At 44.4% G+C, this 71,602-nt stretch overlaps 1 protein-coding gene across 9 annotated transcripts; it reads left to right on the plus strand.

The window, feature by feature from the left end:
• Positions 1-8,439: 8,439 nt before the first annotated feature.
• On the plus strand, positions 8,440-49,898 carry PDGFA (platelet derived growth factor subunit A). Of its 9 annotated transcripts, XR_010606967.1 has the most exons (8): positions 8,440-9,355; positions 10,487-10,583; positions 17,890-17,994; positions 20,105-20,292; positions 28,033-28,159; positions 36,022-36,195; positions 42,308-42,510; positions 43,077-45,089. XR_010606967.1 is itself a non-coding variant. In XM_065644464.1 (7 exons), exons 1-6 carry the CDS (start codon positions 9,293-9,295, stop codon positions 36,153-36,155), a joined length of 714 nt encoding a protein of 237 aa, XP_065500536.1. In that variant the 5' UTR covers positions 8,440-9,292; the 3' UTR covers positions 36,156-36,195; positions 48,948-49,898. The 9 variants fall into 9 exon arrangements, 7 of the variants coding, with proteins under 7 accessions (XP_065500536.1, XP_065500533.1, XP_065500531.1 ...); XR_010606968.1 differs by lacking the exons at positions 36,022-36,195; positions 42,308-42,510; positions 43,077-45,089 and adding exons at positions 30,828-30,941; positions 31,048-31,829; XM_065644464.1 differs by lacking the exons at positions 42,308-42,510; positions 43,077-45,089 and adding an exon at positions 48,948-49,898.
• Positions 49,899-71,602: the final 21,704 nt, after the last annotated feature.

Genomic DNA, 71,602 nt, shown 5'->3' on the forward strand with positions numbered 1-71,602 from the left:
CCACCGTGCCGGGGCACTGGGTGTGCTGGAGCAGCTGGGGCTGCCCGGCTGCAGCTCTCATCTTCCCTGCCATCCACAGAAACTGAAACGAAGCAAGAAAGCCATGGCGAAAGATGGAGAAAACGAAGACACGGAAGCGATCTGGAAAGCACAGACTGGGGAAAGGATGAGCAGGAACAAGGGAAAAATGCAGCGAGAGGAGGAAAGAAAGGAAAAGTCATAGGGAGAGATACCAACAGAAGCAGCGTGAGCAGTTTAACGTTTGTACGCATCATGGCTGGGCTGTTGCCCATGGTATTTAACTTCACAAATGAACCCAGCCATTATGCACCGAACGATCGTTAATGCAGCAGATGCAGCCAGACATACGTAGGAGTGTGTTCATATAAGGCCTGATGTAAAAAACACCTGCTAGTTTGGCAGGGTGTCTCAGGAAAGATACATGTGGCTCATGTGATTGTGCAGTATTTACAAAGGTATCTGTTGCTTTCTCATCACTCCATGTGTAATTCCCATTTGCCTTAATGGGAGCTTCACACAATGATGGTATAACAGATACACTGGGCTGAAGTTAAATGGAGCTGGTCCCATTTACACTGGCAGAGAAGCTGACATCTTAAATGTTCTTTTTTTTCTTTTTTTTTTTTTTCCATCTGAAATATCTAGGACATGGAGAGGAATTCTCTCTCTACAATACCTCCGCTCCAAGGCTGCCTTGTTTACAATGGCTTAAGCTTTTATAAGCCTGAAGGAATTGCACTGGTGCCATGAAGTTATACAGGGAAGAAGCGCTTTTGGAAGATTATAACAACATGGCCTGCCTTGTCCTAATCCCCAGTGCCACACCACTGAAACAGAAGTGTGTTGTTGCTGCTGTCTTAGAGGGACTGACACAAGATGCTCTTGCAAACTGAAGACTGGGCTGGTACCTGGTGATTCAACAGCACTATGGGGCCAGGCTGCTTCCAGGAGCATCGCAGGGATGGGAGGTTCTGACTCACATGCAGAGAGCAAACAGCTGAGGTGGTTTGAGATGTTGCCCCACAGCTGTGTGTCCGGGCTCTCTGCAGGAGGCCACCGAATGGGACGGATGTTTGAGCCTCAGCTGTCCCAGCTCAGGGCCCAGGGGATGCACTGAGAGGGTAGATGGAGAATTGGGGCGGCTGCAGCGGGGGCACCGACACCTCCGCCGCGAGCTGGGGAGGCACCTGTGGCACAGGGGCAAAGCATGAAGGAGGGAACACAATGGACTGTCCCAGCAAAATTAATTAGGTCTCATCTGCTAGGACCCTCAGCAAACAGGCTTCTTCTCTGCTTCCCTGTTGTTCCATGGGATTTGGAGGTTGTAGCATGGAGAGTGTTGGTCTCTTCTCCCAAGTAGCAAGTGATAGGACGAGAGGAAATGGCCTCAAGTTGCGCCAGGGGAGGTTTAGATTGGATATTAGGAAAAAATTCTTCCCAGAAAGGGCTGGCAGGCATTGAACAGGCTGCCCAGGGCAGTGGTGGAGTCACCATCCCTGGAAGAGTTTAAAAGATGTATAGATGAGGCTCTTAGGGACATGGTTTAGTGCTAGAGTTAGGTTATGGCTGGACTCGATGACTCTGAGTGTCTCTTCCAACTGAAACTATTCTATTCTATGATTTCTTCCTGGGGTTTGCCCACTTTTGCCCCCCTCCTTGCTCAGCCATCCTTACTGGAGATCTGGGATCTCCCGCTTCCCACCTCTCTGCAAGGTGCGTGCACAGGAGAAAGGCTCCAGCACAGGCAGCAGGCGATGGGCAGCCAGAGCAGCAGCCAGCCCTAGCAGCCAGCTGAGACACAAAGCAGGGATGCAGAGAAAGCTGTTCTTTTATGCCCTGTCTCTTGACTTTCTTTTTGGCATTTTAAACGTTTTCTGCTCACCTTTCTCTTTTCAGATTTTCTTCTAGCCCAAAATAACTGCAGCGACACAACCCACTGCCTTGTGTTTCGTTCTCAGTCTCGCAGTTGCCACTTTATTTTGCCTTTTCCCAGTTTCATGAAAGAACGCAGTCGCATGAATAACAGGATTATTTATCATCCTCTCCCTCCCCTTCCAGGATGACTTGCTGTTTATGGAAAGCACTGGAGTGCAGGAGAGATTGTGCTACAGTTAAACAGACAATGCTTAAAGGGCCATTGCCTGTGCTACGGTTTAACGTTGTATTTCTCACTGATTTCCAAGAAATAAGGAGTTCTGTATCCAGACTGATGGGTACAGCATCAGAAATCACTGCTGAAAGGTAAACAAGTGCTAGACTCAATAGGATGGAGATGGTGGCTCTGTACTTCACTTTTTGCAAGAACCAAGAAATTAACTCCTGCTGTAAATGCAGGTACATGTCCTCTTTCTAGCCCAGCAGCAGATCATGGGCAAGAACGTGCTCCTGGTGAACACACGATAGTGGCTGGCAGGTGACAGACCAAGCTAAGACGTCTACATGTGACACAGCCAAATGATGCAACCACTGCGTGCTTCTGGGAGGTCTGTTGGACCTGGAACGTAGCAGGACAGTGCTAAAACTAGTCCCGAGACAGCGGGTGGCTGAGAGAAAAGGGCTTTGGAAACAGTTCCTGACAGTTCCTCATCTGCAACTTGGCCACAATCATATGGCAGGTTCACTATGTAGCTGCACGACGTCCTCTCTGCATTTCTGATTGCTGATGTGCCTTGTGTTTATGGAGGATCTTTATCAGCTTTTAGTAAGAAATTGCATAAGCACAAAGTAATGAGAACAAACAGCTGGAAAGCACTGAATTCCCTGGGAATTTCTACCGAGGAACAGATTCCACAGTGCGGGTCGCCTGCTCTGGTCTGGCCACCGGCGTTAGTGGGTCTGTGCGCATCCCTGAAAGGATGGGGGCATCCAGAGAGGATTAGCTTGGGGGGGCTTGGTTAGTGTGGGCTCCACGAAGCCCTCTGGAGAGATGCTGCACTGGACTAGGGACTTCATCGTGGTCCTTTGAACTATGTGCAACCACTGAGCCCATGTGAGCACCAGGCTCATGTATTTCTAGATGTAAGAAAATGAAAAAAGAATGTACAGAACTCTACACTGGGAAAAAAAGAAAAAAAAGAGGAAAAAAACCCTGAAACCAATCCTTCTATTTGCTCTTGTCCTTTCCCAGTATTAACTGGGTTTCTGTGACAAAAAGGGTCAAAAATTCAATTAGAAAACTTCACAGCCATTACAAACATCTGCAGTTCAAAATAAATTAGCAATTCCACTACAGCAGCCTCCGTATCTCCTGTGTCCTCTGGGTACTGCTGGATCCTGCAGTCTCTGGTGTGTGCAGAGCTGAAAATGTGTGTATCGTTCTCATGAGTTTTTATTGTAAGGGAGGGAATCTCACAGAACAAATGTGTAATGCTGTAAAAGCAACAAGGTTGCATGGATACATGAACACAAACGGGGCGGCTTGCACTTTGAGGATATGAATTCTTTGGAAGAACAACTATCTCACTGTGTTTGGATGGAGCTTAATAAAATGGACCGCTCCAAGCTAGGCCTCTACAGCCTTCCAAGCTACAAACAATGAAGAATAATATCAGAATTTTATGGTACTTCGCGTGGCTGAGTTACATCCTGGATGGTCTCCGCAGGATCACTGCAATGTGCTTTGATTTGAGTCAGAGGAGAAGAGCTTTACACCCACAAGAGCACACCACGCGTGGGACCCCGGGGGCCGAGCCCTGAGCGTGTTGCTTCCATTTACAATGTATATCAGTATACCTTAAGCCGGGCTGGTACTTTCACGGTTATTCGTCTGGATGAACTAAGTATTACTGACAAAACACAGCCCGTTTTTAATAGCTTTTACCCACCGGGCAGAGGCCATCCCGTGCTCGCAGTAGCTCCCTTGTCCCACAGGGGTGGAGAGCAGGGAGCAACTCCCTACACCCACGAAAATAGCGGCCTGTGCTGGTATGCAACTGCCCTCGGTTAATGCCTAAACATGGTATCTTGCTACCCAGGCTGGCAGGGCTGCCAGTTCGTTCTCCAGTCCTGAAGGTGAACTGTGTGTCACTCAGCGGTGGCTCCTGCAGCAGGGAAGGTCAAACAGGCCCCAGCTTTCGGCTGCGCTGCTGAACCTCCTGGGTAAGAGGCAGCCGGGCAGGGGGGAGAGGAGAGCACGTTAACAAGGGTGTTACTAACCGTCCGTCTTTGCTCTTTAACCCAACCATCTCTCCAGGTAGAGTTGGGTCTAACCCCCACTGAAGACAGAGGGGCAGTTTTGGGGGGTGGATCAGCTCTAGCGGGACCCCGCGCCATTCACAGGAGGGCAAAGCATCTCCAGAAATGTCGTGGCTCTACGTGTCAGCCCACGCCAAGTGGCGTGGGCCATGGCCACCTGCTGTGTTCGGGGGCAAGGACATCATAAAACTTTTCCGAGCCCCTTCTGTCACTCCACTTAGCTGAAACCTCATAGCAGATTTGCATCTTATGACTATTTAAGAAAATTATCAACCGTGAAAGCATCTGGAAAGCCGCACCAACAAAAGTTTCAAAGAAAACAAAGCTTAGCCAGAAGGACGGAGCCAGTGCAAGGATCCAAAAGGAAGAGCTGGAAAAGGAGGAAACAATGTTTGTAGGTGTACCAGCTGGAATAATAACTGCCTTGTTTGTTCTTGCAGCTTTCCTTGTTGCTCTTTATGGGCCAAGTTTCAGGGGAGGGAACAGTTTGCCTGCCATCGGTGCTTTCTGCACTTGTAATCTGTTGCCTGCACTTCACCTGCACCCGCGACAGCTTTGTGCCTGCTGCTGGAGGCAGGCAGCGGTCAGACAGAAGAGGGGGAACATGACCTTTCCCCACCATGAACATGTGTCCTTCTGAAGCTATTGGGCAAAGAAATGTTCAAAACCAGAGAGAAACCACCCGAAGTGGGTGAGCTTCTTGTCTAGCTTCGTGGATTTAATGTTTTGAACTTTTATCCTTTGTATTATACTGCGTGGCATCAATACCGAATGGTGTGGGTCCAAATCACTGAGAGGTCCCTTTCTGGAGACAGGACACTCTTGGCTCTTGGTCCGTTTTCAGCTGCGGTGGCAGGATGTATCCCACAGAACACACCAAAGCACTTTGGCCAGCCCCAAACAGCCACTACAGTAAAAGCAGGCCACCCGTCCAAAACCAAACCCCTTTACCCAAACTCATTCTGTTTTGTTAATTTTAATATGATTATCAATGAGGCAAAATCCACGCTAAAAATCAAGTCTGAAAAAGACTCAGACAAGTTTCCCAGGACTCCTTCAGCTGGAATGGGACTGCAGTGAAACAACTCCTCTTGCAACTTTAAGGCTTGTCAGGAGGGCCAAGCAAGCGTTGACGTTTCAACTCGACCATTGAGATAGTTGCCAGGGTTGCAGGTACCATGTTGAAGCCAACCCAGTGCCCTACGTGGCTTCAGCCGTGTCCTGAGCATCACAGCACACGCCTCGCTGCCCATCCCTGGACCACAGCCGGGGTGCTCTCCTGCATCACAGCCCCTGCATGTTCCTCTGAAACACGAGTTGGTCCTGCTACATGGCTCGACCTGTGTTTATAACCGAGCCAGCAGTGATTTAAATGAGCTTTGTACCGGTGCCGGCAGCCTGATTTGGGGCACCCTGGCTTCACGCATCACCGCCTCCAGAAAGCACTGGTGCCACTGAAGTAGTTTTGTTTTGTGTCACGGAGGTTCTGCATCCCTTCCCCCATGCCAATTGCTGTGCAAACCCTGGAAATCCTCCCTCTCAACGCTCTGTCATAGTATAATTCTATTATAATTCCTGACATTTGAGGGGCTTCTAAGAGTACGTACTTCCAGTTAGGCATGCAATATCTTGCTTGCTGCTCTCATATAAATAAAAAAGTGCAAACCCTAATTTTCTGGTGTTCTGTTCTTTGTACTGATTTTCTGTTAAACCTATAAACCCCATCCTGTCACTCTTTCCACATGTGTGGCTTGCGGGTATTACATAAAAGATAATGTTTCATGTTTGATGCACACGTTTAATAGACTTGTAGACTGGTGGAAGGTGCCACGCTGAAGTAAAGATGCACTTGTATGGTGTTTTCCATGCAAATGTATCTTTGCATGCTTGTAAGGACTTTAAACGGCACAAATGCATCTTTAGATCAAAAAACAGACAAAGAGAAAATGTGTTTTGTAAGCAGACAGACAACCCAAGTATAAAGTTGTTTGCAGAATCTGTGTGAATTTTATTTACGTTCTCTGGTCTTTGGTCTCTTCTGGGATCTTACATATTTTGCATTATTATCAAATATTTGCAATGATCCACATAAGCAGTCTAATGTTAAAAGCTACTCCAAGTGTAACTGAACCCAGAGGAAAGATGCTTATCTGAGCTCCACAATGACAGATTTAAAAAAGATGCTGATGCAGTATGTTTCTCACAAAATGAGAGAAATGTAAGAAAAATCAAAACTGCATAGATTTTTTTTTTAATCAAGAGATAAAGTAGGTGTTATCTCTAAGTTGGCTTTTGTAGTGGAATACCACTTGAAAGAGCTACAAATACCCAGCACTTCTGACCCCAGACACGCTGACCAACGAAGGAAGGAAGGAGAGGAGTAAACGCTCTGCAAGCCGGTAATGTCAGAATCTATTTCACTGTTTGGTAATTATTTTTTTTTATTACTATGACAACACAGACCATAAGAATTGTTTCTTTAAGCCCAGCAAATGATAAGTGCAGATGAGACTTTTTTTTTAACTAAAGTCATCACTTTTTACTTCTGTGATGTCAACCTCCATGTAAGAAAGTGATGGCAACTACCAGACTGACCTGCCCTGCTCAATCTCCCACTCGCCCCGTTGCTCGCCAGCACAGCCTGTGTGGGTGGGTCTGCTGCACTGTGGCACTCAGATCATTTTTTTTTTTTTTGGTATCAGGAGGCATTTGAGAATGGCTCCACACTGGCTCAGCATTTTCCGGGTTTTTTTTGGTTTTTGTTTTTTTGGTTTTGTTTTTTTGTTTTTTTTAAAAAGCACCATTCTCCTTTTTAAAGTGCTTCCAAATCTCTTACATCTCTTTCCCTTTTCTCTCTTTTCAACCCCCACCTTTTTTCCCCCCTTGTGGTCCTGGAGACCACCCTGTAAGTCTACATGACATCATGAGAGAGAATTAAACGTACTTGAAAGGCCACTTCTGTTTTGGTGGGAACTTCTATGCAATTGCAAAGTGCCCATTAAAGCACAGGTTGTTTCCTAGAAGCATGTCCAAGCCAGTAGCGTGCAAAGCCCTTCAGGGCTTCTAGAAAGCATTCGCTTTTGAAATGCTGAAGGAAATTCAGAGATGAAAGGATAAGTCTCCCTGGCTGTGCATTTACAGTCTATTGTCTTCCATGAAGGATAGTATCACTCCTCAGTTGTGTTATTGCAGTTAATCCACTTAAATGCTATTGGATTTTCAGATGAGCCGAATTCTTTGCATCTGCTATTAAGATGCTTTGTTTAGATGAGAAAGGGCTGTTATTTAAATCACAATGAGTTCAGGGAGATGTCAGGGTGCAGCAGGCACCTTGTGCCAATCTGTGCCGGGGAAAAGGGGGCATTTTTCTCTCCGGGGCGACGGGGAAGGCGGATGCGAAAGCAGAGCGAGCTGCCGCCGCCCGGCTCCGGCACCGGCGCTCCGCGGGCCGGCTGCGGGGGGGACCGGGACCGGCTGCGGCGGAGCCCCGGGGCGCAGCGCCTCCGCGGCCGCGGCGGGGAGCCCCGCACCCGCGCATGGCGCGGCCGGGTGCCGCAGGGCGGAGGGCGCGCACCGTCACCCCCAGCCGCTATTTATTTATTGGGAAGAGGCTGGTGTATTTCTTAAGGGGGGGTGGGGGGGCTTTTCTCCTTTGCAATGAAGGCAGCGCTGCAACAGCAGCGAAGAAGCTACGTTAACAAAAAACAAAATCACAAACCGCACACAACCTATCGCCAGCCTGCCCCCGCTTCTGCAAAAGGCAACCCCCCCCCCGGCCAAAAAAACCCCAACAAACACAAAAACCCATTCCCTCCGTGATCATGGCGATCTCTTCCGCCTTATATAAATGGCAGGGGCACAAGGTGGATCCCGTAAGGTTACACGGCGGCTGTTGCGCAGCAGCTCCAGCCCTTCCCCGTTCCTCGGCGCGGCGGCTCCCCCGCCCCAGTGCCGCAGAGGGCCGGGGTGGCGGCCGGGCTGCCCCGCTCCCCCCGCCCCGGCCCTCCTCCGGCTCCTTTTTTTTTTTTTTTTTCTGCCCTTACATGTGGGCAGAGCCCCTCTCGCCCTGCGAGCAGGGGCTGCAGCTGGCGGCGGCCCCCACGACTTGTTGTTTGTGGGTTTGGTGCCGGGAGTACCGGGAGGAGGGACGGGGGAGGCGCATGGCAGGGAGGGGAGCGGTAAATGCTGCTCCTCGCCGGAGCCACGCTCCAGACAGGCCACCGCTTCGGAGCGAGCCCCGGAGTCCTCCCTCCGCCAGGAGTTGCAGTTCGTCTCCGATCCCCTTGGGATTTAAGCCTTCTTGCATATATATATTTTTTTTTCTTTTTTCCCCTTCTTCCTCCTCCTCGCTTTTTCTCCCGTGCAAAGTGGAGAAGGAACTGCACCAAGGCAGCCCGCGAGATCTTGCAATATTGCTCCGATTTATCACTGCTATTATTCGTAATTAGTTATTATTTTTAACCTCACCCCAGCCGGGGAGGGAAGCGGGACCATTCTCAGCAAGAGAAACCTTTCAATCCGTATCAATAAAGATTTTTTTTTTTTTTCCTTTTTGAGAAAGGGGCAGAGGGTGGAGGGCAGGCACAGCGGGGTGGGGGAGCAGCCGGCAAACAGAGAAATCCCTCAGTCCCGGCGCGGAGCGAGAGGCCGCGGCGGCGGGGGGAGGCGGGACCCAGCGCCGCCCGCCGCGAGGGGGGCAGCCGCCCCAGACAGGTGATGGGCGTTTCGGCTGCGCTCCGGATCGACTCCTTGGGTTTCACTTTGGTCTGATCTAAGCAAATATGCAGAAGTACCGGCTGGTCTAGTCCTAAGAGCCAAGAGGAGCGAGCGAGAGCGGCAGAAAGGAGAGCAGCCACGCTCCCGTAGCGAGGGGAACATACAAACAGCGGCAGCGCCGTAATTAAACCACCACCGCCCCGAGGCAGCCCCGACCCACCCTGGATGCGGAGGACCCCCGAGCCACCCCGCTGCCTTTCCCCTGAGGGATGGTACTGAATTCCTGCGCGGCAGGAGCCGGCCTGCAGCTCCTCTCCATCAGCGTTGCCTTCCATCCGTGTCTAAAGTGCACTAGACCGAGATGAGGACCTGGGCTTGCGTTTTGCTGATAGGTTTTGGCTACCTGTCCTTTACCTTCTGCGAGGTAGGTGAGAGCGGCTTCCTGCGTTCTCGGTCTCCGGGACACGCCGCAGCCGGGGGTCGGGGCGAGCCGGCGGCGGAGAGCACGGGGGAGCGGGCTGCCCACCTGGGCTCCGCGGGCATCTCCGCGCCCCGGCCTCGCCGAGAGCGCTCGCCGTGCCCCAGCCCCTGCGCGCCCCAGGCAGAAAGCAAGTTGCCATTTCATGCATGCCAGAGATGAAGGGGAATGACCGTGCATTCCCCTCCGGGGCTGCTGGCTGCCCTTAAAAATGATACATATAATATATAATGTGCATATATTACATATTCACGCCCCGCGGGTGCAGAAGGGCTGCGGCTATTCGCAAACAGAGCGGTGCGCGGAGCCGCCTGGCAGCGGCCGCCCCCGCGGCGCACGGCGCTGCACGCAACCGGCCGCGGGCACCGTTAGTGCCGCGGGCAGAAGTTGGTTGGATCCCCCCGCCCCAAAACGCCTCTCCCCGGTGTTCGAAGATCACCCGGCTGAGAGCGGGCGAGGGTCCGGCGCCAGCCAGCCCGCCCAGGGCTGCTCGGGGGCGAAGGGGTGCGCGGAGCCCCGGCTTGGGGTTGCTACAGGTGGCCCCGGTCGAGGCGAGCGCGGTGCTCGGGGCTGCACGGCGACTCTTTAACTTTTCCCGGGACCGGGTGTGCTTGGCACTGGGAGCCCCGACGTGGGCGCTGGTAGGACGGCGGTGGCCCCGTGGGACACGGTCCCCCTCTTCCTCCCCGGGTCGGAGGAGTCCGCGCCCGCGGTGGGCTTGGGCAGACTCCAGCAGCCGGCTGCCCGGGGTGGGTTTCCAGCCGTCGAGCGGGGCTCGGGGAGAGGAGGCGCAGCTCTGCCGGGCACAGGCCGGAGCCCCGCGGAGCTGCCCGCCGGGGCGCGCCGTGGCGCAGTTCCGCAGGCGGCGCGCAGCCCCCGCGGGCGCGCAGGCGGGGGCGGCGGGGAGCGCTCCAGCCCCCGGCGGAGCGGAGAGTGTGCGTGTGTATTTTTTCCCCTGCTTTAATCCAAACATATCCAACAAACACCCCGCACCCTCCATAAAACCCCAGACCCCCAGCCCCGAAGCGCTAAATCCTCGGGGCTGCGCGGTGACCCGCGGTGTGTGTGTCTTTGAAGGAGGCCGAGATCCCGCAGGAGCTCATCGAGCGGCTGGCGCACAGCGAGATCCACAGCATCCGCGACTTGCAGCGCCTCCTGGAGATTGACTCCGTAGGTAAATTAGTCCCGTCCTCCTTCCTTCCGCGCCGTCGGCCGCCGCCGCCCCGGGGGGGAGGCACCGCGGGCGGCCGCGGCGCAGCGCCCCGAACGCCTCTCGCCGCTCCGGTGGCGCGGCCCGGGCTGCTTGGCCTCGAGGACGAGAGCCGTGCAGGGTGCAGCCTCAAGAGCCACGGTGCCCTGGGCAGGGGAGCTTTATTTCACAAAGGGAGGCGGCGGCCAGGGGGCCGAGTGGGAATTAAAACTTCGCGGGGGGTTCAGGGTGGAGAGGGACCTGGTGACCCTCCGTGTTTTCAGACCTCTCTGTCTCTCAGCGGAGGAGAATTTCTGTAAGGTTTGTTGTTGGTCTTGCATTGCTCTGTTATCTTTAAACTACTGTCCTAGAGGTATTTAAAATATTTGAAACAATATTTATGAATGAAGTAATGTCTCTTCAAGCTCTGGGCTTTATTAAAAGGAAAATAAACCGTCCACGCTGACTTTAAACAGGAACCTGCATATGAAGCTTACCCTTAAAAATACACTTTTTTTCCAAAAGAAAATATTGCAGGGTTATTTTCTGCATCATTAGGCATGCAAATGAGTGTAGTGAGAACGTGCAGTTCAAACAGATCATTGCAGCAGTAAATCAGATCTAGAAGCACTGTGTTAACTGTGTTTCTTATCATTTGGTTTCACTTGATGCACTTTGTTCCTGGTGATTTCTTCCCTTAGTTGAGAGAAAATAAACCGGGCGCCTTTGATGTGCCCAAGGGAAACCTGCATCTTTCTGAAGAGCAAACATGGAGAAAAATGAATGAGTTCTTGCTTGCGTTGGTACTGGGCCATCTCCTTTTAAACCATATGCTGTGTATTTTTGTAAAGTCTGTGCCAGGTTCAATCACCTTCATTCAGTGTTGCAGGATCCTTCTGGAGTTTAACTCACCCGTTTTTGTATAGTGCTGTATTAATGAGCAGGAATGGACTAGGAACATGTTTTACTGACATAGCTTTCAATTTTCATGTTGATTAGGGACCGAATGGTTTCCCATTACACTGAAGATGGGAATATTTGTCTCTTGCACAATACTTTACCAGAGAGGCTAATTACTAATTACCAGATTTGTTGGCATTGGTTTAATATTTTTGGGGAGCAGTGCTTCATCGTTATTGCTTATCACTGCAATTGAAGAGCTTTCACAACAGAGAAGGGGTGTGCAATACATATTTCCCCACTGAAGGCTGTTTTGGACCAGACAAGTGCACTACTGGTAGAATCTTTTTCCCAGTGAACTCAGTGGAAGGCTTGGTTGCTGTTCCAGAAAGGCTGGATCTGAGCGCTAGCATTTTAAAATAGTGCACGTTTCTGCTGCATTTGACTCAGTATTCTGTGGCTACCAGAATACATTATTTTTTCAAATACCCCAGCGTAAGAAGCACATGCTTCATTTTTAAATACCACTTAGAAGGAGAGCAAAAGTTCACATGGCTCCATTGCAAGAGAATCAAGCAGACAACTGAAGCAACGGCAGGAGCTGAAGAAATTCGTAGATGTAGCAGAGGAGAGAAATTTATTTCACAAAATAATGATTTACTTCATGGCAAATATTAACCAGAGGATGCATGACCAAAAATTGAAGAGGTCTGCCACAAGTTTACCATTTGATTTTGCTGTTATCATGCAATTTGTCAGTTTAGAAACCATTAGAGAAACAAGACACATAAATATTTTACTATTTCAACATGAAACAGTAATGCTTTAAGACATGAACTCAGTATTAAAAAATAAAAATATTCAGCCTTTCACCCTGTTCTTGCTTGTGTACTCCTTTTCTGAGCACAGGCAGGATTGGATCTTCACAGAAAGTAACTGGTGCTTCCTACCCACATTTACATTTTCTGGGCACAGTCCTGCAGTCTTCACTGTCATGAGTAATTCTTATTAAGGGTTTATCAGAGTGGCTAATTGAACATTGAAATTAACATGTTTTCTTCATTAAACAGGATCGGACCTGTTTACTATATTTAGTATCAGCTTGGATTAGCAAATCAAATGTATTCTTGTTGTCACTGGTAAGATGATATTTCTGAAATGCGTTTCCTTAGGGCTGTAAGTGCATTTAGCGAAGGGCGAGTTCAGTGGGGGTTTGCATAGTAGATCTATTTCTGTTTCTTAGCATATACTGACTTAAATTGAGGATCAGAATAAAAACACTCCAGTGATTATTTTCTCCCTCATTTTAGTGCATGCTATTGCCAGTCCTTCTGCATGTGAGTAGCCCTGTTCAAACTCAGTGGGTGGACTTGAGAATTAAGAATGATCTTGTAGGGGAAGAGTTTGCAGGATCAGGCATGCATGCAGAAAATGTCTGATATTCCTGAGTAACAAGGCAGAATCTGTGGAAAATGAAGGAAGAACAGTCATTTCTCTCTCCTGCAATGCAAAGCTTATGTTTTTAATTGGAAAAGTAAGTTTTGTAAGTCAGAGTGGGCAGGTTTTTCTTCTATTCTGACAGATTTGGTCTCTATATTGTAGCACAGAGATGACTGATAACCCCCTTCATAAAATTAGAAACCACACCCCCAGACCATCTGGCATATTACTTAAAGAAAAACACAACCCAACATGGAGCTGATCATTGTATTCAAAAAAGAAAATCCAGGCCAATTTGTCAGAGCCCAGTGCTGCATGTCCGATTCGAAGAGAAATCCCTGTCAAGGCAACATAAAAATTCTGTTTATATCAGAAAACAGGTTAACTTGCTGCGATTGGGATCCATAGTCAGCGACTGAGTTTCATAGGTGTGACAGAGAGCAGTGTCTGACCCTATTTAAAACAGAAAGCGTGCATGATCCCAGGAAGCCGGCAGCTGTAGTGTGCAGAGTACAGTTTACTACTAACAGACTCAATCACCGAAACGGGGGCATTTCCTAGATTCCGCCTGTGAAGTTCTCCTTGGCTTAGCAGCGTGGTTATTCTCCTCGCGCTTCACCTCTTCCATCTGTCCCGTGGGAGGTAGAGTTCATTTCATCACCTATTATGTTTTCCTCCCGCTGGGAACAGATTTTCCCCAGTCGTCTCCCTGCGTGGGGAAGTTCAGGGCTGAGCGTGCTTCTCTGCATGGTTTAAGGGCATCAACCACAGGGTCACCTTAGGCCATGTGAATTTAACGGCCTGTGATTAAGAACTAGCCGAGCAGCTTTTGTGAAGTGGAGAAATGTCCTAAATTCACGGTAATACTTTCACGGAAAAGCGTGAGATTGCTGCAGAGCTCAACCTATTGGAAAATCTTCTGTTGACTTTGTGGCGTTTGGTGTGGTGTTCAAATCAAGGATGTGACAATGCAGCGTGTTGCCTTTCCTTGCACCTCTTAAACATTATGAGAGGTGGGCATCTGCCATGTGTGTCCTGTGTTTTCCCTCAGACAGAGAGAGGGAATACTCCTCCTCCTTTACAGTTGGTTGATCACATCTAGGTAAAGGGAAAAAAAACTAAACAAAACAGGATCTTGCAGGCTGCTACTTATATTTCCTTTAATAGATCAAAGTTGAAAACTTAATGACATCTAGCTCTGCATTTGGATGTCAGAAGGGCATATTTTGCATCAGCCAGAAAGAAGATCAAACAAACAGATTGATGTTGCCTTGGGCTTTCTGGCTCTAGGACCAATTTGTAAGACAGACCATTTCAGTTTATTGTACCTTACATTGAATTCCTGAAAAAAAAAAAAAAGAGATAATGAGAATTTCCTAAGCTGCTGCTGTTGGAACTAGAAGTCTTGGACCTATACTTCTTGGATCCACATCAAAGTGACGTGTAAGGATTTGTGTTAAGACTGCATATATTGGAGATTGTACCTCACAGAAATTGTTTGGGAAGGAGACGGCAATGCGAAAGTATAAATTAATAAATATAAACTAACAGTAGTCTTAGGATACTTTCCACATGCTTATTTAGGGAGAAAAGTAATCACATATTGGCAGAATGTCACAGGAGCTCTGTGATTTATACTCCACGACCCAGTGGAAAAATGCCAGTTTGACAAAAAAGAACAATTTCAGCTACACTAATGGATTGACCAAGGCTAATGGCAGGAGTTTTTCTACCCATCATTGATATGTTGTCAGTACATAGAAGATTACAGTGAAATTTCTTGATCGTCTGCCATGAAAACATTTTTTTGTTATTAAAATGTTAAAAAAGAGAGCTACATTAATCTGGCTCTGTGCAGCATCCTCCATCTTCGCTTAGTGACAAGCTGTGTTCAATTTCTAAACTAAGAACCACCCGTTTCTAAGTTTTCTGCTCGAAGCCTCATTTTTTGAGGCACTAAGCACCAATAAACACCTTATCCTGCAAATTCGTGCTCGTAAGTCACTACAACTGATGCAAATTAGTTATCAGGCTTCTTTAAGGTCAAACTAGAGTGTGCTGTTTGTAATTACTGTACCATCGTTGTTTTAATGAAATAAATGAAAGTCTTCTGGCCACACATCCAGAGTCAATTGTGGGTTTCAAAGATGACTTTCTGATTTTTCATCCTGCTTGGGCAAGACTCCTGTTGACTTAAAGATTGCTTGAAGTGCAGTGATTTTCCCATTGACTTCACGAGGATATGGAATTCCTTCCAAATGCCTGTGAGGTCAGGGGGACACAAAGTGCCTTTAGCATTATAGTGTCTTCTGGCACCAGCCATGTGCTTTGTAATTCTGTTTATTTAAAAAAAAAAAAATCGATGCCGTGTTGATAGAAATCATACAATTTGTGTTGCATAATGCATTGGGGCTTGACTGGAAGTTGCTTTGCAGTCTGCTGTGCTAGCTGCGTAGATCTCTTTTTTTTAATCCTCACAACAAGACGTGAACTTACGAAATGATATACATGCCTAAGATATGTAGTGAGACAGTGAGATACAGTATGAGCCAGAGGCCTTCTTCACCTTAGAAATCATCTTATAAGCAACACATGCTCCTCGACATGTCATTTTGCTTTATAAACATGATGATAGAATATGGCTAATTGCAGCCGAGTTGAGCAGTTATATATAAGCACATGGCTTAACATATTGGTTAGCTGATCATACTATTCCTTTTAGTCTTACCAGTTTCTTTAAACAAGACAGCAAGAAATCAGTCATGTTAGGAGGGAGCGGTGCCAGCGCGTTGGATGTGGGATTAGGACCGGTGGCTCAGGCCCGCCGTAGCGCTGGCATCAGCGACGGTTTCTCTTTTCAGCAAGATGTCTGTGCCCACCAAGCAGTTCGGATTAGAGGCATTAGTTTTGTGTTTAATCTTTTTTAAACACTGTTTGCACGCGGGCAGAGATACTTCTTGCTCTGAGCCTGGCTTGGATCTTACGCTGAGCAGAGTTCACGCTGCTTTCTTTCGAGTATCACTTCAAATCGCCTCAAGTTGAGGGAGAGGTTGTGACAACTCGAAGCTGCCAAATAGGAGCTCAGTATTAAGGTGTTGGGTGGCTGAGCGTTAGGAAGCGGAAGAGGGCTGGAGGAAGATCAGAGCGGATCCTCATTTTGCGCAGCACCGTTTGGGGTCAGGTGGATGGCCTGGTGCCACTGGAATGGGATGCGGGAGACCTGGCTCCGCTCCCCAGCTCAGATGCAAACTTTCTGTGGGGTCTCAGGCAAGCCATTTTATTTACCCCGCTGATGAGTTTTGTGGAATATGGGGTACAATAAAAGCAGAAATAAAATCTACTAGTTATCGCTGTTATATTACAGGACTGGGACTGCGAATAAGGCCTGCTGTCAGCTAATTGGGTTCCAAAATTTCCAATTGAAATCAATGGGAAACAAGCACTCTACATAGGAAGTAGGAGCCAACTTATTTGGGTAAATTGAGAGTCTGGATTTCACACTGGCTTGTTTCAGACAAGGATCTGTTCAGCTGATTAGGAAAACAGACAGGACCAGCGGGTGATCCTGGCAATACCTCTTGGACCTCTCATTTCATCTTCTCTTAGCTACCTATGATAGTATTTTCCAAGGAGTGAAGAGAGACCTCAAGGCACAGACCTCCTTCTAAGGTGCTGAAGGTACCACTCTCTTCATGTCCTACCAGGCTCTGCTGGTGATTTCACCAGCTTCATGCTCTTTAGGGCAGGATTTCTTGCGGCGGGGAGGAGTTGGTTTGTTTGTAGAGCATACCCTTATGATGTGCATTACTGATACAGCTGAGAATAAAACAAGTTCCAGAGTCACAATCAGCTGTGGATGCAAAATGAACTGGCAGCAGGGAGCATGACAATGCAGAAGACAGAGGAGTGTGGGATGTTGTAGCACATAGAGAAGGTAATTGAGTAATAACCATTTACATTTTTAGTGTACATCACAGTTTTCTTTGGAGCCAGCAGTGAAACCTTGAAACTGGCCAGTGACGTTACAGAGGGCACTCCAAGCAGCAGTGTGCTAAAAATCTTAGTTTTGGTGTACTGGAATCTGCTTGCAGTCCTCGGTTTGCTTACATTGTCCTGATCCCCTGTTTGCAGACTGTGCTTGTCGTTTTCGGAACCCCACGGCACGGGACACGACCTGGACTGCTTCACTTAACAAAATTAAATAGTTGAAGCAGTTGTTTTGTTGTTTTTTATGATAAATGAAATGCCAAGTTTTCCATCTTTGCTTTTTCTCATGGCCCTTTAACCCATGTGGTAGGCTTATTTAGGGAACAAGACAAGCCTGGATGCCGTCCCAGAGTTTGCAGTAGCTTCAGATGCCCCTCCAAAGGTTAGGATACTTCACAGGGGATTTGTTCTGCAACAGAGAGGCTGAAAGGAAACCCATGCTAGTTACTTTTTGCTTTTGATTCTGTCCTAGTACTGCCCTGAAAACCAAGCAAATTTACAGAAGCAGCATTGTTGCTGTTGGGTGTGTAATACCATATTTTCTACCATAGCCTCATGCCAGAACTTCAAAAAACTTCTCGTAAGAAACATTTCAAGTGCAATATTATTGTTCTTACTTCTGCACCTTTCCAGGAAGAAAAGCTTTATTATGCCTTTCACATAAAAATGCAACTGTTCTACTTTAGATACGGTTATGTGTCACAGAGTGTGCACTGTTTCTGGGGGCTTGCACTGACATGGATATTAGAATTAAATTGTGCATGCTTATACATGACATCTAATGTTTATGTCTTCCTTGCCTTATGCCCTTGCAATTGCATTGACAGGAGTTACCTTACACTAATTGCAGCAGGATTTGGTCTTTTGCCTACGAACAGCACAGATTTATTTGTATGGAACAGCACTGTAGTGACCTTCATGTAAATAACATACATGAGGTTTAATATTTTGTTTCCTGTTCTAGGATATGATGATGTTTCAGAAACAAACTTGAGATCTTATAGTGTTCATTCTGCTAAACATGTGCAAGAGAATCGTCCTGTGCCCATTCGCAGAAAAAGAAGCATTGGTAAGAAAACAGCTATTTGTACTTGGGGAGTAAAAACAGGGGGTGCTTTTGGTCAGCCAAGCAGGACATTTCACTGGAAAAATGTGACATGCACAAAGGAAAAAAGGCCATTTCTAGTTTCTGCCTTCCTTTTTGCACAAAACAAGCCGTTGCCTGAGAAGCTGTCTTCTGGAGGATGTCCATAGGAGACAGACAAGCACAAATTCTTTACATTCACTTTCTTGTTGCAGCATGTTAGAAAGCTAGACCTTGGTTAGAAAATGCTGTGATATTCAATGTATAATTCATAGTGTGGGGAACAACTACAGCGCTGTGCTTTAAAAAACATCAACAGTTGGTAGAGTTTTCAGTACAGAAGCTCCACAAAAGGAAACAGCTTGACTCTTTATTCAAAAGAAAAAACCAGTTTATCCAAAAAATTAAAAGCCATTGATTGAAACGCTGGGGCATTGATTTCCTTCATTGCATAGGGCACCGGGCATGTTTACAGGGGGATTTTTTTCTTATTAAACAATGATGATGGTGATTCAACAAAGCCCAAATATAAATTTAAAGAGATGTTAATGAATTTTAGGGTAGGATTTCTATGCAATGCTTGTTGATCTGATTAGATCTGAGTGTTTTACCACTCCGTTTGTGGAAAACATCCATGATCTCACCTATTATAGGTAATTCGGAGTCAATGTATTTGCACTTGAAGCTGCAGTGGTGTGCAGTAGATAGCGCAGCGTGCTGTCAGCGTGGATTTGCGGTGTGAATTGGCAAGCACGCCCGTCACATCGGATGCCTCTGGAGAACAGCGGTTCCGAAACAGTCTGCTACACTTGGCACCTTGCTCTGCAAGGTGGTGAATGTCTCCCCATAAAAGTCAGTGAGAACTGGATATGCTCAATAACTTGCAGGAGTCACCAGCTATCTTGCAGTATTTGATCCATTAGTTTTCTTGAGTTTGTGGCATTGAGGATTGAAAAGAAGAACTTTCACTCTTATTTAGCTGACTGAAATGCATCTCTTTCAAAACTCAGCCTAGATTTTCATGTTACAGGCACAGGCCGAGCCTGAACTTCTTGTACTTCAGAAGTAACTGAAGAAGTGCAGGCAGTGTTCCAGTTCCCTGACACATCTAACCCAAAGCTATCCCTGCTTCCACTGTGAGGCAAAAAAATCCAAGCTGCCGTCAGAGAACTTACCATCAAGCAAGTTGTCCCTGCAATTATTTTCTGGACTCTTTTGAATTATCAGCTTGACTTCTTAGGCAGCCCCTGAGTTGAGAAGGATACGTGGTTTGGATTTTTCATGGCAGCATCATGCAGCAGTCCAGAGTTACTCTATGATCCTCATGTGGCTGAAACTGTTCTTTACAAGTTCACCTTCCCTGAACCCAGAAGGATATTGTTTTAGCTGCAGGTTTTTTGGTCATACTACTCTTGTGGTTTTGCCTCATTCAAGAAATAACGAATTAAATAAAACCCACCATGTACAAAGCTTTGATAAATGCATTCAGAAAAAGTTACATTTGCCTTTGGGATGGCGGATGGACAGACTCCCTGAGGTGGGGAGGTTAAGGTACTGGGAGTGGAAACCCAGGAGTTGGAAGTTTCAAGCTGGTGCAGGTTGTTTGCCTGCTGCGCCAATTTGGGTGTGATACAAATATCCTTAATGCACCTTCTGTGGTGGCGTTTGCCAGGTGTCACATGTTTGTGTGATAATACGTGTACAATGATGAATTGTAAAACAACAGCTGCAGTTACGCAGTCACTACGGGGCTGTATTGGAGGATCATCTAATCCGGAGAAGCCCCTGTTTTGCTGTGACTTCTAAAGAGCCAGGATTGTCTTATCTAATGGTCTTTGCTCCCACCTGTGTCAGGAGCCAGAACCCTTAATTTAGGGCTGGGCTTTTGGGAGTGTTTCTCTAAGGTAGCACACATGGTTTAGCGGTAGGCAGGCAGTACTCGGCACCGACTTGTCAGCGAGCAGTGGGGACTGAGAACATCATCTCAACCCGCCAGCTAAGGGTGCCGCTCATAAATTGAGTTTGTAGAGTCTCTGGGTGCTCTGAGGTGAGAGTGGCTGCTTACCTGGAAACGTGACTTTTCTTGTGTTCGCAGAGGAAGCCATCCCGGCTGTCTGCAAAACACGGACGGTTATATACGAGATACCTCGGAGTCAGATCGATCCCACCTCTGCCAACTTCTTGATATGGCCACCCTGCGTGGAGGTGAAACGTTGCACTGGCTGTTGCAACACCAGCAGTGTGAAGTGCCAGCCATCGCGGATACATCACAGAAGTGTCAAGGTGAGCAAATCATGGCTGCAGAGCCCAAGAAGGGTCCTCTTAAGTCTAAAAACTCCAGGTATTCTTGTGGCTGTTCTGTGGGCGCTGGATTTTTATTACCCATCCTCATAGCTGCAGGGTCACATACAGCGCTTCTCTCCAGTCTGAGTGAGCAGATGGGCTTTTCAAGTGACATGATCGTTGGAGAATCTTGGGTTTGGATTTGATTTTCACAGGATTCCCTTTAGGTTTTTCTTTTTTTTTTTTTTTTAAAATGAAAATAAAGTTGATTGTGTCTTTCCCATGATCTCGCACAGTACAAATCTTAAAGTTAAGAAGATAAAATGACTCAAGGGGCATTGGACTTGAAAAAATAAATAAATTACAGTGTGGAATGCTGTTTTCTTAATTAAATATTATGCAGCCTAAATTGGGCTTTTATATTTGACAACATAACACTTTTGATCTGAAAAAATGTGTTTCAAATTATCTTACCCCAGGGACAGAAGACTCAACGGCTTCATGCTGTATTTACTCATTAGACAAAATCCCTGTTGCAATTTTCCAGTAAATATTACGTGAAATATTTCTTATGTTCATTCGCCTTCACTGTGTTCTAATTTTTATCAGTATTTAAACAAGTAATGTTGATTTACATCTGTGTGTAGGAGATTAGACTCACACTTAGCATTTATATTGTTAAGACTGTGAGTTCTTGTTGCCCTAAGTATTTTAAGAGCAGAATTGAAAAAAACCCAACACATTCTTGACCATAAAATTGCCCAGTACAACACCCAGATCACTGTACTTGCGATGGATTTCTTATTGAGAAAGGTGCTGTTAATGTAGCCCTGGGTGTCCTAAATACAAAATAAGGCATCTAAGCTATTTCATTATTTTTCATAGACACAGGCATGCATCTGAGCAGATTTTTTTTTTTTTTTTTAATTTTCTGAACATCTGAAAAATGTTTTAACACCCAAATAAGCTGGAGAACATCTGAACATATTCCCTCACTCTTTCCAAAAATAATTATACTCTACACTTGCTTGCTGCCCTTCCTTTGTGGGATATGCTTTGCAGAAACAAGTTAAAATGAGGAAAAAAAATGGGATCAATAAGTTGAGGGCTGAGAACAAACCGGGGAAGTCGAAGCACTACAGCTGTAAGCCATCCAGAGTAGGAGCTAAACAGCAAGTGCCTCAGGGTTATAATATCTAGTGCTGTTGCCGTTGGGTTTGATACAGCTTCCAGTTAATTTTGTGTAGCAATTTGTACTTTCAAAGCAGCTCGAGATGCCCAGCAAAGAGTTGAGCTGTTTATTGTGAACTTGCTGTTGGTACTTGTGTACGACATTGCAACCCTGTGCCTGTTCCCTATCCCTGCAGTGATGGGGAAGATTATGGACAGAGAGGTCTGGCTGCTGGGGACACCGAGGGTTCCCTAGAAGCTACAAACCCTACAACAGGGCCCCAGCACACTGCCATGTTAAAGAAATCTGAGTTTCTCATTCAGTCTGCTCATAACGGTTTTAGTCCTTTTAGATTTGCATTCATTTTAGTAGGGCGCAAGCTAAAAGTAGGCTCAGCTGAGCAGCTGCTTTTTGTGGCTGTGTAAATATATTGCCACCAGCAATACCAATATACGTCAGCCAGCTTTGGAGGACTATTTTTTTTCCAAAGCTCCAAGACTGCCCCAAACAGTCATTAAGTAGAAAGGGGAAAAAAGGACAAGAGGTCAAGCAGGAACAGGATGTTCATTGTAAAGGTTGTAGGCTGACCCCACTGTCACACCAGAAATTTCTGAACGGAATCCATATTTATGCCCTCTAGAGTCAGATCCTCTTGTAGCTTTGGTATAATTGATGGTTTTATGAGGCTTTTGCCAATCCTGCAATCAGAGCTGAATGTCTGCTCATGCCATTAAGTAGCTGGCCCAGAGTGAGGGTCGCTGGAAAGGTAGTCGGAGCGCATTTGGAGAGCCTTCTCAGCTGTTCCTGCAGGGCGGCTGGAAAGCCGTCTTGTGTTTTCCCCTGATGTCAGACTGCATAAAAGCCCTCTTTTGATTAAACATTGAAAAGGCTTTCCCCACTTCCTCCTCATTGACAAGGTAGTGAGATCATAGCTGGCCCATTCACACTAGAAAAATGTTCACCCAGAAAGGTCAGCAAGTGGGTTTGCATCATCCGATGGGTGAAAGCAAAGGATGTTTTCTTTGTCTTACTGAGGGCCACTGTAGTCAAGGTTAAGAGATGGTTGTGCCCGTGTAGGAGGAGCAGCGGAGGTGTTTGTGTTGGGGCATTCCTTTCTTGGGAACGTGGTTCAAAGGCTGTAGGGTTCGGGGATGTTCTTACTTCGCCTTCACTGAGCTTGGGAATTGGAGCCGTAGGGAGGATCCGAGCTGGGGTTGCTGGTGGAACAGCTTCCCTGAAATGGATCCTCCAAGGTTTCCCCTTCATGGGGTAGATGGATAAAGGGTGGGTTTCCTCTGCACCATAACAGGGTGAGACTGTGAGAGCACAGCCTCCTGGTCCCAGTGTTTGGCAAGCTGCACCTGTACAGCGCTGCAAAAATCAAACAGAAATAGCACGGCTGGTTGGGAGTTGCTCTTTGATCGGAAGGAGGGGATTGCGTTTCTGTCCGGATAGAGAAATGGTGATGAGGATTGGTGAGTTAGAGGTGTTGGTGTCTGTTACAAATATATTTCCTGTCTGCAAAAGCATTTTAGTAACATCTGCAGATTCTGTTGCTTCTGCATGGCGAGAGCAAGTATTTACCAAGTAGCAGACCATGATTTATTTGGGGGGTTTCTGAACTGAGTATTCCCAAGAGGTTTCTCATGGTGTTGAGCATGATGTTCTTCATGTATTTGGTCACAGCAGTGAAAAACAGTTAATATTATAGAGCAAATCCTGCCTATACTGCTAATTTTGAACAGCCAGGCTGAGTATTAGGGTTGTTTGCAGCAATGCTCATTTCCGAACTAAGAAACTAAAACCACTCCATCTACCTCAGCTTTGCCTTCTGCTTGGCCTTGAGCCATAGCCATATCAGCTTTAGCCATTTCTGAATATTCAATGTTGAGCTGATCTTGGGAAATTTAACCTAGTATATTCTTACAGTAAATTAATATGAGGCAAAGACCCAGAGAAAAGGAGCTGGAAAAAGAGGAATGCAGGAGCGTCTCCTCAGCTCTCATCTGGGGTTGTCCAAAGGGGTTTTGAAGAGAGATGGGAAAAAATGCAAGAATTCAGAGTGAGTTGTTCAGCAGCTACCAGCCCTTGAAGAGGTTAAAAAGGCCTTGCAGAACTGATTGGGTGTGTAGGAAAAATGGCTGTATATGTAATGTTTGCAGGTTTAAGAACATTTTTCTTCCGTGACTGTTTCTGTCATTAGGATAAACAGCACTTTGATTTTAGCTGTGGCTTAACTGGAGATTACTGCCAGCACTTGATTGGGACCTGCAGGCAGGACCAGCTGACAAGTATCAAAGGTCAATTTAAGAATGGGGGACAAGACAGAAAACCAGAAAGAGGCGCCTGCAGAGCCTGAGAGGAACCCGGCCATCGCCAGTCACCTAGCACAGGGCAAGGTCTGGCTGCTCTCAGGGAGAAGGGGGACACAGAGACCCCACTAGAGCCATCTCTCCCCGGAGCAGGGTAACGGATTTGCTGCAGCACCCTCCAGTTCTGCCCCCGGGCCCTTCCTCGGGCCGTGGCCCCGCCAAACCGCCCTCTGAGGCGCCTCCGGCCGCGGCCTTTCCCCATTGCGCCCCCCGGCGCCTTCCCAGCGTGCCCCGCGGCCGCCTGGGCCTCCCGCGCCGCGGGGACTGCGCTTCCCAGCGTGCCCCGCGGCCTTGAGGGGGCGGCCGGCGCCTCCCTCCGCCCGGGCTGGGACCGGCTGCCCCGCCGCTTCCAGGGGCCTGGCAGGGCAGCAGACTCCCCGCCCGGGGCTGTGACAGAGCTTCTGCCAGCCCCGGGCACTGCCAGGGCCGCCCCTTGTGCCCGGCGCTGTGACAGGGCCGTCCCCCTGTGCGCTGACAGGACAGTGCACCCCTAGGCCTCGCTTCCCGGCAGGGAAAACTCTCCCTGCCCCACCCTAAATAACTGTGCACCAGGCTTTTCTGAGGTAGGGGTTTTGCCAGAGGAGCGCCCTGTGAATGTCTTTAATGGGTGTTTTGGGATGGGAGGCTGCCGGGTTCGAGGCGACTGGCCTGCCTGCCACTCGCTGTGCCGCCTGCGCTGGGGAGGCAGCACAGCTGGCAGGGCGTGCACAGCTGGCAGGGCGTGCACAGCTGGCACGGCGTGCACAGCATGCATAGCTGGCACGGTGTGTCCTGTCAGGCACGGTGCCAGTCGTGCCCTCCTGCCCCTGAAGCTGTGACTTGCCAGGCCCCGCAGAATCCCTGATCACCGCTCAGGCCGCCTGGTGCCTTTATGCGCTGTTGACTTACGTCTTCCCCACAGACTTGAGGGCTGTAAAGATTGTGGTTGCACGGTGCAGGTATGTTTTTCCTCCACTGTATCAGTATGCATTTATTTCAGTGTGGAAGAAAAGCATTCAGTTGCTCTTCGGTTTTATTTCCCGTCCTGTATTTCGCTATCCATCACATGAGTTTTTGCTGTTGTGAGGAATTTTCTGTGCTCAGGCTTCTTTTGCAAGTTCCTGCCCATGATAAATACTGGCTTTGTGTTAGGGGTGTTTTGGACGTTTCTGCTTACAGTCCTGTTCTTTTCCTGCTATTACTACCTGATTTCATCTCTCCTGGAGAAGCTCTAGAAAAGGTGTTCCTGTTACGTTTCCATTAGGCCACATGTTTTTATCAGATTTTATTTTCATTTTTACTTAGCCACCACACCTCAAGATAGTACATAGCGTCCACAATGATGCAAGTATGGTGCCACTGATTATACATAATTTAAGCTGGTCAGTTATTTCACTGTCTTTCTTTTAGACAGTTTTTATGTAGTGATACTTTGTGGTTTTAGAGGATTTGAGGATTTTTAGTTTTGTTGCGTTAGAGACAAGTAAAAGAAGCTGATGTTGGTTTGTTGAGGACTGACCATCTCCAAGTATGTGGTAATACACTTGAGAGTAGCTGTGCAAGACAAACACTGGGGAGAAAAATACAAAGAAGAAACAAAGATGCCAGCACAAGGCCAAATCCCATGCTGTTCGCATAGCTGTCCCTGTTTATACCCACTGAAAATCTGACCTGCAACCATCATTGTTTTAGATTAGCATCCTGTGTGGCAGCAGGTGTTAACAGATGACACAAGCACAGCAATTTATCTGGTTTGTGCTGCTCCAGTTTGAGTGTTTGCAACATCTTACAAAACAGCGTTCCTTTAACTTGTGTAGCATGAAGTAGGGCAGTGGAACGTATGCTGGATTGTATTTTAACTACAATAAAAACCAGCTTTGAATTGCTGTATAAATTCATTATGTTCTTCAAAGTATTATATTTTTTTTTCCCTTTTGTTTAATACCAAATAGCCACAGGAACTGCATATATATTTATGTTTGGAAAACCAAGCAAAACAAGGGCAGACTTTAAAAAGCTTGATTACAGTTTATTTTTGTTGCACGTAATTGTCAATAAAACTGGTTTATTCTAACAGCTGTAATAAGCATGGCAGATCTGAAAGCTATTTCATGATTGCTGGGTCTTGTTCTTTGTCTCCGATGATGGAGGTGTCTTAATTACTGTTTGTTTTTGTAAATTTTAAGGATTAGTCATCCTTTGATGCCAGATGACTCAGTTGTACCATACATTTTCAAATCTTTGTGTTCAAAGGCTTGATGGAGTTGGGTTCTGATAGGAGATTTTTGAAACATATGCTTTGACCATGGTTAGTATTTCAGCAGAAGCATTCTTGTTTGTCACGGCCAGCTCTTAATTTGTTTATATGGAGATCTGATAGTTTTGGAAGATACCTTTTAGTGTGGACACTTCAGTTATTGCATATGTCTCTCTGCAACTTTTGTTTGCTGGGTAAATGAAAATCGTCTCCAGATTCTGTTGACAGAAGAGGTGGTGACTAAAATGTGGATCTGAACCGGCTCCATGGAAGCAATGGCAGATCTCCCATTGACTGTAGTAACACCAGGATTTTGCTCTAGCTTCTGTTACTGTCGTTCCGCGGCCCTTGGTGGTTTGTGTCCACAGAGCTAGAAGAGTGATTCGGGGAACGGGGAATTGTTTTGTTTTGTTTTTCTCCAGCCACCACTCTTCATTTCGTGACACTGTTCCACTTTTGGGAGGGCCAGGGAATGATTTTCATAGTATGAAGATTGATTGGGAGCATTAAGTCCCTACCAAACACACAAGTAAGCTATTACCGGGAAAGTCTAGTGTAATTCTGGATGCTGAGTTTGGTAGTCACTGCAGCTTTTGGTTGAGTCACACTTTACAGCTCTGTCATGTTGCTTTTGTAGAGACAACCAGCCCCTCTTGTCTTTCTACTCCCTCATCTAATTTGTAACGCATACCTATACTATGTAGTCGTCTCATTTGCGGGGACAGCCACATCGCAGCCCCCTTTTGTCAAGTGATAGATAAATCATTAGTAGGACTGAGAGGCCATGATTTAATTTCAGCAATTTCCATTTCAGGCAAATGATTATCACCTATTCATGCAGTGTTTAACACAATTGTAATCTAAACGCTGGACCCCATGCACACTGTCTAGCACTCTCTTTGCCCACATTGTGCTGTATTACTTTGCACGGCCATGATTATCATACCCATAACACTTAGCACAAGTCTACGCCCAGCATCCTACAACCCATGTCAGCACCCCAGCTTGGCAGTGTTCTTGGCCCCTGCGCCTTTCCTCCTCTCCTGGCCGCCGGCACCGCGTTGGTTAGGATGTCCTCTTATTCGGTATCCCCATGCCCCAGCGTCCTTCTTTTCCACATTGGTTTCCTTCAGATGGGAGACCCACATGTAGCCAGAGCTTCTTCAGCATGCTCCTTCCTCCAACCTCACCTTGCCCTCCAGACTTTTTTTTTTTTTTTTTAAGGATGCCAGTGCTTTGACCCAAAGTGGAGCAGTGCAGTTGGAAGCAGTTGGATGGACTGGAGAGAAATAGTGTACTTGCCAGCTATCCAAAATAAAGTCAAATACTGGATCCAGTTTGCGAGTGGTAGTTCCCTTGGACCTAAAAACAGTGCATGGGAACTCCTGTAAACGAGTCCCATGTCATTGCAAGGAATGAGTAGGATTGAGTTGCTGCTTTCTAAGCTGGTATTCAGATCCTGGTTCTGTAAAGAGTCGGGCACTTAACTTTCAGAGAGCTCTTGGAGACACCAGTTTGTAAATTATAAAACCTATTACAAACCAACCTAATGCCTTCACTGTTAGACTTCAGCTTAAGAACAGTGGTTAGGTCAACACATACAGAAGATCGTGCTGAAAGTGGCAGTCTTCAAGAACAACCGCTGGTTTGAATCTGTATAAAAGTTTATTGTGATATATGTGAAAACTGAGTTGCTTAAAACTTCAAACCAAAATGAACGGGAAATTGTTTTATCTCTTGGGGGAAAAGAAAATTGTTTCAAACTGCTGAACTTGAATAAACAAATAGTCTGTGCAGTAAATGGTTACACGATGCACAATTAAGATAAAAGATGATTAGTATGCTAACATTTTATATTGGTTTGGCTACATTAAAAAATAGAGAGATATAGTTATCTGTCTTCAGTTCTGAACTATGACTATGTTAATGTGTCTCAGTACATACCTCATCGTATTTTATAGGTGGCAAAAGTGGAATATGTTAGAAAAAAGCCAAAATTAAAAGAAGTTCTGGTGAGATTAGAAGAGCATATGGAATGCACCTGTACATCATCAAATACTAATTCAGATTATAGAGAAGAAGAAACTGGTATGTTTTCCTTTTATTTTTGCATTAATGCTGATGTCATATGGACTTTATTTTTATATTAGTAAAAAATGTAAAGCAAACTTTGCTTCCAGTGAACTCAGCAGAGGAGCTCCCAGCTACTTCTCTGTATGTTGAAGATACAAAATTAGGGACAGTTTGTGCTGGATAGAGTTGGGATTTGAAGTTTAAAGTGTATCAATTCTCATTAGGTTAGCCTTTAAATAAATGTAAATGTCCAATAGGATTCAGGTCTTGCTTAACTAAGTTAAAGTTTGTTATGTTGCAGCTTATTGGTGAACTCTGTTGCCTAATTTCTTTAGACTGTGTGGAGACAAGGCTAAGCCTGAGATATACTTGACCTTGGGGAAAATATTAATGAAATGAATATAAAGCACTTAGGAATAAATTCAATATTCAAGAGTAAGGAGTTTTGAAACAACATTGCCCGTTCCCGTTGTTTTCTTACAAGAATTTATTGTCAGTTGTCACGTTAAACCTAAGTTTGCCTTATCAAGTTTGCCTTACTTACGTTACCATGGGGAAAGATTTATGTGGAAAAATATTTATTTTCAATCCGAATTTCATAAACCCACCTAAAATCTTTAGCTCAGATCCTCTTACTAGGGTGCAATCAATCCAGAACTTGACACATATCTGAGAAACCCACTACAATAGAAAGGACACCTCCCTTTCTCCCGAGTCTGGTGGAAAGCAGCCTCAAAAGTTTGTTCTGCACTTCTGCTGAGAATTTAGGGGTGCAGTAGTCCCAGCCCAAACTTAAGAGTCAGTGAGGAGCAGGTAAATACAGGAGGAAAGCTGCCCAAAGGTGATGGAGTTTGTAGATGGCTGGGTAAGGAAGAGTCTTCTGTACTGTGTCCACCCAGCATGGAGACATAAATCTGGTCTAAGCGAATGTAAACTTCAGTTGCTATGTACAGAGCAGAAGAATTAGAATTTGCGTAAAAGCAAAGTTAAGCCTCTGTGATTTTATTTGACATCAATTTATAGTCTGAGCTGAGCGTTTTAGCTGAAACTAGATTACGAGTAGATAAATCACATTTAAAATTATTATTTTTATATGTGTATGGTTTGATATTTTTCCTATGTCTTCTATTTGGAAAAAAAGTTTTTACTAGATCAATTCTAGTTTTTCAAAATGTCTTTAATCACCAAAAACTAGGCAGTTAAGATTTTAAGGTGAAAACTTCTTTGCGATGTGTGTGAAAAAAGGAGTAGAATTGTTATGGAAGAATTATAGATTTCTAGGATTTAATTACTGATAGGAACATAACTTGCACCAGCAAGCGAATGGTGAGCTGAAAATAACTACAGAGCTGAAAGCAAATGTCGAATACTGCATGGTAACAGTAATTATAGATGGATCTTGGAAATGTATGCAATGCCAACTTCGTTTATTATTTCTTTACTTTTGTATAATTACTTTGTAAAGGGAATGTCAAATCAGATGTTATAAAGTTATTGCTTTAACGCAAAGGATAATAAGATTTCTTTTAAATGTAAACGGTTTTGAGTATTTATGACTTCAGTGTTCAACGAAATGCGTTACCTTAGGGCTTTTTACCAGCCCTGCCCTTATATTAACAGGAAGGCCTAGGGAATCAGGTAAAAAACGGAAACGAAAAAAGTTAAAACCAACATAAAACCTACTGGAACTATTTGATATTCAGGTAGGACCTATATGCTGAACACCCTAATAGCACAAGTACTGGAAAACTTAATCAAATGTCATCACTTCAACTTAATCACTGTTCGAAATCTTGACACTTGCTACCTCAAGGCTGCAAAGAGATTAGATTTGATTGGCTTTGATAATTCTACCTGCTGGTATTTTTCCTTTAAGCTCCACATCACCATCAGCATCTTACATTCTTGAGCTACTTCCTTTTCTTGCTTTTTTTGTTTCTTTTTTTTTTTTTTTTTTTTTTTTTTGGAGGGTGCTAATACTTCAGCTTCTGAAATCTCAAGTTCCATTGCCTCTGCTTTTGTTTCATTATTATTGATTTCTGAGGTCAAAGCATCACATAATAATGCATGAATGAATTTCCAGGTTACAAATTGTTGCATTCCCAGTCATTGGCTGTAAAACATTGAGTGTACATAGAGAAAATACTATTATATGCATGACCATCAAACCTGTATTTTGGCATGAACTGGGATTGATTATACATGCATCTGAGATGGTCTGATGATCTGCCTACCTGACAAGGAAGATGCTTAGAAATACCATTTTTTGTGCTGCAGGGTCCTGTGGTTTTTTTGATCTGTTCAGTCTCAGTAGGATGATGACTGTCATCAAAATCCATGAGGTTTTCAGTGTAGTGAAAAACTGACACCCTCTCAGTGCAAAATTGACTGAAATCCTTTGGCCAACATATTAGCAATGTATGATGATGGCGATACACCTTCCAAATTAAATTTGGAATTTCCATTTCTTAATGACTTGAAATTATGTGAACTGCAGCTCTTGCAATTGATTCTGGTATTTGGAGCGGGAATGATTTGGAGTTTGCAGTGTATGTGCCTAACGCCTAGATGATGGTGAATTTAATTTCAAGCACCTATTTTTGCACATAAACTCCCAATGGCAGTTTTCATTTATACTGATGTATCATTTCTAAAGAATGCTAAACTTGATATCCTGTTTCAGATTAACAGGTATTTATTGGGAGTAGTATGATAGAAGCAAAGATTTTCTAAAATTCAACTTTAAAAGTGAGCATGTAAACTCAATCAAAACAGCATTTAGAACTTCTTGTCCCAGGTTAGTGACTCTTCATGCAGAACAGTTTTTTTTTTAGTCATCTACTTAGAGGATAGGACATTTGATTCTAATCATAGAGTTATTGTATCTTTTTTCTCTCCTGCAGATGTAAGGTGAAAATAAGCTAGAAAAAAAACTTCTCTCTGGGACATGGATGTACATGGTTTGTTACATTCCTGAACCTACTATGTATGGTGCTTATTGACTGTATACTTTATTTGTTCTCCTATGTGAAAAAACTGGCTCAAAAGAACACTTAATGAGAACAAAGAGACAATGTACATTTGTTTAATGTGACATCAAAGCAAGTATTGTAGCACTCTGTGAAACAATAGGAAGCTTCCCTGTCCAAAAAAAGAAAAAAAATGAAAGAAAAACAGAAAAGAAAAAAAGACAGTTGAATGAATGGAGGATACCAAAAGTACTCAAAAACATGACAAAAATCTAAGTGAATAGTGGATTTCTGTCAGAGCAGTCAACGGTGCTTTACGTCAAGAAATGTGCCTGCATTCTTGATGAAGATGGATGGATACTGGTGGACTTCAGGCACAAAAAAAGCAGGAATGTATGAAATGATCAAATGCCACGCAAACACTATAGAACAATACATCCTTGCTTGGTGGTGTTTTAAAAGTCTATACAAAAAAACCTTCTGGGGAGCCTTAAGTGGATTTGTTTTTTTTTTTTTTTTTTACACCATAAAGTGATTATTAAGTTTTCTTTTTACTCTTTGCCTAGCTTTTTATTATCTCTTGGACTCCATTTGCCAATAACACATATAAAAGACTGGTATAACAATAAGCAGAACACAAAACATTATGGTATTTCTCCTAGTGGGATGCAAACTAATGAGATGTATTAAAATAAAGATGGTATACCTATGCATAATTTTCTAGACGTTTCTTGGTTTATGTTCCCCAACCTCCCCCATAATTTAAAGCATTACATAAAAAGAAAAAAAAAAAAAGAGAAAAAAAGAGAGATGTGCGTAAACAAATCATAGGATATCCATGCAAAAATCCTTTTTTTTTTTTTTTTCTTTAAGACTTATGCCAGTTGCCTACTAGTGATATTGTGTTAGCAATTGTCATTCTTATCAGTATACAGATACTTTTATTTCACATGTTGGAGCTGTGTGAAATGTACAAATTCTTGTATCTGCATTGTACAATGTCATGGTGGCATGGGAACTACCTTGCTGCAAATATTTGAACAAAACCTAAAATTCTTTATTTTTGGTAAAATGTTATGCTTTATGTGTATTCAACAGAAATATGTGTTTTTGTAAAGGTGAAGTTTGTATTTTTATCTAAAAATTAACAGTTTTATATACCTGAGAAAGCCTGCTATGTTTTCTTGAACCAAAAAAAAAAAAGAAAAAAAGAAAAAAAAGCATTTTGTGGTCATATTTTTGTAGTAGAATAGCCCAAATAACATCAAAATCTATTTTAACTATAGCAGGGCAGATAAAATACTCTGGCACCAGCTCCTGTGTTTTCAAAGTGCCAAAGGATTAAATGTTCAGTTCCCCACAGATTGTAGTGGGAGCTGCATGGCTGAATCCTTCTGTACTGCTTTGGAAATGTAGGGCTGTGCCAGGTATGACATGGCTACTCACTTGGCCAAAATCACTGCCCCACCCCTGTAGTTTGGATTATGTACCCTTTGCTTTATTCTGATTATCACATTGGATATGTAAAATGAACTACTGGATTCTTTTGTTCCTGAAATGCCTACAAAGAGATGAAAGAGTTTCCTTGGTTTGGAACAACAGAAAAGTTTGTCTTGAAGACAGTGTTTCCACTCAAATAAAAAGTATCTTAAAATGTGAATGAACTGTAGAACCTTAAAACAATGAAAGTGAGAGAGATTTTTAACCTTTTCACTTCTTTAAATATAGTTCAAACATTCCCCTTCTGTTCCTGTGGTTATGTCTAATTTCAACCCCTCAAAGCAATGGTCGCTAACAGGCATTATTGGCTTCAGATGCTAATGCAGAGATAGACTTAGTCACCGTTCTATTTTGTGATCATTTTCCCAGTGTATTTGTTGAGCACCAAAACTGGAAATACATTTAACTAAGATTGTCTGTGCTTGTTTTCCACTAAGTGTACTGTTCACAATGTTATGCACATGAATGTATGTGTCTGCGTTTTAAAAAGTGTATAAAATGTAATTTATATATTTATGTTTCAGTGGGATGCCAATAATGTTGCTCCGTTCCTTTTTTGTCTAAAAAGTTATCTAATGAAAAAAACCACCATATATCCATTAAAATCATGTAGATGAAAAGCATTATGTGACCCACTCAGACACTGTGCAGAAATGAAAGGATGTCAAAGTCACTTAAGTGGAATAATTTGCAAAGCAACTTTTTGAGAGTCCTGTGGTTGCGCTGGCATAAGAAGGTTACGCTCAGATCTGTGGGCCAGATTCCCTGGAGTAACTCCCTTGTGTATAATGGAGCTTTGCTGATTTACATCACGAGTAAGTCTGGCCCTATAGTAAAGTCTTGGAAAAAAAAAAAAGCCAACTGAGAGGCATGCATTTTATTGGTGCCAGCAAATAAACGTGTTATGCCAAATTCAGAAAACCAGGAGAGAATGAAGACTGAATGGAGTCTTTTCTAGTAGTTGTTTGTTTGAGACTTGTAGTCTCAAGTTAATTTTATTACCAGGAATGAAACGCACAGGAGTCTTTGTTCTCAAGCACAGTGTTTATATGGCATGCAGCAGAAAACACAAAAATCTCAGGGCTATATTCTCAGCTAGTATAAATTGGCAAATGTTTTTGACTTGGCTGCCCCTGAGCTAATTTACATCAGATGAGGATCCAGTCCATGGTTTTTAAAATCCCAGGAGCAGTGTCACGACGTGAGCATCATTTACTGTAGTCCAGCTGAGATATTGCCTGCCGGCCTTTTGAACATCACAGGCTATAGTGTTAGTCCTTCTTCTTCAAAGTGGCAGATACAACCAGAAGGAACAGTAACGCTAAAGGTTGTGACACAGGAGACATTAATTCAAAGTTAAGTTGGACATTTCAAGGGCCATATCCTCAGCTGGTGTAAATCACCATCACTCCATTGCCTGCAATGGAGCTGTACCAGCTTACACCACTTGAGGGGCTGGTCCCTCATTCTTGCTCATCCCTTTCACTACTCGGTCCTGCAGGGATCTCAGATTTTCGTGTACTGTTGATGTAATCCTGTGTTCTCTAATACTTAAGCACAATAAGTGAATATAAGAACGAGTGTCAGACTTAACTTTGAATGTCCAAGCTCTGAATTGGTTTGTTTCACCATTGTGGCTGTAAATTAAACGGTTCTCTGTGCATTTGTGAATGCCGTGTCATATCTTCTTCCGCTGTCTCCTAGAGGTGGACTCCATCTGGATTTTTAAAGTGCCGCTTTTGGAGTGTTAGAGGGAAGGGTGTGAGCAATTGGAGCCACAAGATATCTGACTGACAGCTCTGTTATTTGCGGGGTGGGGGGCTAGAAGGGTGCTTAATGAAGAAATTGAAGATGATAGTTTTTGTAAGTCACATTTCCATGCAATCCTTTAACACCTTGTCATTTTTGTCCTTGCACGCACTGGGTAGATATTTGGGGATAAAACGTTTTTCTGGTTTGTGTTCTGTAGTTGCTTTCTCTGTCCAGAGATTCAGAAGTTGTTGGTCTGACTTAAACTTTTTCGAGGTCTTTTCTGGTCAGAAAGTGTAGGGTACTGCCCGAAAACAATCTCAGTGTTATAATATGGTACACGATCACTGATTCTCTCGTCAATTCATTACATTTAACTCTGTGCTTCATCTTTCCAGAGCTACCCTTGAGTTGCTTTTATTGAGTGAAATCAAGGATTATGTGCTAGTTTGCTTCCCTTTTCTCCTGTCCTCCACCCTGCTTGGCATCTGCTTTATTAGACAGTGCACGGTGACTACCAGCAGTTGCTCCTCTCCAGCCCTGGAGGTTCCTAGGCAGCTCCAGCACTCCTGTGTCTTTGAGTTTAGGCTTTTTACTCTGCTTGGAACAGCATCTCATTGGTCTCCTCCTTCCAACGGGCTTCAGTGTTCCAGCTATGAGGTTCTCTTGAGTGTCCTGCTTGGGTCCATGTTGTCTTTTTGTGGTCTGCTTTCCAGCTATTTTCCACCTTTCCCATCCCTGTATTTCTGTCTTTCAAAAATGATTTTCCCTTCCTAGTATCTGTCTCATCATATGTCTCTTCTCTGTCCTGCCTGACAGAACAGCCTGTGATCTGTTTATCTCCAAATCAATTGCTTTATCTAGGTATGATCCTGGAGATCCTGTCTTCCAAGCCTACAACTGACCCCCACATGAAAGATGAATGCTGTTATGTAGACATACAGTTGTGGAGGGAAAAAGATTCATCTTTGCATTTGGAAAAATACTCATTACTGAAGGCGCTCTGTCCAATTCCGGTAGCGGTGTAACTCTGGAGCAGTGGCATTGAAGCTATTCCAGACATCTGACAGTTCAATTAAGATCAGTGGCCCCATTTATAATTTAATTTGAAAGCGTACCCAAAAGCAAAGATGAAGTTTCAAAGCTACCTCAGATTTGCATGCTCATATTTTACTGTAAATTGAAGCAAATCACGTTCGTAGGCCCCTTCCATGGCTTTGAAAATCTTACTCTGATTATTTATCTGACCTTCTCTTGGGCTGGAAATCGTGGTTGCTTTAAAACAGAAAAAATGTGGAGGTTTTCAATTAAGCAATTTTCTTGGTGTTTCTAATATACAGCTTCTAGAACTAGCAGATCTCAGAAACAGAGTCAGGTGAAAATTGTTTAAACCCATAAGAATCCCACTTACGTTTGCTTTAATTTCCAGTAACAGAGAAAAAGCCTATCAGTGTTGCATTCCTCAAAAATCAATCTATGCTTTGTATTTATTATTCCTTTTAATTACTGTGTGTTTTCCCACATTTTAATAGCAAGGTATTATTTTATGTCAGAGCTTTTCTGTGCCGCTCTTTGCTGTAGCTTCTCTGCGGCACAGCCTTGAACTGCTTTGTATTCGTATCTCCTCTGAAATAAAGAACTGTTGTTATCCCATTTTAGGCGAGACCGAGGCATGGAGAAATGACTGTGCAAGGTCACACAGCAAGGCTATGGCAGAACCAGGGAGAGGACTCAGATCTGAGTGCTCATCCAGTGCCCTAAATCACACGACCATCTTCCCTTTCCAAGAATGAATCCTTGCACCCTTAGAGCTAAATACTGAAAAGATTGAGGGTAAGTCATTTTGCCTAATTATTGTGCATTGGATACATGATCAAAAACCACTGCCATATCGTCAGAGAATGTAGTGACTGATGAAAATCCAGCTTTCTGCCCATGCAATTACGCAGCTTTTTATGCTATCATGACCTAGTCATTTCCTGCATCTCTAAGGAGTCAACCTTTTGTGACTTACAGTGAAAATTATGCACATAGAACAAACCAAGACTCAGATTTTATGGGAATTTACAAAAATTCAGTAGACAATTTTCACTGTACTTCAGTGTCATTCATTTGTTTTATGGTGTGGGTAACAGTTCCCAAGGGAACTGTTTTTATCATGGGCCCAATCCTGATTTTTTTCTTCCCAGGCCCTGGTATGGAAAAGCACTTTAAGAGGTGCTTGTGTTTCAAACTAGTGCTTAAGCATGCTTGTAACTTTGGACAAGCATGCCATGGACCTCAGGCAGATGGAGCAGCATTGGTGCTTTATTACTCTTTTTCAGTCAGGTGTGCCATCCTGACACAGCATCCCAGGTATGGGATGGGGGTCATTGTGTTCTTAGAGTGTTGAAGTGTGTTGTAAGCAACCGCAAAGATGACGTAACGACTGGAATATATAACTAGAAAAACAGCTGGGAGACTTCCACTCTCTTACACTCCCGTGGCGGTTGCCATTTTGGAATTAATATTTGTTCTTTTTTGGGAAACTATTTTCTTGGCATGGCTGGATTTAGGACTGCAATTACTAGTGCCAGTGAGCCCATTTAAGATGACCCGTTAGGGTACCTCGGAGAATATAATTTGAAAACTCACAGTCATACTCATAACAGACAAATTTGAGATGGGAATAAATAATGAGAGCAAATTTCATGTGAAATTTGGCAACTTTTAGTTTAGGGGGAAAAAAAAGTTATTAGAAAATAAAATGAACAAGAGCAAAATGTGATCTTTCATTCTTCAGTTGTGGAACGTTACCTATCCCTTTAGTCATTCAAAGTATTTGCTGCATCAGGCTAAATTATGTGCTGAAGTAGCTCAGAATCAGTACAACACGTAAAAAGTTATGACTGGTTCTTGTTGAACTGCTGCCTATTATCACAGCATATGACTGTCAGGTGGGGCCTGCAATCACAGTTGTAAATCAGAGAACAAGTCATAGGTTAGGTACTGTTTTCCTTAGATATTGTCTCTAAGTTTGTTTTCCATATGCTAGTCTCTTGAGTGACATTTGGTGAGGTTTTCAGTTAGGCATAAGGTCAAGAATACGTAGTTCCCAACCTGAAACTGAGGAAATACCAACTCTTAGTCTTGTTCATAATCAACAGATGAAATTCTGGCAATGTCCTGGTGGTAGAATTTCTGTCACTGAAGGCTTCAGTGTCATGTTCTTCCAGTGTCACTTCTTCCCCCAGAGGGGAATCCAATCATCATTATATTTGACTCGTTAGCAGGGCATCAAATCTGACTTGCTTTGAGTTATTAGCATCTAAAAATTTCTGTTTGGACTGATACTTGTTTCTGCCAAATGTCTTCCAGGAGCTTAGATAAAAATACACAAGGGTTGACTTGTGTGCTTCAGCAGAAAACAAATCCACATACGAAGGCTGGAGTAGTCCCTCAAACAGGGAAATAAGGAGTCAAGTTTATAACAAGTGTTGCACACTCATCTTCCCAAGATCAAACCTAGTGTTCTGGCCTCTATGTACCATCCTTGATCTTGCATGTTGAAGACAACTGGTTTTACTGTCCATCTTGGAAACTGAGATGAACTGTTAAGATCAGGTGTGCAAAGACCAGAAGCACCTGGAGATGCAGTTGAGCCCATAGTGCTTGAAATCCCCTGGGGATTTTGAAAACATCTTGATTCTTGAAAGCAATCACAAATAAGTAGAAGAAAAGCCCACCCTGGTTTATCTGGCAGATGAAAAAAGAATCCAGGAAATATTCTGTTATACATACAGTGATAATTCAGTGAGAAAGTAGGTGTTCATAGAAAACACTCGTGCTTAAATATTTCAGCAGTTAATGATCATCTTTACAGACCATAATACTTGAATACTTCACTTATCGATACATCAGGGCTTGGATGGACTTTGAGACGTATGAAAATAGAACACTCCTTAGGCCAATGGTAGCTCCATGTTCTAGTAACTGATCAACCAATTACATAATTGGCCAGATCAGTTACTTGCATAAATAGGTACAACTCCATTGACTTCACTGGAGGTGACAGTTACCTGAGAATTGACCCGAAACTCTTGCCACGAAGCAGATAATGGTTTCATGTTTTGCTGCTTAGTGTTGTAAAAATAGACTCATTTCCTGGAGCAGTTAAAACAAGAAAATCTGGAAAAGCAATTTCCCACAGAGACTCATCCACACTGGAATTTGCTGGGGTCCCCGGATGTGAACATATGCTGTTAGAAAACATAAACCAGCAACTCTGTTTAGGGAAGCCTCTGACCTGTCAAAAATGCGAAGCATTTGTTACCAGACTTTTCCTTGGCAATTAGCGGGTAGAATTACTCATAGAAATTGTTTTGTTTGCTCACAAGGGGAGAAGCAAGACATAAATTCAAGATATCCCCTGTTTGACCACAAGAAAGAAGACTCTGTTCACAGGGGGCCTGTGAGTGAAGTGCTGAGCGGCCTCAGCTCCCTTTGGGGATGAACTCCGACTTGAAGACCTCTCTGAAGTATCAAGAGCCCTCCAGAATTGCTGGGCATCCTTGGCTGTGATTTTTTTCAGCAGCCTAAGGGATTTTGGCATCCAGTTTTAATTCATTTTTACAAGACTTCCAGGAAACCTCAGGTGACTTCAAAACCCCTCTGTCTGTGTTCTGCAGCGAGGCTAATTTTGAGCCAGGGATGTCACCATGAGTGTTTCCCTCCTTCTCTCGGTAGTGGCACTCAACCTTAGGTTTGCTTTCTGCTGTTGGGTGTAGTTGCTTCCCAGCAGTGACTTCCCAAGTGCCTGTTGCGTGCCCCGTTCGCTGCTGGGACAGCCTGACATTTCAGATGGGGAGTCCTCCTTGCTCCAGCCATGCTTCACCTTTGCCTTAGCACTTTGGCTTTACACATCTTTTCTAGACAAAGGTGGTGCTGATTTAAGCTGAAGACCAGGGAAGTTCCAAGAGGCCAGATTTTCTGCTGTGGGCCCTGTTCTGCTGGAGTCTGTTGCCCAGCTGTGCCAGCTGTGTGCGGCTGGAGAAGGAGGGAGAGATGCTGCAGCACTTCGAGGAAGCCAAGATGTGCCTCCTCGTGCTCAAACAGTCCTGCCTGAAGACACATCCTCCCTGGCTGCCACCAAGCACTGCAGTGTCCCCCTTTCCCCCTTGCCTTGAGAGCTGATGTTTCCCTGATGCCAGCATGTCCCTCATGCGAAGGAAGGTCTCATGCTGCATTGTGTGGTTGAGGTGACGTGGTATCTGCTCAACAGCAAGATTCCCATGCAGACTGAGGGCTCTGTGCTCATGCATTTGGGAGTGAAGACATTTCTTGGTCCAAACTCAGTGAAGAATGCTGCTTACAGGTCTTCTCGGAGCCAGGAAGCTACTCAAAAACATGCAGGATCTGAATTCCCCCTGACTGCAATGGGTTTCCACAGCAAAAATGACAGAAGCAATTTATCCCAGATAGAGTAGTTTCTTCAACAGGCCACATATGAGTCCTGCAGGTTAATGCTCAGCTTGCATACTTTACTGATTGCCACAAATACTGCTTTTAAATCAGATTGTCACTATTTATTCAGGGATGTGTTTCTCTTACATGTGCTTCAGAAGAGCTTGCCTAACAGTCTGTATCTATTTGTTGTGAACAGCCTGCTGGCCAATGCAAAATGGTTAGGCTATGTCTGCCTATCTAATGGGGGTTTGGGGACTTTGCAGCTGGGGTTAGTGAGTGCAAATGTTTCCCATTAGCTCCCTGCATTCCCCTAAGTTGTGATTCAGCAAGAGCGTCAGTGGAAAGCTGAACTTGAGGCATGTGAGATGTTTCTTTGAAGTTACTCCTGCTTAAAGTTAGGCATGATCCGAGTTGGCTTGCTAAAGCTGAGGCCCTGAAGAGCCTACTGTGGTATCATAGTCTAAGCTTAGTCTTTTCCTTTTATGTGTTGCCTGGAGTGATGCTAGTTTCAGAAGTGATCTGCAGCCTTTTCAGTAAGCTGTTCCATCGTGTTGAGGGAAAGCTTTAACTATTCAGTGGCTTTCCATCAGCAAGCTCAGCTCCGCTAGCAAGCCCGTGACAATGCCTGCCCTCTCTGGGCCTCTAAGGTCTCTTCCTTCCTTATTTTCTTCAGCATGTTTCCTTTCTAAGCCAAGCGAAAAAAATTAATCTTAAAATAGTACCTTAAAAAGGTGGGAAATTAAGCAGTTAATCTAATCTTGATTCCTTTATCTCCCTTAATTAAGGAGAAGTTTGCCAATAGTGATCTGGTATTTCCTAAAACAAGCATACATGAAGAACACTTTGAGCAACTTCAAAAGAGTTTTTGGGCTAGATCAGGAAAAGATAAAACCAGAAGTGGAAACTTCTAATACACTTTATAGCTCATTACTTACAGGAAGTACATTGTTGCATAGGATACTAATGAATTCTGCAGGGTGAGGTTTCCAAAACAAAAAAAAAGAAAAGTATGGCACCTTCTATATCTTAGACGAAGGGTCTCAAGGTTTTTGCAGTTATGATAGATATGCAGTGGATGTCTTTGGTTGTATCACCCAGAGAGATTCTGCCTCTGGGAAAGAGCTTTTTAAAGTGTGTACACTATTGAATTTCTGTAGCAACTTCCTGGCGTAGGTGTGAAAAGTGATCAAGGGAATGGTGGAAGTGTATCTTGTTTCCAGTTGCCCTGTTCTGCACCCTAGAAGGCAGAAGTGCTGCCCTGCGTGTATCTGGCTGCAGGGAGGACAACAGGAGCACATTGGAATAAGTAAGGATGAACGTGGTAAAGTTGGTGCTGATGTTCTCAATCAGGTGAGGCCAGTGAAGTGAGAATGGCAAAATGTATACTCAGATTTACCAGTGACACTTACCTGGAAGTTTAATATTTGACAGGCTCTTAATTGAGTCAACTGAAGAAGTAATCCTAAAGTCCTGGTTTTGGACAAGGGCCTGAATCCCACACTCCTGGATTTACTGTTAGTGAGTTGATGCCGTCAGAAGTGTTGTGAAACAGGAATATTTCATATTTGTAAAGCACCCGGAGATCCTGCGGATGACAAAGAGCAGTTTTCTACTGTTCAAAGAGCTCCCTGGTGTGAGCAGGTCCCTGGATGGTGACTGCAGAGCTGAGGGGTTGTGCCCCAGGCTCAGCTCATGGTTTCAAGTCCAGACGTGCTGTCCCCAAGTTTGCACCAGCCTTGTTGGGTGCAGCTCCCTCACTGCACACACGTTGGGTACCTTGCTGTCCTCCACCCGGGGAATGTGTGCGCACGCCAGCTCTTGTGTCTCACTCAGATTCAAAGGGTAGCTTTGCTGTGTGTTTGAACATTATTTTAGGCAGCAAGGCATTTCCATCAGGGCTGAAACACACGGGTGGTGAAGCCTGAGCATTTTTTTTCTTCAGGCAAGATATTTAAATATTGGGTTAGCTGTTCTTTCTATCTTTAGGCACCCGGATACTTCTAAACTTGTGGTCGCTGGAAGGCTGTCTGATTGAAAATCAAGAGGCGTTTGCCCTTGTGAAAGTTCCTACTCGTGCTTGAAAGTGAGATTTGGACTCCTAAGTCACAAAGATGCTTTTGCAAATGTTCTATCTGTGTTTCTGCGTCTCTATAAATCAACCTGCTTGGCCTGAACTGAATGTTTAAATAATAAACAGCTGAAGGACAGTCTGAATGCTTTTTTCTGAGTGTTTCCCTTATGGAGCTCTTGGGCTCACATGGCATCTGCTCTGACCTTAAGGACCTGCTTTCTAGAGGCTTTTTTACGATGCTAACAAACCCCACATTTTAACTAGCCCTTAAATAAGCCAGTCATTGGTAACTATTCAGGACAGGGATTAGGAGAGTATTCTTACTGGGATACAAGATGGCTCTGTCCATGTGCTGGCCAGGGATGAAGGGCTGGAAAACTATGTGGTGGAAGAGACTATTAATGTGATTTTCCACAACTTTCCTTGCAGCTGCATTTTTGAGGAGAGAGAGAGAGAGATGGCTAGGCTTGCAGTAACATGTTGTGCCGTCATAAATGCTACAGCCACCATCTGTTTCCAGCCCACGACTTGAAAGAAAACTGAGCAGTAATCTCATAATTCACATGAGCATTTTACACTTGTGAACCCTTCCCAACCTTTGTCTAATAATGAGGGGAGTGCATGGTGCTAAGGTTTGTATTTTTCCTGTACCTATTAGTGTTAATTTGTATGTCTCTTTCTGTTTCGTTGTTTTGTTTGCCTTTTTTTTTTTTTTTCCATGGGCCCATTAAAATAATTTCTCTGGGAGGAAAATCAGACCAGTTCCACCATCAAAAGAAACATAGTAAAGGTGAAATCCTGATTCCATTGGCCGTGCTGTCAGAATTCTCCAGGAGGAGGTGCATTTAACATTCCTCACTGTGTCTGTCATTGTCACTTGTGGATTAAAAGAAAGACAGACATTAAAAAGTGAAGAGGCAGGTTGCTGAACTGCCCTTTCCCTGCAGAAACAGAGCTGCTAGAATAGCTGGACATGCGCATTTTGAACCTGCACCATCAGATAGGATGGTAATAGTAGGTTGGATTTTAATGAAAACAAATTCTTCTGCTAATCTTCGCTTCGGGCTGGCCATCCGTGGGATTAAGGATACCACCTGCTGTGCCAAAGACATGCTCAGGTTGGGGCTGCTAGTGGGTGGGAAGAACACAAACATCTGAGAGTGACTCTGGTGAGCCATCGCAGTCTGTCCCGTTGCAGTGCCCTCAGGGAAGCCAAAGAGTTGAGATCATTTAGTTGATGGAAATACTGCTCCCCTCCACCCTGCGAAGCGCGGCTAACATCATTACGGATTTCGACTGTTCTGCAAAACCAAGGGCTGCTGCTTCTCTGGGCCTCCTCTCGTCTTTGGACCCAATTTGCATGCCTCCTCCTAGCACAGCCGGACTGGCTGAGTGAACTCCTGCTCTCCTCTGGCCTTACAAACAATGACTTTCATCATCTCGACCAGACTGCAGAGCAGTTTTAAGGATGAAAGGGCTTCTTATTTCATATATCCCACTGCTGCTAGAACTATAAATCCTTTATGGACTGAGTTTATAGCAAACTGCTACTGCAAGCAAGTGAAATTTATTTTGTGTTGTCATATGTATGGTCAAACTGCCTAGGAAGTTGCCAAAGAATTGAGCTGCTGATGGACAACCAATTCATTCTCTTCTCATTTTATTTAAAAATAATAAATAACTGTCAATCACATGAACTTTGACATGTGCTACCTGTTGGGTGATCCTCAGTATTTCCAATATGTAAGTGGAAGAAAGCTGCCAGCTCTTGCCAGGTTCAGCAGAGATGACATGAATTTCCACCAAGCAAAGGTTTGTGGGCTCACTAGGGTTAGGGACAGGTTAAGGACCATCTCCTTTAGCACTACTGGCTGTTCTGGATGTGTTTGTGCAAGTAGTGAGGGAGTACCCAGTACAACTGCTCAGCCTTTTGAGTCCTTCGTCCCCACAGAGGCCACCTCCAGCCACACTGACCTCTGCTTCAATCAGTGGTAAAGCTTTATCGACCCGTACATGGCAGTGGTCCTTCTGTCTTGCAGTTTGATCAAAGATGGGTTGCTAGTGGATCTCTGGAGTCTAGAAAGCCAGCTCGTTTCTATTTTGGTGCCTTGTGATGGTAGATGAGCTAAAAAGGACATACTAGAAACTCTTCAAGCTGATGGAGTGCGAATCACATACATTTCTGTATCATTTTCTTAGAGAGCAAACAAGCCTGAAAAGTTACTTTATTTTTTACCCAGGCTAATTAATTATAGCTGGGGGTGTTGGGAACTCTCGTATCAAATGGCCTTTCCCCACTTGCTCCCATCGTCCTGCCGGTTGCAATCCCTGCAGCCTCCGTGCCCTCATCTGTAGTTTACGGCCACATCTGGAGTGTCTGCCCCGCACACACGCTGGCAGGAGCCTTCTCCCCACTGCCCCCGGCGCACACATCGTGGCTTTGGTGTCCGTGGAGTTATAAGCATCTCGTTTTGGCATGAGAGGGTGAGAGAGAGGGGGCACGGGAAGGGCAATGGCAGGGAAGGCCACTGTCATGAAATTCCCAGGAACAGGATTTGCACATTTTATGACTGTTCAGATGGAAATGCAACCGAGCTGAATTATTACTCCTTAATCCTGCTTTCTCACTTTCCTCTCAGCAGCCTCTTCCCCTCCAGCTTAGGTAATACAGAAACTTATAAACAAATCCCACCGCATGAAAAATAGCAAAGGAGGGGGGAAGAAAAAAAAAAAAAGGACCTGGGTTAGGGCTGTGATGGATAGACAGGTGGAAGGCAGGCACCAGAAGGGAGGATGAATGGTAAAAGCCTTTGATGGAAACACTAAAGAGCTATTGAAAATCCAAGGGGTGGGGGGAGGGAGGAGGAAGAATAGCAGGAGGAGAGAAAGCGAGGCAGCCGTGCCCCCCTTCCCCCCGCCCTCTTTCTCAGGATGTTGAAAGTATTTGTCCTTCGTTACAAAATGATTGAACTGCCGCCAGGCCAGGCCACCCTTCCAGCCATTGCACTGGGAAACTGGCACTTCTGAAAGCCTCGTCGCCTCTCAAATTTTATAGCTTTCCCGTTTTGTGGGAGTTTTTGTGTTGTGCTGTTTGCAGGATTGTTTTCAGATTTGCTGCGTATCAAAGAAACTATATTTTGTTGCTCTGACAAACACAGAATCCAGGTAATGAAAGGAAGAATTAAAAAATAAAGGCCCATTTTTATCAGAATACCCAGCTGTCTGCCTTTTATTGAGTAAGAATTTCATGCATTTGGTATTCACGATCTTGCATTAATATTCCTTTGGTTTATCTCTAGTGCTTTTTGAAGGAGGAATTTCATCCTGTAAATAAAGCTTCTACTTTATTGATGTCTCTGTGTGCACAAAAGCAGTGCCTGTTCTTCACAGTCAGAGTAGTGGAGATGATCCTGTTATATCATAATTAAAATGGTTTTTTGCATCAGACGAATGCAGACAGCAATGGAAAAAGATAATCTTTCCCTTTTTCAGAATGGTCCCTGAAGTTCTGCGGTGTCTTTGTCCTGCAAGATCTGCAGATGGGAAGAACCCTTGAAGATCTGCATATGAGATTGTTATTGCTGCCAGAGGCTGTATTTATATCATGTATTTATATGTGTATGTATTTATATAAGCCTGGTGTTCAGAAGGGCTGAAGCCATGCATATTCTCAAGATTTATATCTGGATGTCTGTAGATGCCTCTTCCACCCAGGCTCTTGTTAACCAGGGGATGACCCAGGGCCGTGGTGGCTGCTGGATGCCACCGTGTGCCGTCACTGTCAGAGAAACCGGTGGGCTTGAGGTGCCCTGAGGGGGGTGAGCGGGGTCCTGTCTGTCCCCCGGGCAGGTACCTCTGAGCTGGGCTCTGCGTGCCGGGTGGGTGCGTGTCTGTCCCTCCGCACAGCCCCGCGGGCTCTCCTCCGAATAAACCGTGCAGACAGTCAGCTGTCCTTTGCCTCCAAGATTAGATCACGGGATTAGGTCTCTAGATGAGCTGGCCATGCCGTATAATTAAAATAGGCCTAGGAGAGCAGAGGGGCAATACGTGACCCGTACACAGCTGAGTAATGGGAGGCTGTGCTTGCTCACAGACCCACTGCAGCTGAAAGCAGATCTCTCCACTAATAGAACTTTGCAATAGCACTTTCCCTCTGAGCATCTCCAGTGCCTGGTTATAGTCATTAATGTTTCCAGTTCCCCATGGGAGGTAACGCCACCTTCATCTCCACCTCTGAAAGAAGAGAAAGGGTAAGACATTTGCTCAAGGTTAGATGGGGAGTCGCTGGAGATGGAGCTCCAGTCTCCTGCCTTCAAAGGAATTCGCTGCAGTGACCAAAGCAAGCAGCCCCTGCTGTTCCAACGCCAGACTGTGGCGTGTCATTCGCACTTTGTATCTGAGATGCCGCGTCTGGGAAGGTATCGCTGCCCTTGCGAACTAACTTTTAGTTCTTGAGCGTGGGTGAACACTTGTCATCGTGCCAGGATGACACAAAGTCTAGAAATTATGATGGCAATTCAGGTCATGGTATAATGGGGGAAAAGTGCTGCCTCAGAAGTGTCCCCGTCTAGTGTCACTGCTAGTGATTATTGAAGCTGCAGGACATGGCTGTGGCAAAGATCAGGTTGTAGCTGATATGAATCATGCCTTGAAATAACACTTTCCTTCTTCCATTGTGAAAATTGCAGAGGTATGGGAAGTGAGGGAAAATGGCATTTCCCTGGAGGTTAAAGATTTTCCTTTAATCAGCTTTCATAATGTTAATTAAATGTTTGGAACAATGGCTCGGTCCAGGGATCCGCCCGCTCTTGCATAACCATCTCACAATACCGTTTTCACTTTCATGTGTATTTGCCAGCATGATTCAAAATGAGAGCTGAGCAAGAGTTCTGTACCAAGGAGCTGCTTGGGTTTTGGGAAAACTCAGCTCCCTCTCTTACCTCTCCTAGAGAGACAAGACCCAAACTCTCCCCTCCGGAGGAAGAGCAGCCTAGAGGGATCACAGCACCTTGTCTGTCATCGTCACCCCATCTGCAGATGGGGCCAATAAAAACTTGCTGGTATTTTGAGACTGGTACATATAAATATATACCCACCCATATGGAGAAATGGATGTGTTTATAGAGATCGGCACATGGGTAGATATATTCTGGGTAGATAACATATATTACAGTGCCACTCGTTCCCTGAAGTTTTCCCTCTTTCTATAGTGTAGTTGGTGTGTGCCCATGGGAGCCATGGTTTCTGGTCCTTTGAGCAGTGGGCTTAATATAACCCAGGCTTGGGTCACACAAACACGGAGTGCTCAGGGGATGAGAAAATCTGGGGAATGGTTCACAGGCAGGGGATGACAGGGATTTCCCCAGGGACCTCCCCTCACGGGAGGGGAAACTGCGCCAAGCGTAACTGCACAGCCCGGGAGGGTCCGCTTGGCGCCGGGCTGGGATGTCTGTCCTGGTGGTCTGAGATGTGTCTGTGTGTCCCAGAGCTGGTCGATGATGTGCTGGGAGCACAGGCACACAGAGCCACAGCCTGGCCACCTTTGCTCAAGTTAGAAAAGCCTCTTTTCAAAAATAAGGTTTTAAAACTTAGGAATGTCAGACACTATCAGAAAAAAAAAAAAATGAACCTATTATATTTTAGGTCAAAGTGTTATCTAGCCCAAGATTTTTAAATATGTTCAAAATGCAGTTTCTGCAGAAGGACCATTAATCAGCCACGGGAAGAACTGCCTTTTTTAAGCTACAAAGATGAAAACAAAAAGCCGTGAGGGCCGGGGCGGCTCCGTTTTCCCATTGTGCGGATGGTGGGTCTCGGTGCAGGAGGGCACCTACATCTCGCTTCCCTAGCAACATGTTAACATCTTGGCAAAAGCTGTTTAAATACGTCGAGCCGCTTGCCACGCAAGCTCTACGTGGCGGTTTCCCTGTTGACACACGCTTTTGTCTGCTTAGAGGAGGTGCTCTGTAAACATCAATGTTAGACGGTTTTTATGTTACTTATTTCTGATTCATTGGTTCTAAATTAGTAGCTCAGAGGCACATACCTTTTGTACAGGTGGGGAAGGGATTGCCTCTCTTCTCCCCACCTTTGGAAACTTTGACCTGCTAAGATCACAAACTGTAGGAAACCTCTGAGGCGAAGTCCCAGGTATCGCCAGCAGTAAAAGCCTGGAGTAAACAGATTAGATGTGTTTGACAGACCTTTTAAGGGAACTTCAATGATCTGGCTTGGCTTGCATATACCACAGGAAAGATTAATTTCAAGACTGATTTTGATAGTGTGGAGACTTCTTCCTCAAAATAGGAATTGGCTGTGTAATTAGTATAGCTATATGTGTGCGTGTATCTATATACATATATATATATATATTTTTTTTTTCTATTTGGCAATGTGGGACATGAGAGATCGAAACTTCTTTTCCACACCCCTTTGATTAGCACAGGAGTGGCAGGAGGAATTCTTTCACTCTTGGTCATTCCAGGCAACCTTTGAGCCCGTTTATTCCACTCTGTTCCCATTAAGGAGCCGCAGAGGCCACGCGAGCGAGTCCCCAGGCAGCTGGGAGCCGTCAGCTGCCTTCAAAGCCTCAGCCAGCCCTTCTGAGATAAATCCATGGCGAGGTGTGTAATGCGCGTGGTATCAGCCCTGTATCCCGCACAGTTCCTGTGTCAGCAGGGATGAAATTTTTTAAAAAATCGGATTACAAAAGGGAAAACCCATTTCATTAACTTCTAAGTCACTTTACAGAGCGGTCTTGGGTCTTGCTCATCTTTAACCAAGGGCTGCTGGCTGTGGGTTTTATCACCCGTTTGCAGGACTGGGGTGGCAAAGCCCTGAGCTGCTCCCTCCTGAATCCTCTCTTGCCAATGGCAAAGGACACCTTTAATTTACACACGAAAGAAATGCAGAATCCTGTCTGCACATTTTGGGCTGAGACAAATACAAATTTTGTTGTCAGTCTGGCTTGGCATTACCTTTCCAATTCTCTTTTGTTTTCTTGCTCTGTGAATCATCTCCCCATTTCACTTCTCTTTTGTTTGTTCCTTTATTCTGGCTTAACCTGGAGGCACGAGGCTTCCCTGTGGAAACATCACCACGCTGTCAATCAGCGATGGAGAGGTGGTACAGCTGGTACAGTCCTTCCTCCCGCTCAGGAGTGAATGAATCATCTCCTGAATATGCAATATCATCCAGGACAGGAGCCAGGATCCTCAACAGGCACATGAATTCCAGCATCTCTGGAAACATTATTTCCACATTTTGGGCAGACTAAGAGACAGTAAGTAAATAAGCAAGCTGTGGCATTTGCAATCTCTGTAGTTTTATTTAAAGTGACTGTACTCTAAATGCTCGTGTGGGTATTAAAAATACAAAGAGAAAAGCATGTATCCCTGCTCTGATACTGCCCAAGGCAGCTTCGCGGTATGGCCCATTTAATGCCATTGAGCAGTCCATTGAACAATTAAGAACCCACCAGAAACAGTAACTGGCTGCTTTCCTCCTGAAAACGCACATGAACCGATGCATCCCAAACCCAACCAATGCATCCCAAACCCAACCAACACAGCCCAAACCCAGCCGACACAGCCCAAACCCAGCCGACGCATCCCAAACCCAGCCGACACATCCCAAACCCAACCCACACATCCCAAACCCAACCAACGCATCCCAAACCAAACCAACACATCCCAAACCCAACCGACACATCCCAAACCCAACTGACGCATCCCAAACCCAACCAATGCATCCCAAACCCAACCAATGCATCCCAAACCCAACCGACACATACCAAACCCAACTGACACATTCCAAACCCAACCGACACATCCCAAACCCAACCGACGCATCCCAAACCAAACCAACACATCCCAAACCCAACCGACACATCCCAAGGGAATCATGGAAGGTTCACTGCACGATCAGGTAGCGATCAGCATTTTATACTGATACAGCATTTTATAAAATCGGCTTGTTTTCCTAAGCTCTCGTGTACTGTGCTCATGAATTCAATAAAACTGCCCCTGAATGAATATACAATTGGATTTCACTATTGAATGTTTGAGAAATACAATGGGAGAGGAACACTGATCCAATGGAGCAGAGAAATACTAATCAGGAAGGCTATGATATTGTTTTCTCTACTCTGTTATTAAGACCAATAGCTAAGACTTTTTCTGCTTTGTTTTCACACCAAGGGTACAGCTACATGTTAACCTTCATCAGTCCTTCTGATGATAACGCTGGAAGTGAAATACTATTTAAATTATCTTCCTATACATTTAAACAACTCTGGCACTTTTCCAGGCAGTATTTGTGCCCCTGTTTATGCTGCAGACCCCAATGACCCTAGAATACTTTTATTTACAACAGCATAAGCATCATTTCCATGGCAACATGCTTTTCAAGCTGCAGATTGAGGATTGCAATTTCCTAAGCAATAGAAGAAGCAATGGTGGATTTTTTTCCTAATCAGCTAGTAGCAACTTTCATGTGCAAAATGATCAGCCACAACAAATAATTTAAAAGCTACATTATAATCAAGGCAATTTTAAAGCTCAGCATGGTTAGCCTAAACATAAAAGAGAGTGAAGTCCAGTTATTTAATGGAAATGAAGATCATGTAATGATATCCTCACTGCTGCTCTAGTAAATTGGCTTCAGCTTGCTCTGCGATGCAGCCTAATGAGGACCAGAGCAGTTTACTTCACTGCAACGACACATTATTTACAGGAAGACTACTACATAATTATAATCCTATATGGTTTCAGACAATGCTTTCCCATATTGCAGGAGAAGACTGTTTGAAAACGGTCCAAGCTATCAACAAAGGAATGTTATGAGCAGATAAGTTGGTTAGCGGCTCATGTGAAATTGCACTTAGTGCTTTCTGCCTTCAGAGAGCACCGGGGTGGAGCTGATCCCCGAGATGGAAAATCAGCTCGTGCACACGCATATGCCAGCCAAGCACTGCCTGTTGATGCGGACAGAAATCCAGAACTGAGTCTGTCAGGAAACATCACTCAGCAGTGCCACAGTGCTGCTTCCCTCCCCAAAATCCATTTTCAGAAATGTTAAGTGTTGTCACTCCACAAATGGGGAAGCTGAAGTACTGAAAGATGCAAAGATGTGTCTGAGGTTGCCCCGGTTGACGGTCAGAGGTGCTCCCTGAAGTCCCAGGACACCACCTTGTCTGCCGGGGCCGTGACCCATTGACCAGAGTCAGGTCTTGGAAGGCTGGAGCCACCCCTGCTCTGCCGGCTTGGTGGCCAGCACTGCCGGGACCACCGCTACGCGCTGGAGGACAGCGCTTCTCACAGCGGCTCTTCTCGCCATCTCTCACTGGCAGAAAGTTCGCACTAAAAATGCAGCTTTAAGGAATTCAGAAAAAAGTGAGGATCTTTTTCCTGTTGGATTGTCCTTGAGAGGAGTGAAATTTCACTTCATATCCAGGCAGGATTTGCTGCTCACCTGGCTGAGCCCAGGAAGCTGGTACGGACCCGAATGGGTGGGCTTAGCAGAGCTGACATAAACCTCTCTATGTTATCAGTTACTCATGCCTCTGATATCCAAGTTAGACCTTAATGGTGAGGGTGTCACTATAGAATTATCGAAAATAAATTATCTAAGTCATGCTGGAAATTATTTTAAAAAAATAGCAGTTGCTGTTGTTTTTTTCCCCAGAATTACTTGGGTTGACAGGTAAAGAAATATTAAACTACATTCTGTAATGGTAGACGTACATTCCTCCTTGATAAAAAACATGTTCATACTGATTTGCTTTGGGCATCCAATATTTTTTTGGGCAAAACTTCCACTGATTTTGAAAGCTTTAGGACAGCAGAAGGGGCCTCCAGGTTTAGGGGACCCCCACAGTTTGTGAGGTACGGCTGGTCATGAAGTCTCCCAAGGGGAAACTGAGTAAATGCTACTTTCAAACACTAGATTTTCCATACCAGTCACAAGTTACATTAACATTCTGGAGTGTTAGATATTGGGCCAAGCATGCTGCAGATCTTAATGTCAAAAGCTTTCAGGACACCAAGCCCTGGACTAGAAGACCTTTAAAGGTCCCTTCCAACCCAAACCGGTCTATGATTCTTTGGTTCCATGACTAAAGGCACTGCATACTGGTGTGTAAGGCCAGCCGCAGCACCCCAGCATCCTCCTCCCTTTGAAGTCAGTTGTCAAACTTGATTTGGAGTCTGAACACCTGGGTTAGGAAATGAGAGAACCACGAACTATGTTCTGCCCTAGGGAACATGCTCATCCTCACGTGGGCTGGCGATGGAAGAGCAGGAGGGTTTTTCAGCCTGCTCTTATGGTTTCAGACTTGAACTTGGAACTGTTTGTTTTTGCTACGCCACCCCTTCCGCCCTGGTTAATAGTCAACTTTGAAACTCAGCTTTATGTCCCATGTGTTTAATTTACATTTCAAATGCCGGGCCAGCGGGGCAGGCTGTCTAAATCACTTGTCAGCACAAGGGAAGGAGGTGACACAGTGGGAGGAAAAAGTGAGATGCGGCTACAGCCCAGTATAAACGCTCTGGCAGCTGGGTAACGCTCTTACGGGGAGAGTCCCCAGCAAGTGACAACTGCTCACCTTGCTCAAAGGCTGAGGTCTAACCCCGGCAACACACAGGCATCAACTTGTCTCCTTTGATTTACACTCGATTTCTCCAACTCTACAACCCTGCATCCTGTTTTCTTTATCTGCTGCAGCTATACATGGAGGTGAGGGCTTGAAAAGACCTAGAGAGCGGACTTTCTTTTGAAACCAAAAATAGCCTGTCATGGTTTTATTTTTTCTTTTGGTCAGCACGTTGGAATCTTAAATTTATCACCAATCCGTAGCTGAATTGACATACAGGAAACCTATCTAACTCTGAGTCGGAGGGCACAGGGCAAAGTGAGTTCACCGGCCACTCTTGAAAACTGCCTGGCTGGAAATATCATTTTCAGCTGCTCTTTGATGAGGTAACATCAAGGAGCAAAGCGACTGCACACACCACACGGGCCAATGCCAAATGGTTTGCAGGGCCAGTCAATGCGGCATTGAGGAAAGGGGAAACATTTGCGAAATCAGTCAAAAATGAATTAGATGTGTTTTAAAGCAATTACTTTCCAGACAGTTTACTCAGAGTGACACAAGTATGATCAGCCCATCCTGAGAGACCTTCACGGGTTTGACCTGATGGATGTGGTGATGCCTGATCCTGCCCTCGCTGATGCTGCCCCGAGTCAGTACAATTAAATTAAATACAATTAAATTAAACAGTATTCCCTGAAAATAAAACAAACTAATACTGCCTGGAGTTTTGACAGCTCACGAGCAGAGTCGTGCTGGCTGCCATGCGCTGCCCCGATGCATTTGTACAACACGACGACCTCTTCCCTTTCATCTTTTTAAATTAAAGACAAGATCCTTGGACTGCAGGGGGAACAGCCCCTCGTGGAGATGGCAGGTGGAGAAACCAACGCGGAACCACAAGCCCAGCACCATCAGAGGCCGGTGTGGATATCGCGCCCCTCCAGCGAGCCCACACCTGCCACAGCTTCCCAAGGTTTTACTGGAAATAGCTATGTCTGCTTCTTGCAAGCATGTTAAAAACTACCTGCCAGGTTCAGCCGACATAAATCCCCATAAATTTGTTCACCAGCCTTATTCCCGGAGAACTGCTGCTCAGTGCTCTGTTTCTTCATAGGTGCAATTTCTCTCTGTTTAGTTTAATGATGGTGCCTTGCTCCCGGTTTCACCACACGTCCTCTATATTGCTAAAAAGGCACTGATGAACATGAGTTGTATTACCAGAAATCATATTCCCCTTCCTTGGCTCATTTCTCGCTCATTTCCCATTATGTCCCTATTTTAAGACTGCATGCATGACATACCTGTCAGCTAGATCCACTTAAATATTTATCCAGTAATTTAATCAGTGAATTTCATGGTAGGTTGTTAACTACATTGGTGATTTTCTCCTCATTCACATAACTTGGGTTGCAGTGTGTTGGGGAGCTGGGAGGCTGCAGGTTCATGGGGATGTATTAACTCAATGAAGTTTATAAACTGTAAAGAATTTGTCCTTCTTCTTGCAGCCCTGAGGCCTGTGAGGTGCCTCCGCTGTGTGCTGCATTGAAGGAGAAAGCACAGGAGACTGCCGACTGTTGGGCATCAACGTGACCCTGCATCAGCCCCAGCTGCGGGCCAACCTCCGGCACACACCCAGGGAAAAGCAAACAGAAAAGGGGTAGAGTCCACTGAAAGTGCGAGGGGTTTCAGCTCTAAATTTTGGAGGGTACCTCTTTCGCCCTTGCCATCTCCTAATCCCCAACCTGTTTAAAGCCATTTATTCAGGAGAGAGAAACTACAGTCTTTCACAGGGGGCTAGTCCCCTCGAAGTAAGCTCGCTCTTAAACCAGTCCCAGCTTTCAAGCTAGAGCAACTTTAGGAGATGCACCAAACCTCCAGACTATGCTCTTGAAGCCCACCATGATCCCAGACTGGAGCACCCTCAGCCAGAATGAGCTCCCCAGAGCCAGGCACCAAGGCTGAGCACCCCCAATCCATCCTGCTGTGTGCCCCAGGGTTGGGAAGCCCTCAGGTCTGGTGCTTTGGCCAGTCAGCCCTTTCCTCACCTCGAAATCGGGCCTCAAAGAAAGGGAGGAGTGAGAAGTGGCACCCTTTTATGGTGTGAATAACAGCTCAGCAATATGCTCCCCTGGGGCAAGGTATGCTCCACATGCAGGGATTTCGAAAGAAGTTCAAAAAAAAAAAAAAAAAGAAGGAATGAGGAACTAACTCAACACACCCTGTAGGGAAGTTCTGGCTTCCCTGGGGAGAATGGTAGTGTAAACTTCCAAATAGTATCTGTTTAATGTGTTATAAACAGCTTTTCATTTTTCTTATTCCCTCTCCTCAACCCTGAAACCACTGCTTCTTTACCAGATAATGCTCTGCCTTGACAGGATGGGAGAGATGTTGTATGTGCATAGATATAGATACTCTATCATCTATTTCCATTAATAGATATTAAGAATGGGGATAGAAATCATAATCTCACTCTGTTGCATCCTATGCCCAGTCTCCAGGAATCCTGTTACTTAATGTTCGAAACATCCTTTGGAGGTAGATGAATATAATCGCCCCCCACTCATTCCTGGCTCTGGCAATGGCAGTGTGCTCAGACACTCGCTTACCGCCAGCACGGGCTTGGGATACGGCAATTCTGTGCTCAACGCACACGTGCTCAAGGGCTTTGCTGGACCGGCTGGGCTGGTGTGCTTGTTATCTTGCAGGATAGAGTAGGAAGGCAGAGAGAGATTAAGGATTTTATCGTGTTCCCGGGAAAGTTCAGTACAGAGTTTCATTGATTTCTGCAGAAGGGAGGCTGTCCCTAAATAGTTTGCACAGCTGGGAAAGAAGCCCAGGCGATCCCAATGTCCTGTGCTTTCCTCTAACCATCAAGCTACACTTTCTACACTTTTTTTTTTCTTTTTTCTACTACTTTCCTCCAAGAAAAATGGGACATGTGGAAATTTACACTCTCTTACAACCATCCAGGTTGCTCCAAAAAGAGGAAATATTCTTATTTAATAACTAATATAAATCTAGAAACAATGCATAATAATATAATCCTGCAGCAAACCCTGCAGAAAGGCTGCATTAAGTGTAAGTGCAAGTCTGGAGGCTGTGCCTTTCAGAATACCTTGGCAGTCTTAACAAAGCAGTAGATAAGTGGAGATTGACACAACCTTGTCAGAAGAGTGGCTTTTTTTTCTCCTGTAGTAAGTGTACCTAGCTGAAATTCCAGAAGTGATTGCATTTCACTTGGGTATATCTCCTGCAGAAGTGGCATGAGCTGTATTAGGAAATAACTTGGAACTTACTGAAATTCAAAACATTTTTAGTATATCAGTAACCTCAAATAGTTCTTGTTAATTGCTGAAGTAATACTGCCTTCACTTTTCAAACACCATTAACTGATTTTAACCAAGCTAGAAATACGAAAAAAAAAATTATAGGCTGGGATATCTCTTCTTAAGACTTTTGTAGATGCAGTCAGACTAGGTAGCCTGGCGTGCCCTGGTATTCTCAAAGCCGTCTGAAAAAATTATAATAATAATTGCAGTGTATTAGTTAGTCCTCAGGGGTAGCTCCATTTTCCATGCATGTAACCTTTACTGCTTTGGGATGGAAGCTATTTGTTTTGGCAGCCTGAAACAGCCCCATAACTTTACCATGATAAACATTTTTAGTTTGGCCCGTAGATATTTTTTTTTCCTTTTTCAAATCCATCTGTCCTGAGAAGTCAAATTCCTGATTTTATCTTTCACCACCCACCCTCTTCACTTAGAAAAGGGAACCTCATAACAATCTCTCATCCTCTTTCCTTGCTCTCTGGTTTTCTCTTCCCTTGTTCTCAGAGATTCGTGTTTCTGTTTCACCATGTCGGTGTTAAATATTTGTGTCTCTGAAATTTCTGGACTCTGAGGTAGGGAGGTTCCGTATTTATTACTTTGCAATAACATCTGAAATACTTTCGTTGAATTTACAAGTTTTAAGAACAAGAAAAACAACCCAGAAAAAAATTTCCTTCCCGCCAGCTCTGAGTATTACATGTAGGACTTGGATTGTTAATTATTGCATCATTACTGGGAAGAGAATTCTGTTCTTTGGACTTAACAAAGCTGTTGATGATGGGTGCGTGCATGAGAAAAGAAACAGGCTCTTTTCCCCATCCTTTTCTATCACTTTCAGAGGAGAAAACAGCAAAAACATCTCTGGAAGGAAAATCATTCAGTCTAGCTGGCAGTGGTTTGCCATTCAGCAGGTTCATTCAGGCGATTTTCACAGGCAATTCTTTTTTTCAGATGTCCAGCATACAAATATAGCAATGTGGGTGTTTTCTGGCTTTGAAAAGAGAAAAATAGCCATTTTGATGAGGACAGTGGGACTAATGCAGAGTATATGCGAAGTGCAGAGTGAGACCTGAGTACCTGGTGAGACCCCTCAGCTGATTTTGATCTTCACATCATCCTGGAGGCAGCTGTGGGGAGGCTGTAATTAAATTATAGGAGCACATGGGGCCGTTCCACGTATGTAGAAGAGACGTAGGGTCTGTCTTTGCCTGGTTCCTTTGGAGTGTGTCCTCCACGAGCTACGTAGCCTTTGCACTGTGTGCTCTCAGCAGCTGCCCAAGTGCGACTAGACCTGAAGAAACCCAGTGATGAGGGGAAGAATTCTGTGGAAGAATTGTCTTAGGAGTGCTGGGGTAAGTGGCAGAGATTTGAGAAACACTGGAAAAAATGCTTCTGGTAAAACATGTGTTTCTTCACCAGTATTTTAGGTGTAGGAACAAAATGATGTTTGGTGTTTCTTGCTTCCCATGGAGCGAAAAGCTGTTCCTCCAATTTCGTCCCAAATCCTCTGTGTGACTAACTCCTCTTGAAGTTAGCAGGCAGAGACGCGTTGGCCTGTTACACAGAGGGTTGGCAGGGATTATTTGGTTTATCACAGTCAGCTTTCCTACACTCCAGAGCCACTTGTACTCCCAGCCAGATGTTCAGAGGTGAGCCTGGCATCTGTGTGCTTCAGCAGACCCTCGGAGTCCTCACTGACAAATACCTGCAAAAAATACTTTAATCCACTTGGCTTGTCACAGGAACCATACAAAACTACTTCACAGGCTGGGTTCGGCTACTTGGACGCCCCCTTGGCCATATGTGGTGGGTAGTCAGGGTCTTTTCTGGGTTCTGAACCTCTGCTGCATTGAGGGACTTATGCTGATAATCAAGGTTGCTCAACAAATTATGCTGCTTTTTGGGACCTGGGTATAGATATTCTTTGTAACGTTAATGGATTTAGTCCTGGGATTAGGAACAGATGAACTTTAAAATAATAATAATTATTAATATATTAGTATTAATATATCTCACAATATTTCCAAATACATATAACAATGAACTAGTGTTAATTTCTAGCTAATTAGCATCAAGTTTCTCTGCTTATGGGCTTTACTCATTTGAAGTCTACTGCTTATGGGAGTTTGAAATAGACTTGCAGGATCAAAACTTTTCTCTTTTTTTTGTAATTGCCATTTTTCCAGCACCCTAATCTGAGGAAGTGCTGGACCAATCTCTCTTAGCTATAGCTGGAAGGTGTCCTGTGTAGTTCAAGGGAGGGTTACTGGGTGAGTACAAAGAGCCACATCACAGGCTGCCCTGCGTGTCAGGGGAGTGGTTTCCACCACATGCATAGCGGCAGGGTGGCAATTAGCCCAAGAGGAGCGAGTGAAAACACCAGATCCTCGTCCTGGCCACAGGGACACGCGGCGTCAGAGGCGACCGGCAGCGGGGTTCTGCGCAGCGGAGCAGCTGGCTTTGGGGCTGCCCTCCCATTTCCTCCCTTTCCTACCACCTGCTTTAATGCCTGCCCCTCCAATCCTCCCTTGATGGTTTCTTTGCTCTTAGGGAAAAGTACATTTTGCCCCTAATATTTAGAAATGACCCCATTTTTATTTAAATCTGTCATCTCTTATCCCCATGGCTGCTCCTAATTCAACGCAGTAAAGAATTTGCCTCCTTGATGATGTCTAGGAAATGTCTTTGTTTAAACGTGCTCTGCCAACCCAGTGACATAACCTAAGCTCTCAGATATCTGTTTGCTTGCACGCAGGTGTCATTCCTCTGGATCTTTTTAGTTCTACTGCTAAACTGTATCCCATTTATTCTGGTTATCTAAAAATTCTCCCTTTCCCTCCAGCCCAGTCCACCTTTCATCCCAACCATCTGGAAGACTGCTGTTAGGCAATGCTATCTTGGTCTAATTTGTTAGAAATAATTGATTTATTACTGCTACATACCTTTCCTGATTTTCCCGGGCATGGCAGAAATAACAGGCTGTTCTGGTCTTAAAGAACTTCATATAAATTGCATTCACATACAACATATCTCAGCGATAAGGGGACCTGAGCTCAAAGGAAGCCGCATCATATCTTAACTCTCTGGAGTTTTGAGAGGTTTATTTTAATAATATCCTGACTTTAGCATATACAATCCACGGTATTTGCCAAGCTTAAAACAACAGCCACAGGAGGATCCTGTCGTACGTTTTGCAACCAGTTCTCACATCAACAGAGCGCTGATCCTGCATGGAATTCATTCCACATTTTATTCATTATCTGAACCAGTTATCAAGACAGCTCTCTGCCTGGCTGGAGGTACCAACATAGTGCAGACAGATTTTTTCCCACAGAACTCTCCGAAGCGATACTGTCAGCATAGCTATATTTAATGGGCTCTACCCGTGCAGTCAATCTCTCAGTGCAGGAGAAATAGTTTACAATCTCTGAAACCCTACACTCCTCTCTGCCACGGAGCAGGAAAAAGTAACATCTATCGTCATTCCTTTTGCATGTCACTGGATCCAGGGGGAAGGGAAAGCTAATAAGACAATGAGGACATTGAAAACAATATTCTAAGAGGCAGAGCAAGAGAAAAAAAAATGGGTAGTTAACATCTGCAAGCGATCTTTAACCACAGCTGAAGACTGCCTTTAAACTCACATATGTCATACCCTACTTACCTTTGCTGTAGGCTTAGTATTAGTTTAGAAATAACCTGTGATGATCTGTATATCATTGCTATTGCTGAGTGAAGGGTTAGGACAAAGACTGTTGCATGCAAAGAGGTTTCCCTCCAAGTTAAATGCCATTAGGCAGAAAATAACCGACATTTTGGGAAGATAACGTAGGGCAGCTTGATGTGCCCCCTGAGTTTTCTGTGACGTACCCCCATGGCATGCCTGAAAGAGCTTTGTGTCACCTGCATTATGGTAAAGGTCATCTGTCCTAGAGTGATTTCTGTGAAATAAAATTGCATGTTTCTCCCTTTTAAAAAAAAGGTCTAGTTCATGAATATGGCAGAGAAATGTCATCACACACTGATCAGGGCACTGAGGTAAGCGGTGGGGTGTCGGTATGACCTTCACATCTGCAATAAAAGCCTCTCAGGGTGTGGAAGAGGGGTCGGTGAGTGTCGTCTGTGAAACCTGGGGCTGGGGTGCGGGTCTGCTCCACACTACATGTGACATAAGCACCATAGGAGGGGAAATAGTCATTTTAGTGTGCTTTGGCAGGATTTAGCATTGGAACAGTAACACAGAGGAAAAATAAAACAACCAGATGACATGGCACAGACAGCAGCGACAAGAGGGATGGAGAGTGCCCTACCTGGGCATGGGCAGCAGCACAGCGCCATCGGGCTCATCGTGATTGAAAATGCAACATGGTCATGACAGGGAGAAGGTCAGGACCTTACGTGAGACATCTTCCACCTCTGTAAGTCAAAAAACCTATTCCCAGTGTCTTATTCTTCAAAGCGTTACTGAGTTGGGAAGTGTGGAGGTAGTCTTGAAATACAGACATTGAAAGACTACCTTATAGCTCAAAGCTTTAGGATCAATGTTCATGACGTCTTACCGTGCTGTATGTGCTGTGCGTGTTAGTCCTTTTTTTTTAAAGTCATAAACTACATCAGTTTTAATTGTCCAGCTCAAGATTTTTCCCTTCTACAAGGTATAGGTACAAAGTTGACTGCTCTTGGGACACAGTTTAATACTTAATTCTTCAGTTAGACTGGAAAAAATCCAGAGTCTTCTTGCCCACTATGTCCTCCTCCTCCTCCCCCCGTTATAATAAAAAAAACCCCAAATGTGCAGGTTATAAATAACGCAAGTTATCTAACATTTCACCATATAAGGAATGAGCAGAACTGGAAATGCTGATTTCTTTTTTGCCCTTAGTATTCAAATTAAATGAACAATGTAGTAAATTGAATACTCCGAGCAAAAAATGGTTTATGTGTAGTTCTGGTGTTCTTGTTTCTTGCTCTGAGCTTTATTGGCCCATTTGCTGGTACTTCAACAGCCAAGAACTATAAGTTTGACATTATATTGCTAAATATCAGTCTCTGACCAAAAGCGAGGGAAACCAGGCTTCTCCACTCCTGTGTCACGTCCCATGTAAGGGTAGGGAGCACATAGGAAGGGACTGTTTGTTAAAGCCTGTGGGACATGTATCTACTCACCAAAGAGTATCATGAGCTCAGTAACACCATCTTCATCGCTGTCTTTAGCCAGAAAACAGACATTTTGAGGGCAAGCACAGGCAGTTAGATCTGTTGTCACATAGGTTAATCTTGGGGTGAGGACTGAAGCTAATCTAGGGCTGAAATTGGAGCCTGAAGTAGCTGGTTGGTTTACACCATTTTTTTACCTTATTAAATAGCGGGTATCCTTCCAGCCCCCATTTCCCCATGAAGAGGAGCCGATTCAGTTCTGGCAACCAGTCCCCTTCCCTCTGTGCTTCTCCTCTGAAGCCTGAACTGGTCTCCAGTTAATTCATATGGAATTAAAGAAGGAAAAGAAGATATGAAGCTGTTCTGAGCCTCTCCCTCTCATACAGGGTGATATCAGCTAGTGAAAAGCAGTTTTGTATCCCCTGGTAACATCAGGCTCAAGAAACATTTCACGAATAAAGAATCTGGCTACCTGGTTATTAACAGCCCAGCACTCGCTTCCAGTTATCTCCTACTCTATTTGCACACAACCAGGTATGAAAACATTTCTGCAAGTAACTGAAAATAATGGAAAAAAATCACTGATTTTGGAAGCATTTAAAGCAGTGTTAAAGCAATGAACTGCAGTACATGTTCTTTATGCATGTACAGCAGCATAAGGAAACTGTGGGAAGCTAATTTGCAAGCCTGTTTACTGAATACCTGGAACAACTCCCATTTCCCATTTAAATTAGCTACAGGAAGCCGAGTGTCTAATTTGCTTCTCCAATACCTGCTTGTTCCACTCATATATGTCCTTACCGTCTTGCATTTTAGTAGACCATCTCTCCTGGTATTTCAGATGTTTATTGCTGCATCTATAGTCTGTAGCAACTTCTCCAGGGAAAAATAAGTGCAGACTGCCAGCACACCGGGCTGGCTGGCTTTGTACCTGCTTTGCGCTTCATGGGCACAAACAGCTATTTAGAGTTCAGGAGAACAGCAGGTCAGGTTTATAACATCCAACAAATCCCTGCGCCAAAACCAGTATGCAGCTCTTGCAAAAGCAAAGACTTTGAGGAACGGCGTCCTTTTTTGTGGTCAGTGCTAAACCTGTTCTGTATTCGGAGATGTCTGGCTCTTCAGTGTTTAGAATAAACAATACCTAAGCAATATAATAGTAGTATTTAAAGCAATCCCTTCCACACACAACAACACCTCAAAGCTTCTTTACAACCTCATCTGCTCAGGGCTAACTCAAGCTGTGAAAAAAGCCTCCCGTGTTACTGATTTTACCATCTCCTTGGAAAAGGAGGGGACATGGCTTTGGATGTGAGAAGTGCTCATGGAAAATGTCCTTGTTTTAGTTCCTGTGCTCTGTTCTCCAGAGCCTGTGAGCTTGAAAGCTCAGCTGTGTGTCTCTAACCAATTAAGGGCTGTATTAATGTTGCTGCTTGCCTTTCCAGAGGTAGGTTTCTCAATGGAAAATTGTGAGAAGTGTCAGTAAATAATGACAGTTTTGAGAGCACTAGTCCAAGGTTTCATATTGCCCATGGACATAGTGATATAATGGTTCATCATCTGTGGCCTTTTCTTAACCAAAAGTCAACTTGGAATATGCTGGTAATGTAGGCAGTGGAAGGTAAATTACTCTTGTTTAGCAGCTGAAAACTTGTTTACTCAGGAATAAGATTTGCAATGGCACAAAGCGTGTTAAGCAGTATTTTAAATGCCTTCTTCAACCACCGCTGGCAAGATGCATCCACCAGCCAGCCTGCCCCTCTGATTAGAGGCTGGCTTTCCAATAGAACAATAAATGCCAGCTCACCCTCACATATTTTCTGCATTTGTTTGCTATTGACAAGAGAAGAAAATTCCTTTATTCTTTCCCATCCCTCAAGAGAGGTCAGGATTTATCCCTGAATGATTACGTGATCTGTTTCATGCTAATTAAACAGAAAGCGAGTAAGAGCTATCGTTTATGGAGTCCTTAAGCCCAGAGGTCTTATTTTACATTTCAGTACAAGACTGAAGGAAATTGAAAACATTATTCCTTAGAGAACTGAGATATAAAAACACTGGGAAATATTCATGTAAGCAGAGCACACAGAAATATCTTTCATTTATGTTCCATTTGTTAAAACAAAACAGTACTTTTTTAAGCAAATGATGAAAATGGAATACTTCCCTCACAGTAGGAATATCACTGGTATCAGTCTTATAGCCAGAATGACCATCTCCCCCCCCCAGCCTGGAAAACATCCTTTACAATACAGTGGAGTCAGACTTTGATTCTGTAGGTGACCTGTCTTAAAGCCATGGTATTTTGCTCAACGTTCTTCTTTAAAATAATCATTTAAAGTGGGGTTGGGAAAAAGAACTGTCATTCTTCAAGTATCAATGTTTGATCCACTGTTTTGACTCTTTTAAGCACGTATCATTATGTCTTCCTTAAATACTTTACATAGTGAGTGAAATGCCTAACTAGTAGTTAAGAACGGCATATTTTTAAATCAATGCTGAACACTAAGTAGTTCGATGGAGTTGTAATGAAAAAAAAAAACCCAACAGCTAGCAACCTGGAACCTGCAGCTGCTTCTTTTGCTTCGTCCATGATTTAGGATTAATTTTACAAGCTTTATTACATTATATGATCTCACCCTCTCCGTACTCAATGTTCATTGAAATGATCTTCCTGTGAAGCCTCAGAACGCAGTTTGGTGGAGGAAGAACAGGACATAGGTGGTAAATGTTTCTAGGACTGAATCACCTAGCTCTTGATAGTATTGCTAAATTAAATTACAGTTCCTATGGAATCTGCCTGGAGAGAACAATTTTTAAGCAAGGCTCATAGTAAGACAGGTAATTCGTGAAAGGAGACCTTGTGATCAATCAAAGTACTGCTGGAGAAGATGAATTATGGAGAGACTTTGCCTTTAATTGACTTTGGATACAGTTATAGGTAAAATCCCCCTTTTACCTAAGGTCTTAGTTGATGTATATGAACTAGCGATTCAGTGGAAGGTGCGTGTGGAAGGCAGCAACAACCCATGAGTGCTACACGAAATAGCCAAAGTAATTTATTTTAGCCATGGCCATTAAAGAGAGACTGGAAAGGTCCTTTTTCCAGTTGATGACTCAGTGACCTTTGGGATATCAGTGCAGTCACCCACATCATCCCTGCAGAGCAAGCCGAGGGTGTTTTCAACAACACCACAGGGTCGACTGAAGCCATTACTGCAAAATTTCACAGAGTTGGGAAAACTAGACTGCATGAATGTCCTTCCTGCAAATGTGGGAAACACTAGCTCAGCCATACTATCCTCCATGGCACCTTCTTGGAGGATTGTGAATGTACCTATCAAAATCCCTTCGATTTCATGGTTTTTCACTGGCTACTGACACCAATGAAGTTGCTGCAGGAATCCTCCCATGCCCAAAGCAGCTGTTTTGCACCTGGTTTTATGGGAAACTGTGAAATGAGATTTTCTCAAGATTTTTGGGGGGTTGAGGGTGGGACAAGACCTGCTGAATTTAAAACAACGATGTGGAGCTTTATTACTCAAGGAAAATCATACATTCTGGAAGAATTCATTACTAGAAGTCTAATGAACTAGTAAGACCTCAGATTTCATGTTTTGATCTTTTACTGATTTCCAATAAATATTTTTAATCAGGAAAGCTGACTACGGTGACTAATCTTGGTAAAATCTTTCATACCAAGAGTAAGCCACAGCAGATTTGCTTTTCTGTACATAAATAACTCACAGAGAATAAACATAATACTGTAAACTGATTTCCAGTTTTACAAAATACTGTGCTAAGGCTGCTGCAAATTTTTCCATCTAGATGGAAACTGGATTGTTAGTTGAACCTTTTTATTAGTATCTGCTTTAGTTACATTTCCATTTTCTGTTAGAAAACTGATATTTTTTTGGCTGAAAGTTCTTCCCTCCTCCAGCTCCTAGTGCAAAAAAAGTCCAACCATTTTCTACTAAACAGGTTTTTGGCTTTCAGGTTTCCAAGAAACAAGGCAAATATATTCACTGTATCCCATGTCTAAGCCACTTGATTTTACTACAGCGCTGGGTAGGTTCACAGCTTGGTAAAACAATAGTGTGCAATGCATGCCAACAGATATGCAGGAAAATCATGTCTCTGCCCCCACAGCTTGCAGTGTGCAAAGGAGAAAGAGAAAGAGGAAAGATGTGCATAAGCAGACCTTTAGCTATATTTTATGAGCCCAGTCATTCTTTCCTGCATAAGAGCTCCAGTGAAAACATACCTTGGGGTGAAGGTTGGAAGAGGATGATATGGGTGGTGTAGGAGGGAAGAATGGTGGAAAATCATGGAAAGGAGAGAAGGAAATGTGTGGAGGAGGAGAAATCTCATAGAAGCAAGAGATCAGAAGCGGCCAAAAAAACTCCACAAGTGAGGAGAGCGATGGTAGGTGGTGGGGGACCTGAACAGATAGGAAGGAGCAGGACAGAGGGGACCCCACAGTCAGTGTCACTGCAGGCAAAGAAAAGCAAAGCCTGAGATTTCAGAGCTGAGGAGGTGGCAGGGGCCCAGAACCATACCTCTCCCCATGGCAGCTGCTTTTCTGTGTGTGGGGTCACCCAGTTTTTTGTCCCGGCCAGGTTTCTCTTGGAGGAGAAAGGAGGAACGAGCAGGCTGTGGCTTTTCACCCTCCCCATCGCTGCAGGGACAGCAGTGTTGATCCCAGGGCTTTTGCCACTGGGGCAGATCAGCAAAGGGATGACTGGGAGCTCTCGGTGGGCTCCCTGGGGAGAGTAGAGTACAGTGTACGGTGTGATTAAGCTGGTAGCTGCAGATAAAGTATTTACCGCAGTGGAAAAACACACACAGACGCATTTCATTCTTCTCCTATTAAATCGGTAACAGGCAGCACGGCTCAGCGAGCCAGGCGATCCTATTACATTTCAAAAGGTAGCTCTAAGGATTCATCTTCCCCTCACTCCGCGCTCCCATATGTTGTGTGAATGAGATGGCTTCGCTGAAGCTACTATCTCCTATTAGCGAGATGGGTATATTCCAGGAAAGCTATTAAGTGAAACGTCTAAGTCTGATGCTGATGGTATTTTTCCTCCCCACCCCCAAAAGCAAACTTTCTTCCCTCTAGCTGGCTTGTGTATTAGTACACATGAAAATTTTACTGATATGAATTATATAAATCCACAGGAGAGGCAGTTCTGCAGTAGCACAGAAAAGAGATGCTCTGTTGTAACACAAAAGCATATCATGGATGACTGAATATTACAGAACAACAGAAAATCATTAACAGTCCACAGGCCAGCTAAGTGTGCTGACCATAACTTATTCATATTTACTTAGGTTTCTCTTCTGATTCTGACTAAACATAAATTAGAAAACTTGTTCTGCCATATCATGGATCCCAGGGAGAAATGCACCTGAAAAACTGATGACAGAAGTGCCTTCTCTTCAGCAGTCCCCACTGGCTTCAGAAGGGTGACAGACATCTTCTGGTGAATCACATCCAAGTGGTGTAAGATGTCACCACCTTTCTGGTAGCAGAAGGTAGCACCATTGGTCAAGTAGCCCCCGGACCTCCAGTGGCCTCCATCTTCACCTTGTTCATACTGACGTGGCTCAGACATGGTGGAGCAGAGGTTGGAGGAAGAGGGTGAGGGTGAGACCCTCGCCTGGCAGGTTCCGGGGTGCTTGAAGTTTCAAGGTCAGGGCCCAGGTCTTCAACATCCTCTGGCAGAGCACAAGCAGCCTGAGAAGACTTGCACAAGCAACAGTGGAGGAAAGCCCCATCCCTGGTGGGTGTTTGGACAGGGTGCCCTAGTGGTCCCCACATGCCCAACCTGCAGGAGGAAGCAGAAATGCCAGGAATGTGCCTCATAGCAACGATGAGCCAAGTCACAGGAACACCTGGGTTTAAGCCATCTCCCCGAAACAGCTTATGGGGAAAGGAACAGCCCTGGCTCTCACCAACACTCCCTGATAAGTCATTAAGTTCCTCCCCAGCTCTCTCCAAATCAGGTTCACTCAAACACCACTTAGACACACCATTAAGGTCTGTTCCTCAATAAACATTTCCCTCTTTGCAAAGAGACAGAGCCCACCCAAGTCTGGCCAGACAGTGAAAACTTGCTCTGTGCTTGGCCATATGAGTCAGATACAAGAAAAAAATAATTGTGTGCATGAAAGTCCTTTTTGTCTTGTGTGTGGGGGTGAGGGGCCCTGCTGGTATTTCAATGCGATTTTCTGTTGTTTTGCTGAAGTTTTCATTTACATGCTGTGCTCTATTGATAAGCTCAGGACACTTCTGAGAAGCCTCATATTGAGATAGTCCCATTCATTTCCTTCAGCATGACCAAACACGAGTAAAGGGCTGCACCATCAGTCTGTGCAGATCTTTTGCTTGCAAGGGATTTGGTTCTCAGTCTGGCTAAAACAGCCAATGCCTTCTTCCCCCAAAGGGAGAAGTCAGCGTAGATCAGTGAGGAAAGGTGGCATTGTCTCATAGAGCTTCATAGGGGAAGGAGGTAAGTTTCATATTCAAGGTCCTTCTTCCATATGTGAGGACAGCTGTGACATTTGAGTGATAAATTTATTATTAGTTCTGGGTTATGAAAGTCAAAATGCAAATCTCCTTTTTCTGAATGGCTTTTTATGTTCACTGGACACTTTATTTAGTTTAGTAAGACCAATGAGGGGAACCTGGCTTACATTTTAGGTGAACATGCTGCCACAAAAGCCTTTCAAGTTAACCAGCCTATGGCATCTTCAGCTTTCCAACTGAGAGCCCTCCATGTCTGCTGAAAGAAACAAGGGGACCATATGTGAAGGAAGAACTGAAGTGAAATTTGAGCTACGTTACCAAGTGGTTTCACAGTCATCTTCCCCTCTGCTGAGGTGGTCAGAGAAGGATGTTAGTGTCAGTGACACTCTCCCGCTAAACCTCCGCCCCTTTGCCTGGACCAAAGCCAAAGGCAGAAAGGGAAAACCAAGAAGCCATCAGTGCTACAGCCCTCCCAATAGGCATGGAGTTGCGCACAGACAGGAGACCACAAGACGTGATGGAAGAAGAATAAATGTTGGGAGCGGGCGCTTGATTCACATTTTAAACAACATGCAGCAAGCAAGTTTCCCAATGAGTTCAACATTTGGTCAGGGGATGTGAGGTCCTATAAATGTATTTGTAGTTATGCTGGGGACTAAGTCAACCTCCTCTATCAGCAGGATATCAACAGCAGAGGAATAGCCAGCTCGAGCTGTTTTCAGAGCACTTTCCCAAATGGAAGGAGAGGGTCACCCAGAGGGTGCAGGTCAACAGCTGCCTCTGCCATTGCAGCCAGGATGAGGCCAAGGCAAGGAAACAAGAGATGCCACTGAGATAAAACATGGATGACTTGGTTGCTTTGGTGATAATCGGTTTGTAGGGTCCCGATTGCTTTAGGTGACTGACGACATTATTTGGAGTGGCACAGGCAGGCAGCAGCCTGGTTCTCATGGACTTTGAAATCTGAGCCACCGCACAAAGAGTTGGGCTGTTCTCAGCTGCTGATCATCTTTTCAGCAAGGCAGTCCTGATTTCCAGGTCTCTTTTGAAAATACATCTTGAGATCTGAGATTAACATTTCCTGAGACATCTAAATAACTTAGGGGCCTATTTTCTGATATTAACATTTTTTAGCAACAATAGTTGCAGCTTAGATGACAGATTATTGCTTCTGATTAAGAAATTACCTATGTAAGTCCTCCAAAAGCTGTGCAGCTGTTGTTCAAAACTATTTCTGGATTTCCAAGGGGTTGTGCTCCAGTATCCTCTGCGTGGGACCTGTGGTTCCCTGGCCCCAGAGAGCAGGCGACCACCCTTATTTTCTTGATAGCTACATGGATAAGGTCCCAAATTCTTCTCTCTTGAAATATGGGGTCATGGTACAGAAGAGGCTGAGAACCACTGGTCTGTATTTATAATTCCATATTTCATGCCAATCCTGTTATCATTTTCCCAATATACAGTGCTTTTATCTTCCCAGGGGTCTACTTCCTTTGAAATATTTTCGTGGTCTTTTTTTTTTCTTCTTCACATTTTTGCACGGACATCGTCTGCTTGAAAATAAACTTTTTTTATTTTGTTTTGTATAAACCTGGCATTTTTGAAGCAAGATAGTGCTACATTTCCTAGGACTTAATTGTATTTAGGTCTGATTGTTCTTTATTTAAAATCCATGGCTAAATTCCTGTCAACCCAGTAAAAGCAGGTTCTATAAAGAAAGAAAAAAAGATTTATAGGATTATGAAAAGAATGGATTATTACATAAGCTTTTTCCAAAATGGAAAGAGGTAATTAACCAATTGGACTGGGTTTGCATGGCCTATTTGTCCATGAGGTATTGTGAACATTTCAGTACATTTCTCTTATTCATTTCTAATTCCCTGCTGAGCCAATATTTCCAAAAATACTTAGGCAGAGGGTGAATTCATTGGTGTCCTACTAAATGATAGCTTGCCTATATTTTTATGATCTAGTCACAGTAGGAAAGTTAGCATAGTAAAAAAAAAAAAAAAAAAAGATGCTGAAATCGATGTAATTGTTCACCTGCATTATCTAGGCCAGAGAGTGCAAATCACACAATACAGAAACCTCCTGAGACAGTCAGGTGGAGGAGCAGAAAACCAAAGTGCAGCCACCACGTTCCACTGTGCCCAGCAGCGGGGTTGATAGTGACAACAGCTGTGAGGACCTCTGCCATCACCAGTCACTCCCCAAAACACAGTTAGTAAATATCTATGATTAAATCATTTGGCCTCATCAGGGCGAACAGGAGTTGGCCTCTGCCATGCACGGTTGGGTCTAAACCAGTTTGTCATTAAGCAGCTTACCATGAATGAATTTGCAGTGAAAGGATTCTCAGAGACAAATTTGGGCTTCAGTGACTGCATCAGACATTAACTGTGTGACTGTAGGTGCAGTTAGCTGGTTTGCACCCTAATCATCAGGGCAGGATTAGAGGTAGTTAAAAACAAACTTTGGAAAAAGCCTAGATGGCGAATAAGTATCAATTTTCTTTTACAGAGGAATTTTTTGGGAGACCATGATAAACTCTGTCTCTTGCCCACTTGTCACTCAGGCTTGTTCTTTGGGCGAAGAGCTGTCACTTCCAAGGCATGGTGGGTCCCTGCCTTTGTGCTGGTCTCCGCGTGCTGCCCTAACGCGAGTGGTTAATAGTGAGAGCCATGAGCAGAATTAAAATGGTTGCAGCCCAAAACACATCTCTTGCATCAGTGACCCTGTGTTGCAAAGGGGTACCAGCACATTGCTCAATGTCCTTAGTGACCGTCGACTTTTAGAAAGTTGTAGCAATAATCAGTGCTTGGAGGCCTGAGCTGGCAGCTGGACCGAGTGCTGATTTACCCTTCCCATGTCTGGGGATAGGTCTGCCTGTGTCTTTTGTTCTAAATTTCCATTTTTCTCCAGTAGTGTCAGCAACATTTGGATTGCCAGGACACAGCATGACAGCGTAGCCCTAAGGACAGAACTGCTTCTGACCCAGGGCTGAGCATTTCTGGTTTTATTTTATCTGAGAGTGATGCTGTAGGAAGTTAACACTAAAGTCATGTCACCGGTTCGCTGCATTCCCCAGTAGGTCCTTCAAGCAGGCTTTGTTTATTCCTCATGGAGGTGCTCACACACACAAGACCATGAAGTTTCGAGATGCCAACACTGAAATGACCTTTCCAAACCATCTGTAGATTGTTCATCCTTTTGTCCTCCTCCCTTCTGCCACCCCTCACCATTCCTTAAACCTCCAGAGAAATGACGCTGTGAAAGATCGCTTGGAAATGAAGCAAGGAGCTGTAGACACCATTTGCACCTGCTGTGAGGTGCACAACAGCCAAAGGCTGAAAAGACTTTATTGATTCTTCTAGGGGGAACGTCTCATGTGAGCTCTCAAAATAGGACTTCAGCTAGCCAAAGCTGAATTTCATCCCAGTCCCACTCTCCACCGGACAAGGAAAAACTTGATATTATTACTGTAAGATGTGAGGTTAGCTCAGGAATCTGTGCCAGAAGAGGCTGAAATCCCTGCTGTACATTTTGGAGAGCTGGAGCACGATGGTTACAGGATGGGGTAGGTGCCCAGTTCTGTGGAGTTTCAGCTGGAACCAAATGGCAAATGTGCCCTTGAAAATCCCAGCCTGCAATTCCTTCCTGCTGCAGTTACAACAGCACAAAGACAATGTGGTAATGTCTGCTGTGTTACAGAATCTCTTTATCTGGAAAAAAAAAAAAAAGTCCTGTCAGACTAATCAGGGAATTAGCAGTATTACAAAAGTGCTCCTCACAAATGCTAAAATGCAGACATGACTCAGATTAATTTTCAGATCAGGAAACTTATCTATCTGGTGTGCAGCACTGGCCTGTAAAAGAGGTTTCTGGCTTTAATACGGATTCGTTTGGTGGCACTTGGCAGAGAAACAGAGGGCTTTTTTTTAAAAAAAATAAATTATTATTATTTCAAAATCTACTGGAAAGGATTTAGCAGCCTTTTAGAAACATTATATTTTCCCTATTCTGGGGAGATTTTTGACCTTTCTTAAAGACTTCAATTGTCCAGGATCGTCACATCTGATTTCTTTAAATACCCATAAGAGGAAAAACTCACAAAG

The sequence above is a fragment of the Caloenas nicobarica genome, chromosome 14 (assembly GCF_036013445.1).
Source record: "Caloenas nicobarica isolate bCalNic1 chromosome 14, bCalNic1.hap1, whole genome shotgun sequence".
Lineage (NCBI taxonomy): Eukaryota > Metazoa > Chordata > Aves > Columbiformes > Columbidae > Caloenas > Caloenas nicobarica.

Bases quoted from the DNA above. Each gene is read 5' to 3' on its own strand.
- PDGFA (XM_065644464.1), top strand. From the start codon at position 9,293: ATGAGGACCTGGGCTTGCGTTTTGCTGATAGGTTTTGGCTACCTGTCC. The intron at 9,356-10,486 runs GTAGGTGAGAGC...GTGTCTTTGAAG, and splicing joins TGTCCTTTACCTTCTGCGAG to GAGGCCGAGATCCCGCAGGA. The intron at 17,995-20,104 runs GTAAGAAAACAG...TTGTGTTCGCAG, and splicing joins TCGCAGAAAAAGAAGCATTG to AGGAAGCCATCCCGGCTGTC.